The sequence below is a fragment of the Pinus tabuliformis genome, chromosome 2_2 (genome assembly GCF_031772625.1).
Source record: "Pinus tabuliformis cultivar Carrire ecotype Pingquan chromosome 2_2, CPIR1, whole genome shotgun sequence".
Taxonomy (NCBI): domain Eukaryota; kingdom Viridiplantae; phylum Streptophyta; class Pinopsida; order Pinales; family Pinaceae; genus Pinus; species Pinus tabuliformis.
Genome location: NC_142300.1, coordinates 998,787,207 through 998,859,295, shown reverse-complemented (window position 1 = coordinate 998,859,295; position 72,089 = coordinate 998,787,207).

Below are 72,089 nucleotides of genomic sequence, written 5' to 3'. Positions count from 1 at the left end.
TCTAATAATCCCTAACTTAATCTCTCATAATCTATCCCATCATGAATCATGAATCCACAATTCCCCTTCTCTGATCTTTGTTCTCATTTAAATACACAGAGAGCATAGAGAAGTTACAACAGATATGATTACAATATGATTTCTATTACAAAATTGGATTGTTCTCAATAAATTGATAAGAAAGATCATATCCGAAATATCTTTCCATCAATCATTCAACAGGAACAGGTCGAATTTGGCATTGCAACTGGGATAATTTGGAAAACGACCAAAACAGCGAATCTGAGAAAAACGTCTTCAAAGAACCTTCCGTTTCTCCTAGTACGAGCTGAATTTGGGAAAACTGCTCATCAAAAAACTAATTTGGTCCGTTCTGAACAAAACCCATGTTTCATAGTTTCCAGATTCTTCTCCATTTTCCCAAACCGTTCAATAAAAAATTGTCACTTCTTATTCCAGCGAATTTCTAAGTTGGCACATTTAATGATCAAATCTTCAATCTGGAAAATATCTTTGGAAGCTAAAATGGTGAAAAAAATTATTATTAAACCATCATTGATAAAAAAATTCATAGTAATCAATTTATTAAAAATAAAGGAGAAGAAATAATATTTATCCATAAGAGCATAAATAATTATAAAATAGAATTATATGATAAATTATGATAAATGACGTGATGAAGAATGGTAGAAATGGATGAAATAGGTGTTTAAAAGTGATAATAATAATGACATATTAGCGGCCCAACACCCGCGTGGTAGAACAGCCCCTTATGCGCAGGCGCGACACTTGTGACATACTGCTCCTGCGCGCAACCTTCTTATTGCGCAGCTCCCCCACAGAATCATTTATAACCCACGCTCTCTTTCAACTGCTCGAAGCACTGAGATTGTGCTCCCTACAACTACTCAGGAGGTCGCACCACTTGGGCGAGACTTCAATTCACCTTCCAGCCTAGCCCGTGGGCATTCCTCAATTATCCTTGCGACAGTCAGCACCGCGTGGTCTTCCTTATGCGGTGCACTCCCCTGGTTACTTTTTTTGGCAAGGTGTGGTCACAGCCATGGTAGTAGAGTCACAAATTCTCGGTGACAATTTCTAATGCAGTAGTATGGTTGTCCATCTCTCATCCTGTCCTTCTTGGTTTTTCGACAAGACATGCTTGCGCAATGTCATTTTCCATTTTTTTGATCTCCACGTCCATTAATATGCTTTTCTTCCTCATTCGTACCCGATCTTTCTTCGAGTTCACAAAGCTTAAGGTTCCCTTGTCGAATGGCTTCCTAAATCCGCATATGTTCACCCTCACATAGTTGCATAATTCCTTCATCCGGGTCCTCGCGTACTGTCTCAACTGTGAGAGCTATTGCGTGAGGATTCCTTTTCTCCAAAATTATGGTCTCGACTTTGCTCCTCAACCTCGAAATCATCTCCACACTCAGGTTTTTACACATGGCCCTATAGGCCCATCAAACCACTGGTACCTGTAGGTCCCAATCAGTTCGTCTCGCCTGGTGAACCCTATTCAAGACTCTGCATACCTTCTCGAACACTTCTACGTGGAACGCTTGTGGTGCGCATTGCCTTTCCTGCTGCTGTGTCCTGTCCTGATTTTCAACCCTAAATTTGGGGTGTGCATGGGTGGGCTGCATAGCACATGTCTATACCCATCGAGACAGGTGGGCACGCGATTTGATCCATCCCTGCTGATCGACTCTTGTTCGAAGCTGGCGGCTTCCAAATTGTAGGCGCATCATCCTTCTACATCCATGCCAATCCTCAAAATTTCCTTGATGTGTACCCCACCATCACGTGGGTGTTGCGTGTAGTTCCCACTTCAACACATCGAACCACTACTATTCGGGTACCGTGCTTTCAAATTTGCTTAGGAATTCGTCCACCGCTGTCAATCCATCATATGTCGGCAGCTCTCTTGCCTCTGTCATTACGCATCGCAGTGATCTAACCATCATGTTGCAGTTCAGCGTTGTCACTTCATGCAATCGATTCTGCCATTGCTCTACTTCTTCATCTGAATCCGAAGTGCAAGAGCTTTCACGCTCCCACGAGATCCTCCCATCTGCAGTTGGATTCACCCAATCCTGGTCTCGTGCATTTATCTTGTAAATACAATCCAGCTAATCGTCGCTATCATCGTCGTGCACGGGTTCAGTGTAGCGTGCCCCTTCGGCTGGGTCTAGTGGGACTACTACACGTAGCGATTTTTTCTCAAAGATCAGTTTGCACTTCTTCAAGTTGATGACTTCATTCATATCGATGGCCCAGTCTATTCCTAACAGTGAGGGATAGGGATTGCTGTCATTGGCAATCTCTATTACCTCAAAATCTACCTATGCGCTCACGCCTTCAATATCAACTGTCGCTCCTTGATACCTCCCCATGGGTAAAATATTCTGTTGGTTCGCCATTCGCAATTGAATAGGGGAATATTGTAATGCGGGCCTGCCTATGCGTTCCCAGGTTTGCTTCGGTAACACATTCGCGTCTGAACCCAGATCTAGGATTACCTGATCCATTTCATACTAACCAATCTGTGAAATCAGCCTCATTTCCCTTGCAGTGCGCAATGCATGCTTCCCTAATTTCCGGACTACGCGCGGTTCTCTTGACCCTGTGCACTTGGTAATCAGCTCATGTAGTCCTTTAACTGCCTTGTTATCGCACAATAATTTCATGCATGTCTCCAGAAAGGTAGTGAGCATTGAAGGATCCATTCCTAGCTCCGATTGATCCTTACTACCTGAAGTGGAGGCCTCCGTGAAGCTCTTCTTAGCTTCCATGAATGTCTCCTTTGCGTGTTCTAAGTCAAACTCGGGTTCCTTTGTAGGAGCCTTGCGAACCCACATATCTTCCTCCAACTGCTTCCCCTTATCCTCACCCGTGATCACACTGCGTCTAAGCATCATGTTTACATTCGGGTCTTCTACGCGTGGCCCAGACCTCATCATTTGTATATTCTGAGTTGGAGGATGTTGGAATACCCCTTTTTCGTGTGTCTGTGTGATCAACGTAGGACAATCTATTGTTTCATGATCAAACTGAGCACAATACGGATAGGATATCCTTGTCGGGTTGGTATAATCACGTGCAAAGTGCCCTGGTCCTCCACAATTATAACAAATTAATTGTCTGCGGCCCCTTCTTGGTCCCATTCCTCCTCATCCTCGACCTCGCCCTTGAAATCCAGCACGCACCATCCCTGCAATTGGGTTGAGGGCTCACGTTTCTGTCTACATTCTATAAGCTGGGGTCCGATGCATCATTAGCTCGTAGCTGCGGCAAGTGCACTCATCGTGGCCTACCAACCTGCATAAATTACAAAACAATTGTTGGGATGTCTATGTATACTTCTATAGCAAATGACAATTATCTATTGCGTGTTTCCCTCCTATCTAGCAGATCATGCACCATAACGTAGGTGTCGCACTCGGCCCTGCCTATGCCTCCGATCTCAATGGTATTGGCCCTCCTCCTGCCAAGTAGTTTGCAAACACTAGACAGTGATCCTTGTCATGGCCTTGGCCTTTGCATTTTATGCACCATACTTATTCACGCGCCTCTAGCCGCGGTGCCCTATCTTGCTTCAAACTTTGCATTTCCAGGCATAGATTTTGTAGTTGCACGTGGATTTTTGAACTCCCAATCGAGGGTCTTGTATCGGGGTCTCATGCAACCTCATCGCCATTTCCAACACTTCGACCTGGGTGGAAAGTTTCTGTTGTGACAACGTCGTCCTCAACTATGGTGTCATAGATGCTACAAACCATGCATGATGCTGTCCATCTGTCAACGTCATATTGGCTTCGCAGATCATACTCTTCAGCCGTTGATCCAGATCCCAAGGAGTCTTGCCCGGGAGCATCACGATTTCTTTAGCCTATTTCTGACTTTAGCCTGCTAAATTATTTGTTCAGCGCGGTCTTGATCTCTGCTATCCCTATGTTTGGGTGGTTGCTAGAGCACTTGATATACCATGTTAACGTGCGATCCTGCAGCATGCTCACCAATGTAGCCTTCTTAATGTTGTCATCCGTGACACCTTGTGCTTCCCATACTGCTCTTACCACGAACCAGAATTGGTCTAGATCTTCATTTCGTACCCCTCTGAATATTGGTAGTTTGATCGTGCTCACCATACTGAACTATGGAGGTGGTGGTGGAGTGGGTGGAGATGGAGGTGGGGGAGGTGAAGCGGGTGGTGGTGTGTGCTGGAGAGGTAAATCCCCTCTGCGGACAGAGGCAATCCCACTAGCCCAAAATGGGTCTAGAAACAATCAAACAATACTATCATGCAGGCTCCTAATTGCAAATTAAAGGTGGATTATGAGAACCTACTTGGATTCCAACGCTAGTGTTGTAGGAGAGCTGACGCTCCCGTTCCTTTGCTCCGGTCGGTCACGATCCTCACGATCTTCGTGAATGGACACCTGCACATGCAAAGAACGATACAAATACAAGCATAAAATCCAATAGATGCAATTATATATCGGTCAGAAAAGATATAATTCAATCATCATTATAATGAACAGCAAGAATGGAACCATAATGATAGTCATCTACTATTGATAATCAACAAAGGAGTATACAACCGAAGTTCTGACGTCAAATCCTCCTTTGGCTGGGTGATCAGCTACACATGTCTTGCAAAGCTTGTCGGGATCAGGAACAAGCCTCTCTCTCTCTTTGACTATGAATGCAAAGAAGACTCAACAACAATCTCTCAGACTTCTGACAGTATCATTCTCCCTCTACTCAAAACTAGCTTGTCAAATGCACCAGAACAAGCTTTTATAGATGGAGGAGGAGGAAGAGATACAATGAATCCAGACATTCATGGGATAAGCATTATCCTCGAAAAGCTATTGTGGATGATGATTCTCGACGTCCATGAGATTGACATTATCCCTGAAAAGCCACATGAGTCGAAAGGAAAAAACTCTCAGGCGTGCATTTGTTAACAAACTTTTCCAAACTTGGTTGGCACGGGTAAGACTCTGAGACAGAGCGCCAATGAGCGCGCCCTCTTTGGTGAATTTCCTTCATTGGCACGGGTGATACACTATGGATCTGTGCTAATGGAAAAAGGGGACTTTTTAAGGATATTTTGCAGGAGATGTCTTCAAGGCATATGAAGTCCATACTTAGGGGAACATAATGCAAGTGTTTTCAAGTTATGTCACTGCTCACAAGTCTCGGAATGAGTCCTCCAAAGTGCGGGAAAGGGGTAACAGGGACGGTGACTGTTATAGACATTTTTGTGGCTTACAACATTGAGCATGAAATGTCCATAATCCAAGGGATCCAAAGTCCCTAAAAGAGTTGTTCCTACCCCTAAAGGAACAAGGTCAACAAAAGACAGCTTCTCCCAGAAGTTCTCCACCAAAAACAACTCAGAAATGGTCAAATTAGGATCAATTCAGTGGCTCCACTAGCTACCTGCGTTGAAATGCAGAGGTTACACTGGCTAGGTGCACCGCAACGCAGGTAGAAGCACTACCAGGGTGCGCTGAGCGGGAAATGACAAATGGCAAGTTCATTCAACGAGGTGGAAAGACCTTGGAAGCTTCCAGAATCTTCCTCAATGACACTTGCCTCAATGAATTCGACCAAGTGATGAGTAAGAGGTTCTCAACCTCCAAGTGGAAGCAAGAACTGACAGAGAGAAGCCACAAGTCAAAACATAAGCTGACTCATCCTCTCTGCTTACATCTATATATGGATCTCTCACCCAGAGGTTCAGGAGGCTGGAATTTTGTACTTTGCAGAGAATTGTTGTTGGTTTGTGATTGAGATTAGTACATTGGGTGATTTATGCTTTGTTGGAGGAGAGGAAGGGATTCCTTTGCTGGGAGGTAGATGCTGGATCGAGACTCACTTGGTTGTATCTCCTCTTGAACCTTGTTATCATATCAATAAAGCTATTTGGGTTTCTCCTATATGCTTGTATTTCAATGATGTTTTGTTATATTTGCATATTTAGTTTATATCTGATCCTAAACTAGTTATGAATGTGAATCTGTGTCTTTTGTGTAGTTTTCCTCTCTTGTGATCTTGCAGGAACTGGGTGAAGCTGGACCAGTGAAAGAGCAGGAAGTGGGAAGCGAACAAAAGAGAGAGTGATTGGATCGACAAACTAGCGGAAGACACCGGTTAGTTACATCCTTCTTTCTCTATTTACATCTCATAAAGAAGAATACTCAGATAGTTTTCCTTGTTTGTTGCTAAGGCACTATCACCTCTTAGAGTGGGATAGGGGCATTCCGAATTGGATACTTTTCCCAACAACAAAATGGCGACTCCACTGGGGAGAGTATCTTGTTAGTTTATTTGTGTTTCTATTGCTATTCATTTCATAAACTCAAGAGTGCCGAATCGAACTGCATTTGCCATTTTCAAATGCAAAGTAGAGATCAGCTACTCTAGTCCATTCGCTGGGCCTGTTTATGATCTGAACAGCTGATCCACAAGTGCTCTAACGACCCTTTGTGATAGATCTTAGTCCTCCTATAAATCATCCTTCTAATTGTACCTAATTGATAGCTTTTATCCGGCCAAAAACTGTAGATTAAACTGCAAACCGTGACCCAGAACCCAGAAACAACTCTCGTTTCTGCTTCAGCGCACACTCTGTGAAGAGGTTCTGCATTTCAATGCAGGTCCCGTGAAGGCTACCTGCGCTGAAACTCAGTTTCTCTGTGTTGAGGGTGCGCTGATCAGTCTTTGCTTTGTGCAGCTGTGGTTCCCTGCTTCCTTTTGCTCAGTTTTATCTCTGTTTTTTGCAGCCTGTTATCAGCCAGTGTACCTATCTGAAACCCCTTTTCTTTGCCTCAATTCTGCCTCAGTTGTATAAAGAAACTATATTTGTTCTTTGTGTATTTGTTACATCATTTGCAGTTTCCCATTACAAAAGTAAACTAGTCATACTGTCGCCCTTAGATCTAGACCTGTCGTAAGTGTCGTTTTGATCTTAGGAGTGAGTTTGTTTGCTGTTCACAGTTGATTACGCTTTTACTTTTGTCTTTTGGTTTGAATTTATGCATTTCAAGTGTCGAAACAAGTAAATCATAAAGTGTCGTAATCGTCTTTTTGATTTCGAAAAAGGAACTTGTTTGTGTTTTTCACTTGAAATCGAATTCAAATTTGTACAACAACTTTCTTTTTAGGCATCAATATTAAGAAAGTGAAAACAAATACATGCATATGTGCATTTGCATTTTGACAGTTTGTATGTTGATTTAGGGAAAAGTGCATTACTGTGTGCTCTATGCTCTTTGAGAAAAGATGGTGTCTTTCTTTTCCCCTTGTAGCTAGGATTTTCATTGTTGAAAAGATATAAAAGCTTGCTTATCATCTTTAGACTGCATTTAGGAATTGTATCATACATCTCGTGGTGATCCAAAAAGGCAAACTTCTAAGAAAGATCAACCTAAAATAAATTGAATGAACTTAACAACGCTTTGTAACATAACGCACAACATAGAGGTCTAGGCTAGATACGTGTTCCGGCGTCGTAAAACCTGGTCACTGGTCGCCTCGCTGATGGTTGGGTGATTCCTCCTGAGAGACGATAAGTGCCAGTACGGATTGTGCTCCCACGTACCGTCGCGTATATATTGGGAGACCCCTATAGGAATATAACCTTTATCCATAGGAAGCCGTGTCGGCCGCCCTACTGATCGCAATGCACTGAACACAGCATTCAGGAAGATTGACCGCTCGTACCCTAAAAAGTATTCTGCAGTTTTGCGAAAAGTTTGGCACACCCTCTACCTAGAACTCCAAAGCAGTTCCTTTTGGCCTTTTTCAACTCTATAACAGAAAAAGTCCATCCGAGCACTTGTCACTTCGGGCTCGTTAAAACATCGAAGGAGACTAGAGTCATCTTTAGCTTTTTCTCGACTCTTTAAAATTGAAAAAGCAAGTTGTGTCTAAGCGTCGTTAAAATTTATTTTAAACGGAACAATCACCCCTTTTTTCCTGCGTTAATCTTTAGGTTGAGAAAATGGAGCCCACCAACCAAGGAATTCCCCTTGGTGGAAATCCTAGTCCCTTCTCCTCTTGGGGAGATGTTGGTGCGCCCCATATGGCCACATTGTCGCTTCCAGGACTGACAATTGGCCTGCCGGTCTGGCTCTTCTCAACCAATGTCGTTCAGAACACCACTATTCCTGAACAGTCGAATCAACAATTAGACGAGTCCAGAATTTCCCACCAACCTTCTACTTCATATAATTCTTCCTCTCTTCCTTCCTCTTCGCGTGACGGAACTGGTAAAACTAAAAACCAAGTTCCTAAGGAGAAGAAGGAAAAGAAGAAGAAAGAGAAAAAGAAGAAGGAGCCAAAGGCAAATAAGGGAAAACAAGTGTCGTCTGATGAAAATCCACACACAGCACTGACCAGGCCTAAATCGCCATGTGTCATCTGCAAGGGAGACCACTTTCACAGAGATTGTCCCTGCATCCCTCGGATACTAAGGGACTGGTCTCCCCGTTTGCACAATCCGGTGTCGTCAACCTCTGATAGTCATGTTGAAAGTACACCGTCAACTAGCGAAAGTGAAGTTCTAGGATAGAAAGGGAGGGCTAGACCTCCCTGTAGACTCTGCGAAGGAAACCATGCCCTCCACCGTTGTCCCTTCTTAGACGAGGCTAAAAGAGTCTTGGAAGATCGTCCGGTTTCACCGTTACGACTTCCTCCTGGATATAAAAAACTCTTGCCAAGTCCTTCGTTAGTTGAAAATCCAGCTGGCCCGCTCAAGTGGTCAGCTGAAGCATCTATCATTGAGGATAAACCGACTGAATCCATACCCGACGAAAGTCAAAAGGTCGAGGCGGCAGTTGACCTGGTCTTGCCTTCAGAGGATTTATCTTCGAATGATACAGTCACTGAAGAGGATAAGGATGACACCATCCAGATTCTTTTCATCAACACAGACTCTGACGAACACGGGGGCAATGTACCCATTCCTTTATCGCAGGAAGGAAGTTCGTCAGAGCGATATCCAGCTGTCTACTTGGTCCCACCACCAAGCAACCTGGTTGTGTCCTTCGACTGGAACCAACTAGGCAGACCCCGCTTGCCAGCCAGCATACCATTCAGAATTATCGTTCAAATATACAGAATGGTTATGGCTGGCACCATCATCGATGAGGGGGCATCTGTGAGTATCCTTTCCTCTATTTCTTGGAAAGCACTTGGTTCGCCAGCGCTTTTGCCTGAAATGAGAAATCTGACAGGATTCGATAAAGGAACCAGTTGACCTTTAGGGATCCTCCCCAATGTGCCTATCACATTGAAAGGGAAGACCGTTCAAATGAACGTGATGGTCATTCAAGGACCCTTGGATTATAACCTACTCCTTGGACGAGACTATATATATTGCATGGGAGCCATCGTCTCCTCACTCTTTAGAGTAATGTGTTTTCCGCACGAAGGAAGAGTGGTCAAGCTCGTGGACCAGCTTTCATTTCCCGGATCACGCATCGCAAATAGTCACATACCATCCCTAAATGGTCTCTTCACACAAGAAATGTCTCAACCCACGGTCCGTCCTCCCGATGAGCGCGAGTGATTCGAAAAGATATGACTGGAACCCAGGGGGCATGCGTCCTGGTCTGCTTCGGCAGGAAAACTTTGGGTATAGGGTAGGTTTCCGCGGGAGAATATGACTAGTCCGTACCCCGTCCGTGATTGGAAGAGGGGTTGTTCTAGAATAAGATTCTTTTGTCAAAGTTATGTGGGTTGGCAGAGCTAAGTCACTCACCTTTGTCTGCTTCGGTAGGCATCGCCGAAGAAGTGTTTTGTTTGCACCGCGAATAGAACAATCTTTGGGTAACCTGTAAGAGGTAGTACCCTTCCTGATAAAACGAATGTTTTGTCAGCTCGAATAAAGGGTGACCCTTCCTGATAAAACAAATGTTTTGTCAGCTCGAATAGAGGGAGACCTCGAAACTCTGTTTTATACCTGGGGGCATGCAAACCTTTTGGAATGCAAGCAAGGGGCGGCTATTTATTTTTTAAATTTTTAGGTCCTCCCTTTAAACCTGTAGGTCTAACCCTTTAAACTCGTAGGATTAGTCGTTTCCGAACTTGCATAAAGAAAGGATGTGGGGCAAAAATCTAAAAGTTGCCGTTTTTATATGAGACATTCTTATCATATGACTGGATAATCGAGAAGTTTTAGCGTATAGTTCATGCTTGTTAAAAAATAAACATAAAATCGAGCAGTTTTATCACATAGTTCATGCTCGTTAAAAAATAAACATAAGATCGAGCAAGTGTTTCAATTTGCATTTAAGCTCGTTAAAAAATGAACTACCCGGTAAATAACCACTGCGAATGTAGAGTTATTAGCCATTAAAGCCTTGGTCGTGTTTGCACCGTCACCTCCACTTTTCCATTGGCCGATCATTCACCTCCATTTGATTTTTTACCCTTTTTGAGGAACAGCTGCGAAGAGTGATTTCACTAGCCATCCTTGTGACACTGCCGTGATTGGAAAATTCCAACCCTTACCTGGAATCAGCTGCTAACCCGTTTCATCACTTGTTCCTCAAAAGATGAGTCTTCTTTAAGCTCTTTTCATCTGACTCGTAAAATATGAAAAGATTGCCGAGTTTTGGCCTTCCAGCTCGTTAAAGCGACCGGAAGTGCTATCCCTCCTCTAGATTTTAATCTTTTTGGACCGGAGGGATTATTGCACAAAAAGATCGAGTGCTTGTTTTGTTCGGCTCATTAAAACTATCGAAAATCCATCCCTTCTGTATTGTTTTATACTTTTTCGGACTTAAGGGATTAGATGACGAAAAAGGACTTTCGGAGTTAACTTTACGTACCTTTTCAGACTCTCTAAAATTGAAAAGGACCGAGTTATCTTTGTCGTTAGACTCGTTAAAAGCATTAATAGCGAAAAACTTGTCTTGAGACGAGAACGAGTTTCACTATCGCTAGGCTCATTAAAACATAGCGATGGGTTTGCCCAAAGGGAAAATTATAGAACAATCATATGTTATCCTCCTCAAGCTTGACAAAAATAAAGAGGTACTGGTCAGAAATGACTGGGGAAAAATTGGGAGAAACTCAAAGAACTTTTATTGGTAGCAAGTCGCTCTTGAACATGACACTTCCACTCCGTGCCTGAGTCGGGTTGGGTTGTTTCATTCACCGGTCACATCACCATGGTCTCGCCAATACCATCCACCTTTGGGGTAAATGCTACCGATCCATCACACAAGTGTCGCCGATATGTTCAAGAGAAGTCATCCAGAGAAGTCAACCGTGTCCCATCCACTACCATACATTATCCTTCATCCTTTCATGACCGCCACCCTGAACCATATATCATCAGATTGTTTTCACCTCCATCAAAATCATTTGCTCCGTTCCATGTCACCGATGTGGGATACATTAAGGCCCTCCTTTGACGGATCGCTTCTTGTCGACATCAGCTCATTATCCAAGAAGTTGATCTAGGAACACCCCCTTCAGTACTTTGAAGCTTGCATGCCTCAATGGCAAGTTTCTCACTTCCGGCGACAGGTATACATCAATGACCTTCGACCGAAAGATTTTGCGTGGTGTTCGACGCCAAGTCCTTTATTCACACCATGTGAATTGTACTGCAGTACCTTGAGGGTCATTATCATTATCGGTGATTCCTCTCGCGCTTGTCAACAGTTTACATCATTGACTGGTAATCAAGCGATGTCTTTCCATGTTCGACTTTAGAACATTTCTCACATGGATCGACTTGTACTTAGAGTGAAGATCGAACGAGATTGAAGACCCCGGATCTAGTTTCATCCATCCAGGTTGCGATATATATTTAGGAAAAATAAAGACATTGACATGTACAGTATTGCAGCAGATAATCATCCTACCAAAAGGATGATGATTTCATCAAAATCGTCAGTCTACCATCAGACGATTGTCTGTTCTATGTACAGAAAAATGAATTTATAAAGCTGAGCATGGGAATGCCCGCCTCAGCTAGATCATGAAAGCAGTATGAAAAATAATGTATTGTATTGTATCTTATTACAGGTCTCCTCCCAGCATTGGAAAAACTTCGGATCCTCCTAATAAATCATTTCACCCGATAAACGACCTCTTACTTTAGGGGGCAACTGTTATAGACATTTTTGTGGCTTACAGCATTGAGCATGAAATTTCCATAATCCAAGGGATCCAAAGTCCCTAAAAGAGTTGTTCCTACCCCTAAAGGAACAAGGTCAACAAAAGACAGCTTCTCCCAGAAGTTCTCCACCAAAAACAACTCAGAAATGGTCAAATCAGGATCAATTCAATGGCTCCACTAGCTACCTGCGTTGAAATGCAGAGGTTACACTAGCTAGGTGCACTGCAACGCAGGTAGAAGCACTACCAGGGTGCGCTGAGCGGGAAATGACAAATGGCAAGTTCATTCAACGAGGTGGAAAGACCCTGGAAGCTTCCAGAATCTTCCTCAATGACACTTGCCTCAATGAATTTGACCAAGTGATGAGTAAGAGGTTCTCAACCTCCAAGTGGAAGCAAGAACTAACAGAGAGAAGCCACAAGTCAAAACATAAGCTGACTCATCTTCTCTGCTTACATCTATATATGGATCTCTCACCTAGAGGTTCAGGAGGCTGGAATTTTGTACTTTGCAGAGAATTTCTATTGGTTTGTGATTGAGATTAGTACATTGGGTGATTTATTCTTTGTTGGAGGAGAGGAAGGGATTCCTTTGCTGGGAGGTAGATGCTGGATCGGGACTCACTTGGTCGTATCTCCTCTTGAACCTTGTTATCATATCAATAAAGCTATTTGAGTTTCTCCTATATGCTTGTATTTCAATGATGTTTTGTTATATTTGCATATTTAGTTTATATCTGATCCTAAACTAGTTATGAATGTGAATCTATGTCTTTTGTGTAGTTTTCCTCTCTTGTGATCTTGCAGGAACTGGGTGAAGCTGGACCAGTGAAAGAGCAAGCAGCGGGAAGTGGACAAAAGAGAGAGTGATTGGATCGACAAACTAGCAGAAGACACCGGTTAGTTACATCCTTCTTTCTCTATTTACATCTCATAAAGAAGAATACTCAGATAGTTTTCCCTGTTTGTTGCTAAGGCACTATCACCTCTTAGAGTGGGATAGGGGCATTCCGAATTGGATACTTTTCCCAACAACAGTGACCAATGGTGACAAATTACTGTGTAACAGTGTGGGTAGAGGTGGTAACCGTGGAATGCGTTGCCTTATCAAATTGACCACGCTCCTCGAAGAGACCTTAGCAAGCTCTTCCTCGCTCTCTCATGAAGGTGAAATTAAGGGGATGTTTTCTAATTCTTCGCTACTTTTGTAGATCTTTCCACTCCGTGTCTTCCCAACCATTAATGTATTTGCATGACCCTTTTTTCACACAATAGCATCTTAATCCAGGTAGTCAAAGATTTAATATACTTACCTCACGGTCCTTTGAGAAAGCATCGTTCTGCTTCATTGTAGCTCACGGTCGTGTCTACCGCAAACTCAGTGATGAATCCCCTTATTATCCAGTCGAGACAATGGTCCATAGCTCGCACGATCTTGTCCTCTGATGCTTCTGGTCTGCACACTAATTTCGAAGTCCACACTATTGGTTTGTCGAGCCTACACCTTCCCTCACTATCGGCTAAATTTGCAATCCACTCATATAGCTTAGAAGGAAAGGATGCAAATAAAATATCATGGACTTTCATATACATGTAGTGCTCCAACTACTTTTCTTCAGATATTTGCGGAGTTCTATTTTCATGTACCGCAAACTCGTGAATCTTCTTGTCCAACCACTCTTCAATTTCCTTCTCTTTTGGGTTCCAATGGCGCGACATTAGACATCCCTTATGCAAATCCCGGTCCTGTCAACGGAACCATTTGTTGGCTTAGTGGGCCCTAACCCAGGTTCAGAAGTGATTTAGCCAAGCAAATCTCAGTACTACTGGCCCTTTCAGTAATAGTCAGAGCGTGGACTGAGGTCTCACCCGAAGTAGTATGGGAGGGTGCTACAACCAGGTTTCTGCACCCTGGGGATGTCTGATATGAGGTGGTTGGCTTGGGATCCAACTTTTGCACTTGCTGCGCTACGCGCTTCAACAGGCACCCCACACCCTGTGATACTGTCTTTAGGCGCGCGACCCACGTTATTTACCCAAATCTTCCTTACTTAGGCTCTATTAGCTTATTGCTTAGATTATTTACATATATAAACATTCATACAAGTATTTATCAAGTGCGCGAATGTAAATAAACAGAGAAAAGATAATGCATAACATCAAAATATAGATCCACGAACAGATGCACGATATTCCAAATCAAACTTCTCTTTATTAATAATCCTTCTCAAGTACAATCCCAATTACAAACTCGACTCCACCCTGCGCACTCAGCTGCAGGGGTCTGCGCACTTAGCTGCGGACTCTATTAGGCCTCTACGCACTCAGTTGCAGAACCTCTTCCTACTACTACTGTGACTTAATACAAGTAAAATCCAACTCTATGCTCTAACCATGCCTTCGCATCTTCGATCTATCTTTTATTACTTTCTTTACACTTAGGGCCTCACTCTATTTATATAATCCCATGGTCCACAGACCATGGGTAGGCCGACACAACTTTACATTAAATTACAATTCTTAGGGCATGTTATCGCTCAGGTTGTCCTTAAGCTCCGTAAAAGGATACGATCGAGGTAACCACAGACCAACTTTGGACTGGAGGTTCTAGCCAACCTGCAATCAGAGAGGGCTCTCTCTTTATGATTTAGCTTTGTTGAAAAGGATTTTAGGCTAGGTCTTGAGTTCAGAGGGTTTTGTATTGTTTTTGGTGGGAAAATTGATGTTTTCAGGCAGAGAGGCAAGGCATAGTTTGATAGTTTCAAACCATTGGGTGTGGAGTCGAGGAGGGGAACTGCTGGTGCATTTCTTCGGTCACAAGAGAGGTAAAATGGAGCAAGATAACCGAGCATGAAACAATATTTCAGGTTTAAATGATGGGAAGAATGCTAAGTAATGAGAGGCAGTTAAGAATCTCTCAATCAGCTTAACAGATGGAGGTAACAGAGCTCTACCTAGGGGCAGTGAAGAATCCCTAGATAATTGGCCAACACAAGTTAATCGCGGTAAACATGAGCCAGGAGGAATTCATATTCATAACCAATTCAATCAGAGGAAAACACAAAGAAATAGCAGAAATTGAGCATAGAGTGTATTTAAACAAATTCTAAGCTATTCTTTCTTTCTGCTATTTAGATAGTGGTAAACAATAAACAGAGGTAAGATGCACTTATTGCTTCAGGCTGCAGCACAAGAATTCCATCTTCATATCTCCAAAAAGCATTCATTTACAACAGTCAATTTGCTCTCCAAGCTTTCAGCAATCTTTGATTATAGAAAAAACTCAGGTATACAATGCGAGTCTCCAATGAAAATTATCAATCAACCAACCCTTGTAACAATGTAGAGGGCAGTATATATAGGGCAAAACTATCTATAGAGTTCCTTTATTACATCTTGACCTAATTAGGTCTGAAAAAAATATAACTACTTAACCTAATCCTATCCAAAAATAAATGCAAAAAATATCTCGGGCTGCGCTGAGGGCCCGCCGTATCAAAACTAAGTAAATAATGTTATCCTTGGTGGCTTGCTGCAGTGTTTTCTGAAATAAATGTGTATGGGTTTCTACATCTCTGCTGTCTGTCTGCATTTAAAGATTTAACTGTGATTTGAGGGCAAGGATGGGCTCATGCCTCTTGATTTGACTTTCTGGGGGGTTCATCAATGTTCAGGTGCTTCGAGCTCCAAAAACTCTTCGGCTGATACTCTTTGGCTTTTCATCTTCATCTGATACTCTTTGGAAATAAACCGATGTTGTTCTGACGTGTTGGTGGGTCTAATCACAAATTAATGGCCGCTCTTTGGCCTCTATTTCCTTCAAAACTGTTTTCTGCTCCTCTCGGCAAGCTTCGCGAAGAAAAATGGTTCATTCGGCGCCTTCCGGGCTTCCTCGGGGCTGCAGAATGAAAAGATTCCCCACTCTGGCCCAAAAAAATCTAGCGCAAATCGCTCATCAAAAACTGCCTCAGAAACTGATTCCAGGGCTCCGAAATGCAATTTTTTGCCCTTCGCGCCAAAAAGTGTTGATGACGTCAGCAGATGTGACTTCGTACGGCGGGTGACATTAGCGATGACGTCATCATGATGACGTGGTGGGATGACATCAGAGGGTGACGTCATCATGTACGGACGGTGACGTGGCATGTACAGTGGCAGGGTACGGTGGCAGGCGGCCACGTGGCTGGTGACTCGACGGTACGGTGGCAGGAGGCCACGCAGGCGGACGACGTGTCACGGTGATTGGGCCGGGGAGGTGACGCAGGCAGGTGATGTGGGGCTTACGTCACAGGGGAGGGCGGTAAGCGATTTTGGGCGCACCGCCATTAGCGCCTAGGCGGTTTTGGGGGGAGGGGCTCCGCCACACCCCAGAACCTGATGCGTGGCGGGAGTACGGCGGTAATACCGCCCATCTCCCGGACGCTAAAGCTCGGGTGTTTCGAGGATGGGAGGGCCCGTCAGCCGTAGATCTGCGGGGCGGATGATCCAACGGCTGGCGGGGATGGCGAGTCGACGGGGGTATACGGCGGGGAATATGCGCGGGATATTCCAATTTAAATAGCGCGCACAGGTGGGGTTTGAAACTTAGGTTTAGTGGGTTTGGGGGGTAAATACGGGCGTGGGTTAATGTATTTTATGCCCGAAACTTAGGATAAAGGGGCAAAAAGTGGGTTTTTGAGGGTTTTTAGGGCTAGGGAAGAGGTTATTAATCTGGCCAGGTGTCAGATTAATCCCTGTTTAGACACGGATGGGCTAAAAGCAGCCCCAGATGGACTGTTCTTTCCCTGACTTAGAGAGAATATGGCTATATTGCCAGGGAGGGGATATTTACATAGGGGAATTTTATATACAAAGTTTTAGTAGGGGAGGGGGGAAAACTGATAGGGAATTATATACTAGAGTTAGTAGTTAATATGAAGGTGATCAGCAAGCGCTAAGGTCAGGGACCTTAGGCTATTTTGGGGAAAAGAGTTTGAAAAAATAAAATCCTTGAGTGAAGCAGATCTTCACCAAGGCAACTGATATGGATGATGATGAAACTAAGAGGAATCAAGCAGATCTTGACCTCTTTGGGAAATTAGTAAGTGACTTGGGGAATTAGAAGAAGGGGGAGTTAGTTATGTCCACCTTTGAGCTCCCTTGCATGAAAACTTCCTGCACTGTGATCTGTAAAGTTAAAGCACTTTGTAACACAAAATTGATCATAATTTATCATTCTACAACCACACAGCTACCTACCCAACCTACTCTCCTAACATTTTTTCTTCTTTTGAATTGGGTGCACTTAGACTTGCAAACCCAGATTTACAATTTTTCTTTTGAATTTTTCCTATCTAAATCTACACTTATTTCTGCCAGGGCCCAGATTAAACAGTTGGGTCCCTTTGATTCTCTACCTATCTACAGATCTGCCAAGATTAAACTGTTTGGACAGATATCATTCTCTATATTCTAAAACAGGAAATTGAAACCTAGGGAGACCAAGATTAAACTGTTTGGACCTCCCTTAACTGAAAACTCTTCAAAACTGGAACAACTCATCAAAAATGGAATACAGCAGTGCATTTGGACTAAGCATACTTCATGGCACCTCGTGGAAATATGGAACACTGCAGCCTACAAAGTATGACATATTTGGCATGTAAAAATGTCAATCATGAAAAATGATACCCTGTTGCAACAGGAGGCTAACAGTGGCTCCACTTGGGGATGGCCTTCCCTTGTGGAAGGCCAAGAACAACAGGTCAGACTGCCTTGATCTTCTGTGGTTGTTGTAGACTGCAAACACTTCTTTGTTCTGGCTGCTAAAAATATAAACTTTGAACTATGAACAACCTCCTCCTCAACTGAATTACTGTGAAATGTACAGCATCGCCTGCTTTCTTCTGCGTGCTTGATAATTATGTACAACATTGTTTGAGCATTATGCCTCTGAAAACCATGGGCCAAAACTGATGTGTCTTCTCTGACTCTGGTCCTGAACAGTTACTGACCAATTTCTTCTTCCTTGTCAACATTCTTTTGGCCGAAGATTACAATCTGCCACAACTTGCCTTTACCATGATATATTGTGATGTGTCTGTGCTATTCTTCACTGTTGTGTTGAAATTAGTGCAGAGACAGGGCCTTTAAAACTGGAATACTTGCATCAGCTGGATCTTCACAGATTTACTGCTGCTTCTTAAACAATCGGCTTGCTTACAAAAATGAAAACAAAGTGCTGATATATACAAATAAGACTGTACAACGATATATACAAAACTGCATTGTGTCCCTTTAAAAGGGGTCATGGTAATGCTTCAGCATACGGCCATTGACAGGGCCTTCTTCAGCAGAACAACCCTCTACAGATCTGAGAAAATAAGTGTTATTTCCCTGAACAGCAGAAATAACCAATGGACCTCTCCATAGAAAATCAAACTTGGCATGTTTGCCCTTGTCTTCCCTTCTTGAGTCCCATCTTAGAACTTTGTCACCAACATTGAAATCTTCAGCCTTAGCTCTCTTATCAAACATCTTTTTGAGCTTTTCTTGCACAATTTTAGCTCTGTCATAAACTTGTTCTCTGGTTTGCTGCAGATGGATAGTCTGATTGATTCTTCTTTGAATGTCATTCGGTTCAGCTTGAATCTCTTGTAACAACTTGATAGTAGGAATGCCCAGGGATGAAGGAAATCTGGCCTCCATGCCATATACTAGCTCATAAGGGCTCATCCCAATTGATCTTTTGCTTGAAAGTCTGTCTGCCCATAGGGCATTTACCAGTTTTTTGTGCCAGTTCTTCTTGTTTTCTTCCAGCACTTTCTTTATGATGTTGATGAGGCTTTTGTTAGATGATTCGGCCAAGCCATTGCCTTGAGGGTAATAGGCTGTGGAGTGGCCCAAGGTAATATGAAATCTGTGGCAGAAGTTGATCATCTTTTTGGACTTAAAGGCAGCGGCATTGTCAGTGATAATTTTCTCAGGGCAGCCAAATCTGGAAAGGATATTGCACTCAAGGAATTGGATAATGATGGTGTCATTGGCTTGTCTACAGGGAATGGCTTCAACCCACTTAGTGAAATAGTCGGTGGCTATTAGGATCCATTTGTGCTGGCCTGAGGAAGAGGGATGGATTTCTCCAATGAAGTCAAGACCCCATTATTGAAAAGGTTTTTCTGTGGAGATGGGTTTGAGGGGCAGGGATAACAACTTTCTCTTGCCCTCAAAAATTTGGCATTTGTGACATGACATGGCAAACTTCTTTACATCTACAAAAAGAGAGGGCCAATAAAAACCAGCCCTTAAAATTTTATCAGCAATGGACTTCCAATATAGATGTCCTCCACAGTCACCTGCATGGAATTCTTTCATGACATTGTTAGTTTCATTCATGGTTAAACAATTGAGCAATATACCTTCATGATTTCTCCAAAATAATGCACCATCTATAACACAAAACTTTAAAGCCTTCATTTTCAAAAATCTTTTCTTGGTTCTGGACAATCCTGGGGGAGCACACAAGTTTAATAATACAAAGCATATATCAACGTACCATGGGGATTGTAAAAAGATTTCGTTGATCTGTGGAGTCGCCAGCTCTGGTTCATTGTCTAGCTGGTCAATCTCTAAGGCTTGAAAATTTGTTTCGGACATCAGTTTAGCTAAACCTTGTCCCTTTATCAGCTTGGTTGGTTTTATTTCTATGTCATATTGAAGGATATTTGCAATCCACTTGCCTCTTTTTCCTTCTAATCCTTCTTGAGTCAATATGTCCTTTACAGCAGCGTGTGGGACATAGGCAATCACGTGTGAATATAAAATGTACACTCTGAAATCCTTGATGACCTTAACAAGTGCGTAGGCCTGCCTTTCCATTATTGGGTACTTCAAAGGGGCGTCTCTTAGAGCTCGGCTAAAAAAATCAATTGGCTTTTCAGCTCCCTGTTCATCCTTTTGCAAAAGGACAGCGCTATAGTGTGATCAGATGCAAACGAAAATATGATAAAATCTTTATCAAACTTTGGGCTAGTTAGGACAGGGGTTTGTGTTAAGGCTGATTTGATACTCTCAAATGCTTGCTTAGTTTCAAGAGACCATTTTACCTTGGCATCCTTCTTTAACATGTTGCTTAACAATCTTATCAGCTCAGCTAGATTTGGAATAAATCTTCTAAAGAAGTTGATTTTCCCAAGGAATGCTTGTAGCTCTTTAATGTTTCTCAGAAATGGGATTTTGAGGATGGCTTGTATTCTTTCAGGATCAATTCTAATCCCATCCTTTGATATGATGTGGCCAAGTAATTTTCCTTCTTCAAGGCCAAACAGAGACTTCTTGGGGTTCAAGGAAATGCCATATTTCCTACATGTCATGAAAATTTGCCTAAGATGCTTGAGGTGTTCTTCATCAGATTTGGAAAATGGGGTTAAGTCATCAAGGTAGACAACTAGGAAGTCATGTATTTCTTTGGCGAAAGCAATATCCATTGCACGTTGAAAGGTAGCGCCAGCGTTTTTAAGACCAAATGGCATCTTTACATACTTGAATGTTCCCCAGGGTGTAGTAAAAGCAGTTTTGTCTTGATCGTCCGGGTGAACAAGTATTTGGTTGAAACCTGAAAAACCATCTAGCAAAGAGATTCTAGATGATCCCACTACTCTCTGCAAGATGTGGTCCATTTTAGGCAAAGGGTAATGGTCCTTTAGGGAGACTTGATTTAAATTTTTGAGATCTACACAAAGTCTGATTTCGCCTGTCTTTTTTCTCGTAGGAACAAGATTAGACACCCATTCAGAAAATCTGATGGGTGCTATGATGCCTGCTTCAAACATCCTCTTTACTTCCTTCTCAATCGGGGGAAGAAGCATAGGGTTAATTCTTCTAAGTTTCTGCTTGAAGGGTTTCTGGTTTGGTTTTAAAGGAATGGTGTGTTGGATCACCGAGGTGTCATAAGATTTCAGATCCTCATAGCTCCAAGCAAATACATCTTGGAACTCTTTGAATAAGTCAATATACTTGGGCTTTTGATCGGGTGGTAAGTTTTTGGACAGTTTGATCATTTTTGGCTTTTCTACAGTCCCAATGTTATGTTCCTCTATCTCAGTGTTTATGGGCTGCAATTTTGGCTTTCTTGGCACATCATTAGCATCAAACATGTCTTCTAGTGGGGTTAGGCCAGCAGGCAGAAAGTTATCCTTTAAGTCAATGATGTCTGCCTCTGTTTTGGCTGTATCTTCCAAGTGTATTTGTTTCAGCTGTTCTATGTTTTCTTTGTCAAAAATAGTTTGTTTCAGGACTTGCTTGACTGTTGCAGCTGTTACATCTTGCTGAGTTTCATTTGTTTGGTGTTCTGTATCTGTCATAGCATCCATGTCGATGTTAATATTCGAAAACTCATGCTCAAGGGTGAGGAAATTGTTAATCTGGGCATCATTTTTGAATACTTGCCAATCTTTAACGTTATTTGGGACTGCGGGCCTATGTTTTATTTCGGCTGTGAAGTGATGGTTTGGGTCAAAAGGAAGCTTGCATGTACTAGCAAAGGTGGCTAGGCTGTGTGCATGAATGTTGTGATTTCTTGAAATCTTATCAAGCTTGAATTCAGTGAATGCCTGGAGTATGTTAGTAGCAGCGGTCCTATAGGCTCTCATTCTGTTGTCATTGGTTATGAAATTGCCTTTCATCTGTTGTATGATTAAATCAGAGTCTCCTAAAATAGACACTTTTGCAGCTCCCAGAGCTCTGAGGAGTTTAAGACCTAAAAGCAGAGCCTCATACTCTGCCATGTTGTTTGTGCATTTAAAATTCAGTCTGTAGGCATGACCTTCTGCATGGTTGTTATATGTGTTGTGAATCCATACACCTGCCCCTGCTCCTAACTTGTTGATAGAGCCATCAAACTCTAAATACCATGTGATTTCTTTCTTATGGTCAGTATCAAGAGATTGAGTTGTTTTAGGATTGGGCAGATTTAAAATTTCTATTTGGGGAACTTCTTTCGGTAGGCTGGTTGCATCAACTGTTGTGCAAGTTTCGTCAGTGTGTGCAACTGATTCTTCATTGATGTGTGCTTGTTGCTCTAGAGTGAAGGGCTCATTACCAGTTGGAGAATTTGTATCATCATTAAACAAAATAAAGGAATCCATATCAGAGTGGATTGAGTAAATGGGAAAATTTTCAGGCTTACTCTCACTACTTACCACATATTTCATGAGCGTTTCTCTATATAGTCTCTTTGGTTGCCCGAAGACTAAAATGGTGGCATAGGAAAGGTCTAATTGAAGGGATCCTTGGAGCTTTGCTCCCCATGATCTTGACAGGAGCATACCATATTTTGGTTGAATGTCAGCAACCACTACATCCATGAGGATGGTCTTATTGGGATATTGGACTAAGGAGACACACAAGTCTTTGATGAGGCCTAGACATTTCACTTGACTTGAGTCAAATGAGTATAAATCTTTGTAAGGTCTTGTAACATCAAGATTTAGTTTTTCCATAACTGCTTTGGGCATAAGATTGTGTGATGCCCCTGAGTCAAACATAGTGTTGTGCAAAACTTTGTCATGTATATGCAAACTGACATAAAAGGGTGGGACAGGTCCATGTGTTGATTTTCCATTAACTTCTGGGCCAAATAGCAGCTCTAGGGTGTCATCTAAAACATTTACATCATCCTTAACCTCTGGCATTTGAAGTGATCTTTGAATTTGCTGCCTATATACATCATGTTTGGCAAGTTCTGAGAGGGGAATGGATATTTTTAACTTAGCTATTTCTGTCTCTAAGTTAAATGGCTTTTCCAGTGGAGTTTTGGTGTTGATAATGGCAGTTTTTTCTGTTTCATTTGAATTGTCTACGTTTTGCTCTTGTTTATCAGCGTTATGGGAAGTTTTTGCTTGCGGTTTCTCAACTTCAGGAAAGTTTTTTGGGACCCTGTTCGAGCTTTCTTTCGAGGAAGAAGGTGGCAAAGGCTGATCTTTGGAAGGCTGTATTTCTGTTATGTCTTCTACAGTCACTTGATGCGGGTTTGGAATAGGTATATCAACTGGTTCTGTTATGACAACCTTGCCTTTGATCTTGTTGGGTTGTTTGCTATCCTTCGTTTTACTAGGTTCGGTAATGTCAATGGTCCTAGTTCTCAGCTTATATTGTTTGTGTACTTCATACACAGCGGTATCATATCCTTGTTTAAAATCAAAAGACTCGCCAGACCTAGTCTGAAATTGATTGTAGTCGGGTTCGTTTTGGTCTTCTTGGGACAGGACAGTTTGGTGCTCACCCTTTAGATCCATTAAGTTCATGTGAGTGTCCTCTATGGGTTCACTAGAAGTAGATCCTTCAACATAATTATCTTGGAAAGGGGGTCTTATATCATGGTCTTGGTTAGACCTACCAGCATTTGTGTCCTGTGTTTTTCTAAAATTTGGGTTCCTTATGGTATTAGACTGTTGTCCTTCCCATGATGCTTTTCTCTCCACATTTTCTACTCTTTCTCCCAACCTTTGCAGGCCACTGATGATAGCATCAAGCTTTTGATCAAAAGCTGAGGGTTCTTCCTTAAAGGTGGTTCTTCTTTCCATTCTAGCTCTATTTCTTTTGGCAATTAAATTGACTTCTACGCTGACAGCAACATTTTGCATGTCCGCAAGGGTTTGAGGAGATCTTTCTTTTAAATGGTATGCCATATCCGGGTCGAATCCATCGGGAAATTTGTACAAGGCAAGGTCAGGTGGAGGCCTTAGGTTCTGTGGTATTGTGTTATATAAATTATTGAATCTTGCACAGTACTCCAAAACAGTCTCTTGAGGACCTCGTTTGATCGTATCATATTCAGCTAGTATGTGCAAGGGGTCTTTCTTTTTCTCCCATCTATTGGTAAAGGATTGGTAAAGCTCATCTGGGGTGGTTATGGAATTTGCAGCAAGTGATCTGAACCAAGTTCTTACATCACCTGTTAAACTCTGAACAAAAATTCTCATTCTTACACTATCATCATCTATTTCGTAGTTTTCAAAATAGTCTTGCATCTTCTTGGTGTGCTGAATGGCTGTGAAAGGACCGGTGGAATCAAAATATGTGATTTTCGATTGGTACTCTTGAGGTAAAGCCCCAGCATTAGCAGGTAATTGCAGGGGTGCATATCTATTAGCCATATTGGCAGGTATAAGTGGAACAACGGGGATAAGTGGAACAGCTAGAGTAACGGGGATCATAGGAGTAACTGGAATGATGGACACAACGGTAGTGTTAGTATGTATAGTGAATGAAGGTGTGGAAGGAGTACTGCGAGATGTAGATGATGAACTAAGAGAAATAGGGGTTGACCGGAACAAAACCTTGACAGGAGTCGGAATACTGCTAGGGTAAGCTATTTCAGGGCTCAAATCAGCAAAATTTTCCTGTCTTTCTTGATTCCTAAGGTTTTTTGAGATTATGTTATGGTTTTCAAAAATAGCTGGAGGGTTGGGATCTGGATTTGATCTGGTATATCATGGATTTTTCTTGGGAGCCAGCTTCCGAATTTTTTTTGGGGTATTTTTTCTGGGAATGTTTTTGTAATCAACAAGGGACTAATTAAAATATGGGACAGCTTGTTTGTAACTTAAAACTAGCATGAAGATTGACTAAAGCAGCATTTATTTACTCCTGTTAATGCAAAGCAAAAAACAGTTTCAAAGGCTTCCTGGCTGACATTCAGGCTTCATCAGTAGTTTTAAGAGATAAACAGGAGTTGGAAAGTTTGATTTATGGCCTCAGCGGAGCTTTCTTACCTTCTTCATGAAACTATCTGAGGAAGTTCCCCAGTGGAGTCGCCATTATGTTATCACTCAGGTTGTCCTTAAGCTCCGGAAAAGGATACGGCCGAGGTAACCACAGACCAACTTTGGACTGCAGGTTCTAGCCAACCTGCAATCAGAGAGGGCTCTCTCTTTATGATTTAGCTTTGTTGAAAAGGATTTTAGGCTAGGTCTTGAGTTCAGAGGGTTTTGTTTTGTTTTTGGTGGGAAAATTGATGTTTTCAGACAGAGAGGCAAGGCATAGTCTGGTAGTTTCAAACCATTGGGCGTGGAGTCAAGGAGGGGAACTGCTGGTGCATTTCTTCGATCACAAGAGAGGTAAAATGGAGCAAGATAGCCGAGCATGAAACAATATTTCAGGTTAAAATGATGGGAAGAATGCTAAGTAATGAGAGGCATTTAAGAATCTCTCAATCAGCTTAACAGATGGAGGTAACAGAGCTCTACCTAGGGGCAGTGAAGAATCCCTAGATAATTGGCCAACACAAGTGAATCAGGGTAAACATGAGCCAGGAGGAATTCATATTCATAACCAATTCAATAAGAGGAAAACATAAAGAAATAACAGAAATTGAGCATAGAGTGTATTTAAACAAATTCTAAGCTATTCTTTCTTTCTGCTATTTAGATAGTGGTAAACAATAAATAGAGGTAAGATGCAGTTATTGCTTCAGGCTGCAGCACAAGAATTCCATCTTCATATCTCCAAAAAGCATTCATTTACAACAGTCAATTTGCTCTCCAAGCTTTCAACAATCTTTGATTATAGAAAAAACTCAGGTATACAATGTGAGTCTCCAGTGAAAATTATCAATCAACCAACCCTTGTAACAATGTAGAGGGAGGTATATATAGGGCAAAACTATCTACAGAGTTCCTTTATTACATCTTGACCTAATTAGGTCTGAAAGAAAGATAACTACTTAACCTAATCCTATCCAGAAATAAATGCAAAAAATATCTCGGGCTGCGCTCAGGGCCGCCGTATCAAAACTGAGTAAATGATGTTATCCTTGGTGGCTTGCTGTAGTGTTTTCTGAAATAAATGTGTATGGGTTTCTGCATCTCTGTTGTCTGTCTGCATTTAAAGCTTTAACTGTGATTTGAGGGCAAGGATGGGCTCATGCCTCTTGATTTGACTTTCTGGAGGGTTCATCAATGTTCAGGTGCTTCGAGCCCCTAAAAAATCTCCGGCTGATACTTTTTGGCTTTTCATCTTCATCTGACACTCTTTGGCAATAAACCGATGCTGTTCTGATGTGTTGGTGGGTCTAATCACAAATTAATGGCCGCTGTTCGACCTCTGTTTCCTTCAAAACTGTTTTATGCTCCTCTCGGCAAGCTTCGCGAAGAAAAATGGTTCATTCAGCGCCTTTTGGGCTTCCTGGGGGCTGCAGAATGAAAAGATTCCCTGAAGATTCCCCACTTTGCAAATCGCTCATCAAAAACTGCCTCAGAAACTGATTCCGGGGCTCCGAAATGCGATTTTTTGCCCTTCGTGCCAAAAAGTGTTGATGACGTCAGCAGATGTGACTTCGTACGGCGGGTGACGTCAGCGATGACGTCAGCATGATGACGTGGCGGGATGACATCAGCGGGTGACGTCATCATGTACAGACGGTGACGTGGCATGTACAGTGGCAGGGTACGGTGGCAGGAGGCCACGTGGCTGGTGACTCGGCGGTACGGTGGCAGGAGGCCACGCAGGCGGACGACGTGTCGCGGTGACTGGGCCGGGGGGGTGACGCAGGCAGGTGATGTGGGGCTTACGTCACAGGGGAGGGCGGTAAGCGGTTTTGGGCGCACCGCCATTAGCGCCTGGGCGGTTTTGGGGGGAGGGGCTCCGCCACACCCCAGAGCCTGACGCGTGGCGGGAGTACGGCGGTAATACCGCCCATCTCCCGGATGCTAAAGCTCGGGCGTTTCGAGGATGGGAGGGCCCGTCAGCCGTAGATCTGCGGGGCGGATGATCCAACGGCTGGCGGGGATGGCGAGTCGGCGGGGGTATACGGCGGGGAATATGCGCGGAATATTCCAATTTAAATAGCGCGCACAGGTGGGGTTTGAAACTTAGGTTTAGTGGGTTTGGGGGGTAAATACGGGCGCGGGTTAATGTATTTTATGCCTGAAACTTAGGATAAAGGGGCAAAAAGTGGGTTTTTGAGGGTTTTTAGGGCTAGGGAAGAGGTTATTAATCTGGCCAGGTGTCAGATTAATCCCTGTTTAGACACGGATGGGCTAAAAGCAGCCCCAGATGGACTGTTCTTTCCCTGACTTAGAGAGAATATGGCTATATTGCCAGGGAGGGGATATTTACATAGGGGAATTTTATATACAAAGTTTTAGTAGGGGAGGGGGAAAATTGATAGGGAATTATATACTAGAGTTAGTAGTTAATATGAAGGTGATCAGCAAGCGCTAAGGTCAGGGACCTTAGGCTATTTTGGGGAAAAGAGTTTGAAAAAATAAAATCCTTGAGTGAAGCAGATCTTCACCAAGGCAACTGATATGGATGATGATGAAACTAAGAGGAATCAAGCAGATCTTGACCTCTTTGGGAAATTAGTAAGTGACTTGGGGAATTAGAAGAAGGGGGAGTTAGTTATGTCCACCTTTGAGCTCCCTTGCATGAAAACTGCCTGCACTGTGATCTGTAAAGTTAAAGCACTTTGTAACACAAAATTGATCATAAATTATCATTCTGCAACCACACAGCTACCTACCCAACCTACTCTCCTAACATTTTTTCTTCTTTTGAATTGGGTGCACTTAGACTTGCAAACCCAGATTTACAATTTTTCTTTTGAATTTTTCCTATCTAAATGTACACTTATTTTTGCCAGGGCCTAGATTAAACAGTTGGGTCCTTTTGATTCTCTACCTATCTACAGATCTGCCAAGATTAAACTGTTTGGACAGATATCATTATCTATATTCTAAAACAGGAAATTGAAACCTAGGGAGACCAAGATTAAACTGTTTGGACTTCCCTTAACTGAAAACTCTTCAAAATTGGAACAACTCATCAAAAATGGAATACAACAGTGCATTTGGACTAAGCATACTTCATGGCACCTCGTGGAAATATGGAACACTGCAGCATGTAAAGTATGACATATTTGGCATGTAAAAATGTCAATCATGAAAAATGATACCCTGTTGCAACAGGAGGCTAACAGGGCGGACATCCCTATGACTCATCCTAGACTTTCGCATTTCGCACCCATACTTCACGGAGTTCTACACCATCTTTGACTAGAACTTGGGCTTTGAGCCACAAAACCTGCTACGGGGGATCCCATGCCCAACAATGAAGTTCATGAAGGCCTCCAAAAGTATCCTGCAAGACCACACTGCATTTTTGCACCCGCATTTTGCACGTTTTGACCAGTATTGGGAGAATTGATTTTTGAGGGGCTATACTTAATCAATTTCAGTGCTTGAGAGGTCCACTGTGTGGCCAAGAGAGAGATATTTCCAACTAGCTATCATAGTCTCAATTCGGACTTAGGTAAGAAACTCAAAACTTGATTTGAATTTGGTGTTGCGCGTTTCCTTCTCGTGTTGTGCTTTTGACCAGTCTCGGGAGAATCCATTTTTGGAGGGTCAAATCAAGTCCATTTTTCAAACTAAAGGTAGATCTATAAACTAGACAGGATAATTATATTTCCAATGAGCTATCCTAGTCTCAATTTGGACACCGGGAAGGTAGGTAAAAGTGGGTCTGAAGATGGCCCTGCGCTTTTGACACTGGCACTGCGCGTTTGACACTGATGCTGTGCATTTGACCAGTTGCCTAATTTTTCACTGTTTTTCTCCATATTTGATTTTCCTCTTGTGAAATCAACCTTTTACTGATGTAATTGATCATGTAAATGTAATTATGGTCTTTTTACTATTACCTAGGCTAAATATATTAGGTAAATAGACTCTATGAGGTGTAATAAATCAGTTCATTGTAATTAGGGATGAGTCACTTTGACCACCCTACACTCTAGCTATCAATTCATGTTTTGGTGGAACTACTCCTCCTCTCATGGATTCGACCCATGATGGTCGGGAGGAGTTTGTTTGAGGCCTATATCATGTACTTTTTAAGTCATTTTATAGGTTGGACTCAGTTGGATGTTTTACTAGTGATCAAAGACACTATTGTATCAAATTTTGGCCATTATTAATACATGAGTTGCAGTTATTTCCTTGGGATACTTGTGGTATGAATATTTGACATTGTTTCTTCTATTGTCTCAATTGTTTGAATGTGTTGTTAATTTCAGTGATCATTTCATGTCTATTTTGTGATATTTTTCAAGTTGATGAACATAATTCATGAGTTTCCATGCTTTGTTTTGGGGAAACTTTCACAATTTGTAATCATCTCTTCAGTTTAGGAAGAATTCATGTGTTTCATGCTCTTCTTAGCTCCTCACCATTCTTAAGCCATCTCACCAAATCACCTTAAATTGTTAGGTTTTCTACCTACCCTACACCTTTGAATGTATGCAATCATATCTTATTTGCCTTGACCTAGCTTCTTTGACCTAATCCTCATCCAAAAACCCAACATCAAATAAAAACAACCTCTGCACTTTATATGTAGCATAAAACCCTAATCCATCCAGCCCTCTAGGTTGTGATTCTTTGGAGAGAGTCCTCTCCGGCCTGATAGGGCTAGCTACCAAGTCAAAAGATTGGTCTGCGGTTACCTCAACTGGACTCTTCCTCAACCTTGGAGATTCAGAGGAGTGATAACGTACTGGTGTCGTTGCCGGGGATGAAGAGATCATATCTTCCCTAGGAAAAGATGACAAAGTTTAGATCTGATTGTTGATGGTGGACAACAATCAGACACATATGAAGGCTGAAACATTCACCTGGTGACTCCAACTTGATTCAAAGACTCCACTGGCAGCAGGATCCAGAAATCAAAATGAGTTCTCAATCCAGAAGGTATGCTCCTATGCATCGAGATCATGTTCCATGATTTCCAAATCTTATGCCTCGGGTAGATTGGCAAACATTCTTGCCAAAATTCAGAGATGAAAAAGGTGATGATGCTACACTTCATTTAATAAGATTTTATAGCATGTTCATAAGATGAGGATTAATTTTCATGAAGATTGTTTAATGAAGATGTTCATGGTCACATTAGAAGAAAGAGTGTGGTTTTGGTATGATTCATGAAAGCTTGCCTCCTGCTTGTATTTATTCTCTCAAACATTTTTGCTCAGTATTTTTTAAGAAGTATAGAGAAGCCTATCCTTCTTTGATTTTGATTGAGGATTGTTGTGATCACTTTGAGAAAATTATTCAAGAGTTGGAAAGTGCCTATGGTGACGAAGAGTTTATGGATGATGAACTCTTAGATTCTTTGAATGAAAACCATTTTCACAACCATGAAAAGATAATGGATTCTACCTTGGATGACAACGAAATTGAGTAGAATTCTTCAAAAGATGACAATGATCTTCCATCATATGAAGTTGATAATAATTTGCAGCAGTCTTACCAATATTCAAGATATATATAAAGATGTTCTTTCCAGCTACCCTTCATTCCTTTCCTCTTCTGATTTTTTAATTAAGGAAGAAATATGTGCAGATTAGAATTTTGAGTTTGCTTGTATACAAACTCTAGAGAGTCATGATTTATTTGTTGAGGTCAAAAACAATGTACAACAGGTTTTTTGTCTTGAGTTTTATGAACATGTTTAGTAGCCTTCAAATGATCAAGATATATAATTTTTTCAAAGCCTAGATGATCCAGGAGGATATCATCAGATCAGTTACATAGGTTCAGTGTCATCAACAACATTCAGTCCGTTGTCGTTCAGTTTCGACAATGTTGGTTATGGATCAGGTTGTTCAGGTGATGTTTATGGTTTTTCATGGTGTTCAGTTGATATGGTGTTGTACCTTGGTTGTCGATGTGGGTTTGTCGTCCTTTTTGTAGGGTTTGATTGTCGTCATCATGTTATGATTGTCGTGAATCTCACTTTGTGACAATTTGATGTAAAAGGTTATTTTTAAAAAATTAACCTAATCCAAACCTATTCCTAAACCCATTAACCTATACCTAAACATAAGTTACGAAAACCTAATGGACCATGTTGCATTGCAAAACCTTGTATCAAAGGCCATACCCTAGTCCTAAAACTAGCCCTAAAAAGCTATGCTAAGACCATGTATCAAAACCCTATGCTAGACCTAAACCCTAAACTTATTCCAAAGCCAATGTATTAAAACAATACACATAAACCTAATTCTAAACCCTTGGGCCTTTGTAATACATGTCAAAACATTACAAATATATTAAAACAGTCCCTAACCGCCATCTCTAGACCACAGTAGGACCGCATGGTCATGTGAACGGAGGTCGGATAACCGTCGGGATTATGTTAACCACTAAATTCGAAACTACACGGGGAAGTTACATAACTGCACTCAACCATGTGAGCATCGGAGTTGTTAGCCATCAGCATTAGAAATTAACCGTCGCGGAATTGGATATCGTAACCATAGTTGCATCAAATTGTGGTCATGTGAGCGGAGTCAGATTATCCGTCGAGGTTAACATCAGAGTAAACTGTAGCATGTGAGCGAAGTTGATAACCGTCGGAGGGATGTTAGCCAAGACCATCGGTGATCAGTGCGGAGTTGGTAGCATGTGTTTAGACCGTGGCAGTCCCATGCGGGTGGTCAACCTCCTCCGCCCGATCAGCAAGCCACCATGCTTTCAGTTTTAATATATGGTCCAATTGTGGGTTTTATGGTTGTTATTTGACATTAAACTAATGCAATGACCATGGTGTTATCCCTAAGGTGTCAAGACATGGATAGACCAAGGCCCAAGAACCCAAATTAGATAAAATTACTTCCTAAACTCAGTGGAGGGAGTTCGAATGCATCTAGTGGCTTATAAAAGGCAGTTTGCTCATTGAAGTGTAAAGAGAGTGGTTTTGAGTTTCATGTGCAGGTTCTAGAGGGATATAGGTTGTTTTGTTTTCAGTGTAACAGGAGCATCCAGAGTCAGATTTGGGAAGTGTGACAGGCATTGGAAATATGGTTCAGAGAGCTTTCTCATGATAGTGACCAAAAATGCCTATGTTCACATTCATTTCAGTAAAAATTCTGTGTAATCGACTTCTCCAGTTTCAATCCTAATAAAGAGGTTGCCCATCTTGAAAGCAGACCCGGGGACGTAGTCCATCATGGAAGAACCCCATAATCAATCTTATTGTCTGGTATTGCTGTGTATTTGTTTTTTTCACTTCTATTTTTGCATCTTACTTATGTTTTATCATCTGTCATAAAGTCTTCTTCTCGAGCGGTTCTCACGGTTTTCTGCACTTTCAGTTAACATTCTATTCATTAATGGCATAATCAATTCTACATCAGTTTTAACATATGATCATTTCAAATCACTAGATGATTCGTTTTTCGATATACATGAAAAGTCACTTGTAGATATTTGTGTTGATGCTAATTTGGCTACCTCAAATGAATATCTGCAAGAACATACAAATCTTGTCTCTGGTCTGGATGGTATGGAATTTGACATTGTTGCATTTCCATTTAAGAAAGATAGCCCAAATGAACAAGAACAATCAGCCATTATATTTGAAAACATCTTCATTCCTTGTGTTGATCCACAAGAGGCAATGCTTCATGATTTCCAAGACCCCTCGGGTAGCCTTTTGTAAGCATCAGAAAAGGTGGAGATTGTTTTATTCACCAACACAGGTTTTGAACTAAAGTTTCATTTTGAGTTCCCATTTACTCAATCTTTCTTTATGTTTGTTGGAGTTGAATACAAGCATCAATCAAGTAGTCATGTACTTGATTGGTTACACTAGATCTTTGACTTCACTTGATCTAATAGTTTATGGATCAGTTACACAAGATAAGGTGTGATCAATAAGCTCAACATTCAGAGCATCTTTTTCAATGTCAATTTCTAGTAGGGTTTGCAGTTGATGGTACAGTTCAGTTTTCAGTTTAATCTGAGACAATTTCCATTTTGTCACAAGTCAGTTTATGTCATTTGAGTTTGCAGCATTTATTTATGCTCATTAGTTATTGAGTTTTTAACCGTATTGGCCCACATGGTTAAGCAATTGGTCTACAGTGTTCTTGAAACCTCCAAGGAGCTGTCATCCCCAATAAGGCTGATGTTAGTGTCAGTGTTTGCATACTGCCATCAGTGATCAAAGCTCCTCTTTTCATATTCATATTAGGGTCTTGCTCAAAAAAAATTTCCACTTAGGTCCTCATTCAAAAATTTACTCACTGATTGTGGCCCTAGTAAAAAAACCTCTCTCTCTTACACTCCATCTACCTCCCTTGACCTTTTCCCATGCCCATTCCTCTCATTTCTGTCTCCTAGGGTTTTGAGGGCATTTTTCCTGGTTTCATGGCCTCCGTAATTAAATCATCAACAAAACTTGTATCCTAATTCTCTTACACCTTCCCCTATACTTAATATACCTTCCTAAACACTTCCCATCACTCCTATCCCTCAAAATCATCATTTTTCTACAAACCCTAGCCTATTGCTATGCTTTTGACACTTTTCTAGACTAGGCCTGTGTTTTTCCATTTTGGACCCCTTCCCCTACCCAATCCTTGAAATTCCAGTTTCCCCTAATTCCTAACATCCCTTCCTACCTCCCAAAATTTTCCTAAGAATTTAGAGGCCCCCTATCCCCTTTATTTCCCTTCATTCCTATAAATTTCCCATATCCCCTGTTTTGCCTACACTAAACCCTAATTTCTTCTCCCATTGAGCTACAGTTTTCTATGGAATCAAAGACATATAAGTAGAGAAGGCATAAGGGAGGTAATATCAGAAAGTATGAGGCCACTGTAACTCATAAGCACCATGTCTCCATCATTTTTCAAAAAAATCATTCCAAGGGACAAAATCGTTTGTAACACATAAGGCTAGTTTTGCTTCAAAGTATGTTTCCAACCAAACAAAGATGCATTTTTAAAAAGTGAGAGAGGTTTTTGTCCATAATTGGCAAAGGAACAAAAACCTTCCTTCATGTTTTACATAGGTGTTATGGTTTTGGAGAAATGTAAAACATATAGATGCTACAAGAGGTTTTATGCACTTCTGGAGTGACCTTGGGAAAATCACAGTTTCTCCTAGCTGGAGTGTCCAGATGACTTGCTTGATGAGTCAAATGATAACTAGACTAAAATATCTTTCCAATACAATATAGTAATCTCAATTGGGAGTTGAAAAAGGCCTCCAAAAGTTGCATGCAAGACCACACATCATTTTTCCACCCCCATTCTGCACGTTTTGACCAATTTTGGAAGAATTAATTTTTGAGGGGCTATAATTGATTATTTTTAGTGATTTATAGGTCCATTGTGTAGCCCAGAGAGAGATATTTCCAACAAGTTATTATGGTCTTAATGTGAACTACGGGAAGGCACTCAACAGTCGATTTGAAGTTGATGCTCCGCGTTTGCTTCTAGCATTGTGCGTTTCCTTCTGGTGTTGTGCGTTTGACCAGACTTGGGAGAATCCATTTTTGAAGAGTCAAATTAAGTCCATTGTGCAAAATAAAAGTAGATCTGGAAACTAGACAGGATAAGATTTCTAACTAGCTATCATAGGCTCAATTTGGACACTGGGAAGGTAGGCAAAAGTGGGTCTCAAGATGGCCCTGCGCGTTTCACACTGACGCCGCGCATTTGACCAATTGCCTAATTTTTCACTATTTTTCTCCATATTTGATTTTCCTCTTGTGAAATCAACTTTTTACTGATGTAATTGATTATGTAAATGTAATTATGGTCTTTTTACTATTACCTAGGCTAAATACATTAGGTAAATATACTCTATGAGGTGTAATGAATCAGTTCATTGTAATTAGGGATGAGTCACTTTGACCACCCTACACTCTAGCTATCGGTTCATATTTTAGTGGAACTGCTCCTCCTCTCATGGATTCAACCCCTGATGGTTGGGAGGAGTTTTTTTGAGGCCTATATCATGTACTTTTTCAGTCATTTTATAGGTTGGACTCAGTTGGATGTTGTATTAGTGATCAGAGACACTATTGTATCAGATTTGGCCAGTATTAATAGATGAGTTGCAGTTATTTACTTGTGATACTTGTGTATGAATATTTGACATTGTTTCTTCTATTTTCTCATATGTTTGAATGTGTTGTTAATTCCAGCAATCATTTCATGTCTATTTTGTGATAGTTTTCAAGTTGATGAACATAATTCATGAGTTTCCATGCTCTGTTTTGTGGAAACTTTCACAATTTGTAATCATTTCTTCAGTTTAGGAAGAATTCATGTGTTTCATGCTCTTCTTAGCTCCTCACCAGTCTTAAGCCATCTCACCAAATCACCTTAAAGTGTTAGGTTTTCTACCAACCCTTCCCCTTTGAATGTCTGCAATCATATCTTATTTTCCCTGACCTAGCTTCTTTCACCTAATCCTCATCGAGCAACCCAACATCAAATCAAAACAACCTCTGCACTTTATACCTAGCCTAAAACCCTAATCCATCTAGCCCTCTTGGTTGTGATTCTTTGGAGAGAGTCCTCTCTTTTACCATTTTTCTCTCTACCTTTGCAGCTCCACTGAAATTCACAGCCACCTCAGAAACCTTGTTTTCACACATCCAGATAATGCCTGATAGCCACAAGATGGCATTTTCACACTTCCACAAAATGCAACTTGAGCAATTTGTTCCACTTCAAAATCAAACACACGACAAACATAAAAATCCTCACCCTTTCCCTCTTACAGTGGGAACTTAGGCTTTCCTCCCCACATAGGCATTGTTGCTCCTCCTTTTCGTGAATGCACAACCTATTCATCTCTATCTCACGAACCATATTTAAGTTTGTTGCAACTACTCGCATGCTTGTACATGCATGGGGTGAACCAAACACCACCCCCCCAATTCACAAATGCCCAACTCCTTGATAGAGTGGTGGCTTGCCCCTCGAGCCTTCTATTCATCTCATTTCCCACCCCCATAGGGGAATTATTTAAAAAAAATTTAGTGTGACATACATGTTATTATTTTTCCTTCAAAAAAAACTCGTAATTTTATTAATAAAAACATAATTACAATGTCAAATCCTTATTAGTGACAAGATTAGCATTGTTGCATTAGCTTTGTACATTAAAAACTCTTAAGTGAATATACTAAAGAAAATAAAATAACAATAACAATAATAAATAATAATAAAATTAACTAAAAATAATTTAAAAATAAAATATAAAATTAATTAATTACAATATAATAAATTAAATTAAATATTTTTATTTATTTTTAGTTTTTTTTTTTTTTTTTTTAATTGAGTGGACATTATGTTTTTTATGAACACTTTAGGATTTAGTGCATTTTAAGAAGACCATAACGCTTCTCCATATAGAGTTGACATTTAAATGGTTAAAATTATACAAAGAAAAAGATAAGTCTATGATATGTGCATGAGAATGAGTTTATAAATAAGATATAACAAAAGGCAATATATATTATATATTCATTTTTGTTAGCAATATGACTTGTGATTTTATATAAACGTTTCATTAACTACAATTTTTTTTTTATTTAATATGTTTGGTTAAAGTTGTGCTAGGTTGTCTTTTTTATTTAGTAGGTTAATTACATTATTGGTTTAGTTTTGAATGTATGCCAATCTGAATTTAGAACAAGTTGAAACATCAAATTTTTAGATTTTTTAAACAATTATCATCAAATTAAATGATGTAATTGTTGGTGAAATTGTAAATTTCTTATTATTCAAATTATAATTTTAAATGTATAGAGCTCCATAAAAAAACATTGAATTCACTTGAAATATGCATTATAATTTTAATAATTCTTTTAAATTTTTAGTTGAATTAGAAAAGTGATAAAAGATATGAAATATATTAAAAATTGATTGTTGAAACTACTTGTTTAATTTTATTTTTAACTAATGATATCTATTTTAATTGAGATTTATTTTAATTTTTGTTTTTCATTTTGTAGATCCCTCAATTGATGGTGGAGATTTTGTAATTAAGCATGGCATTTTTATGAATGTTATTTCTTACCATGCGGCGTCATAGCATCATAAGAAATGATTTCATCTTAAATTACCAAAAGTGGGGATGAATTTATGCACTTCTAAAAATTTCCAAAATTAGCAAAAATGTTTTTTCAATCTTTCTTTAGAAAAACCTTTATTATCATTTACAATCCGCTCACTTTCAAATAAATTGAGGACATATTGTTGACCTATTTGTGTTTCCATTGATGTCATATGTTGAAGTCATGTAGTCATGAGTCTATATGTCAAGTCTTGAGTCTGTTGTATATTTGTTGAAGATTGTCATACTGATGTAACTTGTTGTAATAAGTCTCAGAAGGTCTGTAGGAGAGGTTTCATGAGGTAACAAGGTCTCACTTGAAGCTACACTACACTTGTACTATAGGTCTAGTTGATGATGTGTGTGATGTCTTGTTGAAGTTATACAGTTGGGTTCCCGATGTCAAGATGAGTTTGTAAGGATGGTTTACAAGTCATTTAACTCCTCTAAAACTTTGTGGAAATTTTAAGGGTTGGATCATTGTTTCAAGCCATGCTCTGTACTATTCACATGGAAGGAGGCTCATTAGAGTGACTGGAACAATCCAGTTGCATGGAGGACAGGCGCATGTGAGTGAACAATTCTTCCAGTCGGTTTGGTCTAGGCCTATGCGTGCGATTGAGGGATTATGAGTTTATCTATAAATTTCTCGCGCTTCTTTGTAAATTAGTTTGTTTTTTGTGGAGTCCAGTGTCCAAATTTTCCAGAAAAAGGTCGAAATAAGTCATGGGGCCTCTAGAAGGTGGTTAAAGTTGAAATCATCAAAGGGCTAGTGGAAGTGGTGGTTTAATATGGTCAAGATGTCAATCTCAATCATTTCTTAAGTGTGTGAAAAAATTTGTGTGAGCTCCATCATCTGAAAAATTAATTAACTTAACCATCTCCAAATTCTACAAATATGAGAATGAAAGAAGCTCATTTGTTGGTTCGAAAGAAGGGTGTGTGAGGAAGTGTGCATGATTTGTAAGTGCACAACCAGTGAGTTTTTCAGTGAGTTCAGAATTTCAAAATTGTAGTGTGATTTAGAGAATAATATTCAGGAAAATTTCATAGTAGTGTGCAGTGATTGAAAATCAGTTTAGTGAGTATGTGTGGAGAGAATTGTTCTCTTAATTAGGGTGTGGATTGTGGGTGCATGATTTTGTGTATTTGTTGCATGTTCTGTTTATGTGACAATATTCTCATTTCTGAATCATATCATTTTAGAGTAGAATTGTTTGTGCTTGGAGTGGGGGCTTCAAGCTGAGTGCATGTTATTTGTCTATTGTAGGAGTGGGTGCTCCAAGTTGGTTGTGGCCAACATTTCTCGTTCATTCAAGGGGTGGGTACTCCATTGCTAGTGGGTGCTAGTTGATGTAATGTAATGAGAAAATTTTGAAGCAATAGATAATAAGAACAAGTAGTAAATTGTTCGATGGTTTTTTCCCTAGAGGGGGTTTTTTCCACCTAAAATCTAAGTGTCTATATGTGATGGTTATTTTTATTTTTCATGTGCTTGATTATGTTGTATATTTCTGAAGTTAATTTCTCAAGAAGTTTTATTTGTAAAAAATATTTTTATATTTTCGTAATACTGATTCACCCCTCATCTCCGCTCCCCCCCCCCCCCCTTCTTAGTATTATTTATGTCTAACAACTGGTATTAGAGTTAGATCCTTTGCTGTAGATTGACCACTGAAAGAAGAATTCAAGAACGAACAATGGTTGGCCATGATGTGAAAGTTCCGTTTTTTTTATGGTGAAAACTACAACTTATGGAAGATGAGAATGGAGGGGCACCTCATGAGTTTAGGTGTTGATGTTTTCTCTACTGAGGTGACTAGTTATATTTTTCCTGATGTTATTCCTTGAGATCCTGATGGAAATAATATTTTTCAAAACAATACAAAATCAAATAATTCCATTATTGCAACACTTAGTGAGACTTAGCTGATAAAAGTCGCATTGTAAATTATCCAAAGAAGTTTCAAAGAAACTTGAGAATAGCTATGAAGGTGATGAGAAGGTGAAGAAACAAAATTTCCAACCCTATAGGATGAGGTTGAGAGCTTGAAAAAGAAAGAAGATGAAACTATTGCAGAATATTTCTGAAAGATTGAATCAATAACAAATCTGGTCAAGAGCATAGATGAAAATTTTGAGGATGAAATCATTATTGAGAAAATATTTAGGTCCTTACCAACAAGATTTAATCCAAAGGTTTCTTCTATTGAAGACATGTCATATTTGAGCACTCTCACTATGGAGCAATTGCTTGGAATTCTTACATCTTATGAGATGTGAATTGTTCAAGAGAAATATGAATCTAGTGAAGTTGCTTTCAAAGCCTCCAAGAAGGTCAAGGGTATTACCAAAAATCTCAAGAAACTTCCAAAGAAAATCAAGGAAGAGGAAGAATACTCTAGTAGTGAATATGATGAAGAATTTGCTCAGTTTGACAATAAATTGAAGAAAGGTACTGGAAGGTATGAAGGTATGCTTCCTTTCAAGTATTTCAAATGTAGAAAAGTTGGACATTTTGCTACAAAATGTACACACAAAAGAAGTAAAAATGATATGAAGAGCAAGGATAAAACCTAGGAATTTCGAAAAGCTAAAGTTCAAAAGAGATGGAGTTGTTACTCCAAAGAAGAGAGTGATATTTTAGATGAAAGCATTGAGAAATATTCATCAAAAGTAGAGGAAGAGAACAATGAATGTGTTCTTATGGATCTTGAGTACAAAGATGAATAAGATCTGGAAGATGGAGAGATTGATTATGAAGGTGAGCTCATTTTTGCATTTGATTAGTTGTACAAAGCTAGAAATAAAAATAAGGAGATGAAAGGGGAAATACGCAAACTAAAGGGGAATACACCCCCTTTGGTGGTTGATTCTTTGAAGATCCACTGGGATGATATTGATAAATTCAAGGAAAGTTTGCTGCAACAAATTGTGGTTCTACAAAATAATATGGCTGAGTTTGAGAAAGAAAATGAACATTTGAAGTAGAATGTTGGAGGAGCTCCTATTGCATGCACTCATGAAGAAGACATCATCTACTTAAAGAGAGAATTGGAAGAAGCAAAAATGAGAGAAAATGTTCTCACCAATCACGTGGAAGAATGGAAAGAAAATTGTCACAAACTTAAAGCAGAAATTATTGCTTTAGGGGCCAATCTTTCAAAAGCAGAAACTAAAGCATGTTTAAATCAGAAATTTATCAAGGGATTTGAAACCTTGCAAAATATTCTCAACATGCAAAGGTCACAGGAGGACAAAAATTGTTTGGGATACAAGTCTCCTCTACAAAATGCTAATGATCAGCCAAGTACCAGTTATGCGGATGCATTGGAAGGTAAAGAAAATCAATCAAATATTGTTGCAACTAACAAGAATGTGCAAAAGAATGAAGCTGAAAGAAAATTAGCATAAAATCAACAAGTGAAACAATCAAGATCACTCCTCCGTCATGGTGACAAAAAGTTAGGTATCCTACTCAATTTAATGGTTACTATTTTGCATGTAATAATTTTTCACACAAAGCCATAAGTTGTAGATTGAAGATGTTTCCTAGAAGAAATGTTGATAGATCAAGAATTTCTCAAGAGACAAATATTTTGCATGCTAATGAAAATAATTATTTTTTTTCCACTAATGAACGAGATAGAGTGTTTCATATGCAATAACTTTGGTCACAAAACTAGTGAGTGCAAATCTAGTCTTCTAATTCTTCCATGCATCATACTAAAGAGAAATCTAATCAACAAAATGTTGAGAAAAGATAGAAGAAAAATGTTGAAAATTGTGAGCTTTCTTTGATAGCTTGTGATCAACATGAGTAATGGCTGATTTATAGTGGTTGTTCCAAGAAGATGATCGGTGATAAGAGAAAATTATTACAGCGAAAAGAGTATGAGAAAGGTGATGTTAGTTTTGGAAAGATGCAGCAGTTTCCATTAGAGGCAAAAGAACAATTAGATTGGACAAGAAGACCAAAGCTCAAAATGTGCTTTATGTTGATGGTTTGAAGCACAACCTCCATAGTGTTAGTCAGATGTGTGATAATGGGCATGAGGTGATTTTTAGATCTAAAGAGTGTGATATCAAAAATTCTAAATCAAGAATGATAGTGGCAAAGGCCATTAAAAGTGACAACAACATGTATATTTTTTATGACACTAGATACAGTTACTGCATGAGAAAATATAAGAATCTTGGCTATGGCAAAGAATATTGGGAGCAATTTTAATATCTTAGAGAGTAGATGGGTGCTGTGCATTTTTGGAAGCACTGAGGAGTTTTTCATGGAGTTTTTTGTTGTCATATGGCTGCCACCAAGAGCACTTTCAGCTGTAAAATTTGGAGAATGGGTGGTGATTGGTTGGTTGCATGCTATTCAACGCATTATGAATTGTTTGCTTGCTTCTTCTTGCTTCCTTTCAATATGGGTTGCTTCTTCATGTATATTGCTTCTTCAAGATGGTGTGGCCTTATATATATTGAGTGGGAGAATGATCAGCAGCTTAGGGGGAATATTTGTTGCACCTCTTCAGGGGGAGGATCTCATTTTTTTCTATGTATCACATTGTTGTTATGTATTTTATCTTCCCATGTAAATATTATATAATTTTTTATTAATAATTAAATGCAATATATTAATTATACATCTTAAATATTATTTATTTATTCAAATTCTATATAAAAATAAGATAAAAAAAAGTTATAACGAGATTTTATTTATTTATTTTAATGTTATATACAAAATAAGATAAAAAATTATAAAGAAATTTTATGAATGGTCCAAAGGGCATAAAGTTATAAATTTTCTAGAATTATAATAGGGAAATTAACACAATTAAATTTATACCATATTTATCATATATAGGTGTAATTTAATTATATATTATTTTGGTCCTGATATAATTTTGATTATGTTTGTGAATTTCAGTTATTTAAAATGTATTTTTTAATACATAAATAAATTTAATGTTTTAAAAAAAATCGAATTAGAATTCAATTAAAGTTGCACTTAGAATTCTAGAAGGTATCTATTAGAGTTGGAGCAAAATTGAGTGAAATTTATTTTCTTTAGAAAAAACAAAAATATTTATGAATATAATACTTTATTTGGATCTAGTAACTATTAGCATAGATTTATCTTGAGCCCAGATCTATTAAAGGTTGAGATGGATCAAATCCCCTATAGTGCAAAATTTTTTTAGAGTGCAAAACTTAAAAAAAAAATTACATGTCTAGAGATTTGATGCTTCCTAATGCTTGATTGATCATGCTTAAGATGGATTTTGGTTAAAACATTTAAAGTAGTCTCATTATTCTACATTTTGGCCTTTTTCATGTGTGTGAAGATCCATCTAAAACACACATTTAGCAAGCATGGAGAGGAATCAAACAATGTAAACTTTTTTTCAAGTTTCTCACTAGAAAAGAGGCTTATACCTCAAGAGATTTGATCCCTTTAAGCTAAATTTGTGATTAAGAGAGGAATCAAACAGTGTAAACTTTTTCTCAAATTTCTCACTCAAAAAAGGCTTATACCTCAAGAGATTTGATCCCTCAAAGCTAGATCTTTGATTAAAATGGATGTTAGGTTATAAGTCATTTTTAGATTATATTCTTCTCTAATCTTCTACCTATACAAATCTTATATTAATATAAATATAACAAATTTTTGAAATCTCACATCTAGCTTTGTATTAATTTAAAATGATTTTAACTTTTTTATTTTTCCTTGATATTATTAAAAAGAATCTTAATGTTTTCTTACTATTATTAAAAAAATCTTAAAATTGTATTTTATTAATAAAAAAATTTAATAATTCACCATCGTGAGGACATTCATGCACGAGGACAAAGACTTTTCTTGCGATGATAAGAGAAGTTTAAGTTAATGGTTTAAACATAAAATAGCTTGAGTAATTATATATTTCGAATTATGCGTAATTCAAATCAAGAATCACGAACAGAAATAGGCTAATTCAAATCACGAATCACTGGCAGAACTTTTAACTTTGTAGAGATTAAGTTATTTGTAAGTTTTTAAAATCTACGAATTGAATTAATAGGCTAATTCAAATCATGAATCACGGGCAGAAATTTTAACTTTGTAGAGATTAAGTTATTTGTAAGTTTTTAAAATCTACGAATTGAATTAATATTTAATTTTGTATAAGAAAATATTTTGTTTTTAATTTTATATTAATTAAATTAAATATTTATTTTGGATAAATGTAATTAAATATTTTATTAAAACATTTTTTAAAATAAAATTACTAATTCAATTCTCCAAATCAAAAATCAAAATAATATAATATATGGGACATAATAGAAACGTAATCCACCCTAATATATTTAGTAAACAGTTCCGTAGGATCAAATCAATACTGACAGTGGGCAGTAAAGACAAGTCGATACTCCAATACTCCCATGTATTTAACTTCTTTTTTTAAGAGTAATTTTCTTTTCGATCCCATTGAAAACGCCCGCCTAGTCTTCCATGATGGAGTGGGTGGGTCGACAGATAGAGAAAAGGAAAGTATGGGGAAATTGTAGAATCACATTCCTATCAATTCACTCATATAGCGTTATCCCTACGCCCACAGTGTGTCTTACCGTCGTAGTCTTCAACCAGAGGGAAGAAATGGTAATGAGTGGTAAAATGTTAAATGGTAAAATTGAAGTCTTATTTGTTGATTGTAAGATTTGAAAAGTATAGGATGGATTGATGTTTATACTTTTTAAGTAATGATTTTAATGGTGTTTATTTTAAAATAGAATTTTTAAAATTTTAATTTAATTATTAAATAAAGGTTAGAAATCTAGTTTTAATTTTTTTTTGTAAGCTACAGTAGTTTCTTCTTTTTTTATTTATAGAAGCAAGTTGTTCCATATACAAAATTTTGGTGACCTCAACTTGCCCACATGGGAAACCAACTCTATTGGCCACCTTAGTCTGTTATAAGCCATCCAGTAGCAAAATTTAACAAGTCTTTCAACCCAAGCTAAATACACTTCACATCTAGATACACTGTTTAAGGTCCGAACTGACATATAAAGACAGGAAAAGTAAAAGCTATTCGCTAAAAAGACCAGTAAAACCTGGAAGGTAAAATACTATTCCTTTCTATCATCTTTTTCAGAATCCATGATAGCCGGTGCAGCAGCAGAGTCACCCGACACCGGAGACAGCTTCATCATTTGTTGTTGGATCTCATCCAGCTTACTATCCTGCATAAACATCATAATTTGCAGATTCTTCATGTCCTTTTTGAGGTTGGGCATGCCTTGGGCAATTTCTGCCATCTCCCTCGCCACCTGTTCCAGAGCTCTGGCCAACAAGCGCTTCATGACCTAGTATATGTGCAAGGTTTGTTTGAATAGCGTCATCCTGCCCCTGGTATGCCCTGGGTCGGGGACTATGTCCCCCCATTCTTCCATTTCCAGCTCAGAGTCTTCTTCCATGATGTTGTCCTCCATCTCCTGGATCAACTGGCGAATGTCAGCATTTGTTCCTTCTTTGTATGCTCGAGTTGCCTCCTTGACCGCCACCTTAATGGATTTCCTACCTCTTCTCGGCTCTACAATCTCCGAAGTGGTAGGTTCTTTTCTAACTGACTGGCTCTGGTGCCTTCTACCCCCGCGGCCCTTGCCTCTGCCTAGGCAAGCCATCTCTTCGTTTTCAGACTCCTGCTTACAATTATCAACATAAAACGTTAGCTTTTGAAGATCTTCATACTTCCAGTCTTCCAGCATTTCCTTTTTTCTAAGCATCCCCACCCTATTCAAGCCCTCCCCGTCTCTCTGGAGAGTCGTGGCTCTCTCCCATCCTAGCCTAAGGGAGGCGGCTGAGCCATCTACCATCCAATCCTACCTAAAATTCTCGTCCTTAGTTTCTCAGGGCTAACCCTTTATACTGAGATTACCCTGCTCAGGCTTGCCTATGCTCTTGCTGTTATTAATCGGCTGATCTGGGCCATCTCTCTGCCCCTCATCTCTATCCTTAGGCCTACCCTATCGCATCCCCTTCCCAACGTACCCAAGCTTACCCCCCTCCTTCAACATACTATTCTTCTCAGAGAAAATTGCAGGAGGTAAGCGAGAAGAAACATACCCGGAGTTATGTTCGACCACAGAAGTCCCCAACGCTTGCGCTACCCTGCTCCCATCTTCCCTTCTCTACGTTCTATGCTCTCTCCCTAATCTTTCCACCCTCATGTATCCCTTCCCACCTACCCTACGTCCCATCCTGCTACCGCCGCCGTTCTTGCCAACCTCTCTCCTCATAATCATGCCACTTTGCTCCCTTGATGTTCCCGCAGTCATGCAGGACGCCACCACGTCCAGCTGTTCCAGCTTGAGGACAGTAGGCGGTCGTCCTGGCCGTCCTCTCTCCTGATCTGTCTTTATGCCCGTACTCTCCCACTTCGTCACCCCGATCGGGGGTAAATCTAGTTTTAAATATTATAAATAAATTATTTTTTAATATTATTTATTTTAGAAATTTTATTATATTATTTTTTAAAATTATTTGTTTTAGAATTTTTAATAATAAAATTTAAATTTTTATTTAATTTTTGTATTCATCTTTGCATTGTTTATTTGGTCTTACACACAGAGATATATATATATATATATATATATATATATATATATATATATATATATATATATATATAAAGTTCTGTATTTAGAGATGAAAATATTTTATGGGTACTAAAGTACAAAACAATTTGCATCAGAGAGATTTGATTGATCTGAATACTTAGAAATTAAAATGGATCTATGCTAACTCTTAATAATATTCTATATATATATATATATATATATATACATATAATATTTATTTTATTTTAATAAAATCTTAATAATACTTATAGTTATATATGTTATATTTTTGGTTGACATGTTTTATAATTTTTATAATTTACTTTTTAATGTGATAAACACATATATGTGTGTGTGCGCGTATTTATTAATTTAATTTGACATCAACAATGGTGGTGTTAATATGAGTAATGAGACGACTTAAGGGGTTGTGCACACCACCCTCGAATGTGGTGTACATTTATGAGGGGGCACGACCAACCCCCTGCATATATTCACATGCATTAATATGCAAGACCTTAGTTGGCCTTGGCTCATTATAAACCTCTCCAAATGATGTCTTTTAGAGAAATTAGTGGTGGATTGAGAGCAGGAGGCAAGGCTAGGTCCTCAACCTCCCTCTAGGTGCTTTCTGTTCTAGTTAGTGGTGAACGGTGCTTTGTGTTCTGGTTTGGTTCTATTGTAGTGATGAAGAATATAGGGCTCGCAAGCCCACGAGGGCTTTGGTGGCAAGAGTGGAGTATCTTGAATGATGATGTCTCTCATTTGATGCTTGGAAGCCTATGTGTATTTATCTTTGCATTGTCTATTTGGTCCTTACACATATATATAAAAAGCTCTGGATTTAGAGATGAAAATATCTTATGGGTACTAAAGTACAAAACAATTTGCATCAAGAGAGATTTTGTTGCTCTGAATACTTAGTTAGAAATTAAAATGGATCTATGCTAGCTCTTAATAATATTATTTTTATTTATATAAATTTCACATTTATATATATAGAAAATATTTTTATTTTATTTTAATAAAATCTTAATAATACTTAGAATTATATATGTTATAGTTTTTGTTGACATGTTTTATAATATTTATAATTTACTTTTTAATGTGATATTCACATTATATATGTGTGTGTGTATGTGTGCATATTTATTAATTTAATTTGTCGGCAATGGTGGTGTTAATGTGAGTAATGAGATGGCTTCAGGGGTTGTGCACGCCACCCTCAAATGTGGTGTACATTTATGAGGAGGGGGGCATGACTAACCCCCTGCATACATTCAGATGCATTAATATGGAAGACCTAAGATTGCCTTGGCTCATTATAAACCTCTCCAAATGATGTCTTGTGGAGCAATTAGTGGTGGATTGAGAGCAAGAGGCGAGGCTAGGTCCTCAACCTCCCTCTGGGTGCTTTCTGTTCCAGTTAGTGGTGAATGGTGCTTTGTGTTCTGGTTTGGGTCTATTGTAGTAATGAAGAATATAGGGCTCGCTAGCCCACGAAAGTTTTGGTGGCAAGAGTGGAGTATCTTTAGCAACGATGTCTCTCATTTTGTGCTTGGAAGCCTGGCACGCAGGGGCCTGGTGTGGGCTTCACTTTCAACCCCTTGCTTTGGAATTCATGTTGATTCCTTCCATTATTTGGCATTTTCTTTTGACTTAAGTACAGGGGTAGAGTTTGAGGATGTAGGTCTAATTTCTTTGTGATGGAGGGTTTGGTTTAAGTCTATTTATCTGGATTGGGAAGTTTTGGCAGCCTATCTACATCTTTTGCTCAAGGGTATCCTTGCATTTGTAATGTCTAGGTATGTTGCTAAATTTCGTGTTAATCTTAATGATCATCGTCTAATGAATTATCAGGTTTGGGCTTGAGGGTTGCTTTGGTCTTTGCTTCCTAGGTGTTTGAGAGTTTCTCGTGACCTGGGTTCACTATACTATGTGTGTTTTGGAATATGTTTAATAGTGTTGGGGAAGGGGTCCTTTTTAGAGGCTTTTGTGACTGTTATACAACACCTAGGTGATTCCCTCGAGTATGGGGATTTTATCATGAATTTCAGAGATCATCTAGTGGGTTGGAGCTCTGGCTCTATTGTGGATGTCTGTTTTTTTTTGCAAGAAGAACTATTCACACTAGTAGCTCCAGGTGTGCCTTCTCAGTTTTAGACATGTTGCCTAGCAATAAAATGCGTTGTAGGGGTGGGGGAGGGGGCAGCAAGGAGTGATGATTTTTTCTCATGACTAAGCTGCCACATACTTTAATGTAGTTCTACCAAAAATAAGGAAAGAGATATGTAAACTGGAAACTCAAGCTAGGGTGGAAAGACAATCCCACTCTGATTCAAAAATCTTGGAGGACATTTCTACTTTGGTTCCTGACCCTAGGCACACTAGGGGAAGGAAGAAGCAATATCTAAACTCTATGGTCTTGCATTGGAAAATGAAAACCCTGTCAGGGCTTGTCCAGAAGGACAAGTAGGTGGAGTTGTATAATGTATTTTCCACCCTATAAAATATCAACATAGTGCTCAGAAATCAATCTTCTACCTGGACATAATTGATGCATGTCTTGCTCATGTTGAGGGGCATATTCTATGTGAACCTAATAACAAGGATCCAGCAGACTCACTAGATTCAAGAACGAGGGATCCCATGCTAATTTCTTCCTCTAAGAATAATTAAGATGTATTACTTGTTAGCTTTCCTACTTTTTGTCTACTCTGTTTTGGTTTAGCCTAGTCAAGTGGGATCATGCTTTTACGATGTATTCAGGTCTTAGGTTTCTATATGTCGAATTTGGTGTAGCACTTTGTTTTATGAATTTTTACAACCATGAATATCTAAAGAAATGTTGGCATATTAGCGTCATGGAAGGTGATTTGAGGAAGAGTTAAATCCTCATAGTGTAATCTAGGACAACTATGTAATCCTAGTTTTTTTTATACTAGAAAGTATCAGTTTACAAGAAGAAAGAAAAATAGGAAATTCAAAAATATAATGGTTACATATAGAAATCATTATTTTAATTTATATGGTCAAATATATAGAAATCATTAGAAATATTCATTCCTAGAGTATGATGTAAAACTACTTTTGGTGTGTACAACTCTAGAAACTTAACATGGTAGGTCAACCGTTACCTGAGGGGGAACCTTGGGCTTGGTAGACATAAACCAAGGGATCTCTGTAAGTGGAGTAGCCTTAGTAGGCATTGGCCAGGCTTTTGTTGTAACTATGTTGCATGCAAGAGGGTTTACTTAAGGGAAAATTCCCCTTACACTCCCTTATCTGTGCTAGCCTAAGAAAGCTGCTCATTCTCCTTTGATAGTTTCAATGAATTTTTACCTGCTCCAGGAAAAAATAAAAAATATAAATAAATAAAATAAAATAAAAATCATATTGATACTAAAAATAATAACTACCTCAATCAGGTACCATGTTCCTCGCTCATGGATGCATCCAAAAAAGAATGTATTAGTTCTGCTCGAGGAAGTAGGCGGTGATCCTTCTGGAATTTCATTCGGGACAAGATACGTTGACACTGTTTGCGCCCATGAGACTCAAGCTCATCCTATTGTTAGCTCATTGACATTGCCAGAGTTTCGTCTCCAATGTTCTTCAAGGCAATGCATATCATCCATAATCTTTGCAAGCTTCGAAAATCCAAGTGGGTCCTGCACAAATTTCATCAAGGGCTCTTGCCATGCAATGAATTCAAGTTCCATTATAGAAAAGGTATGCAATTCTTTAATACACTATTCTGATTAAGGGAGATAACCAAAGGTCTGCTAACATAATTATTTTTTGTGCAGGCATGCCTTAGGAAGGAGACATTTTCCATCTCTTTTTCTGAAGATTTGTTTGGAATCTCCTATGATGACAATCTCAAGTCTTTGGCAGTCGAGGGAGTTTGCAAATATTGATCAACACATCTGCTAGGCATATTGCCAAATAAATATGTAAGAATATAGCACTCGCTTTAGATAATTTTATATATGGAAGCCTGCAAAAATTATCAATGACACAATTGAAGACATAAAAGTGTATACACAAAGCTTAACATCTCCACAGATTCCCAAGTTCAAAAACCGACAAAAAAGAAACATATTGGAGGGAAAAAATTCCTGAAGTTTTAGATTGCACTATACCTCAAATCCTTCCTTCTTCAGAACGATTATGACACCATTGAAGGTGGTTAGGTGCATCATGACCTTTTTATTTAATCAAATTAGCTTTGAAAGTCAAATTTTATTTGATTATGACAATACCTTCCATTCATGAAAGTCGATTTATATTCCTTTAACAACAATCTAACTAGGTACATAGCATATTCTTGGGTTTCTATGTCATCCTCATCAAATGTCAGAGCTTCTTGAAATGAATATAGACTTCCCAAAAATGGGATTAATGCGCAAACGATCGTCTATCAGATCTAAGTCACTTTTGGCTTGTTATGGGTGATATTATGTGGATCCCTTTCGTTATTTAAATGACTTTTCCTGTTAGACTATATTCTATTTTCGAGAAAGTCCAATTTCTTTCTATATCATTTGTTGCCTGCTAATTTCATCCAGTTGAACTGCATAGTGCACCCTTTAAATGTGCACCACATTATTATTTCCTTCCAACAAGTGATATAGAATTGATCTAAGACAAACAATTAAGGTATTACAGACTCATGTGCATGGATGTGCCTATGTTATTTTATGCAACGGATTGATAAGATTGCAAAATACACAAACACTGAAGCAGTTAGAGAAAACATAGCAGGGAAGCATGTAAACACAACAAGTTTATTAAGGAGTTCACCCAATACTCCTGGGCTACGTCTCCCGGTTCAGCCTTCAGTGGTGGCCTCTCTATTATGTTTCCAAAGCAGATTGTTTACAACAGTGAGCTCAATTTGAGTCTCACATACAGATATAAATCAGCAAGACTGTACTTGGATCCCCCAAGTCTCTGGAGTACACAAAATCTCCTTACTGACACTTGACCTCTATTGGTCACAGTAGTATAAGCCCAATCTAAGACTCATACATGACAGGCATATACAGAAGAGTTCTGGAGCCTCTAGATCCTACGGTCATCGTTCATATCGGGTGGGTAAGTAACATGTCGTTTACTTGTCCGATGTGAGTGGTTTTCTCTCTCTTCCGCCAGACGCGTGGTACCCTTTGTGTGGCATTGGGTGGGACTTGGTTGAAACCGCTTACCTCTCGAAGCCCTTTCGATATTCTGTTGGTTTTTGTGGGACCTCGCTTCTGACAGAATTGGCGCAATATCCATTGCATTTTATAACCTTTTGGGTCCGGTTGCTTGGGGCTTTTCCTTCTTTGAGGGGTTTGCCCAGTGATTCGCTAATCACATATTAGAAACCACCCTCGTTTCTCAAAAAGGCCTCTCATTTTGCAAATTTGCGACAGCGCGCTTGACCGAGGGTCCTCGTTGCTCTGCGTTGATCACAAATTGCAACTGTTACGAGGATATCTCTGATAAGCTTGATCTTTATAAGAATTTGAAACTTTGGCATAATTTTAAGAGTTCATGAAAACTTAGAGATTGTTCTAGGATCCAATTCGGATCACGACCTTCCCACTGAAAAAGCTTTTGGACTACCAAAAGTTGGTTTTTAAGCATCAATCAAGTGAGGATATAGATTCATCGCTTTCCCAATTTATATCCATTTTTCAACGCTTGGTTTTGAACCTTTGAGTCCAATCCTTAGGTACTCAACATCCCCTCTGCGCGTAGTTCTCACCTTCCTACCCTGAACTGTGTCTTCCTGCAATTCATTGAGATATTCAGGTAACAGATCATCAATAGAAGGCAATTGACTTTGCTCTTCGGGATCTTCAATCAATGAGGGTTCAAATAGTCTCAAGCTATCTGCATTAACAATTGAGTAGATGTGCATGTAAGCTGGCAAATCAAGGCGAAAAGCATTCTCACCAATTTTCTCAAGTATCTTGAAAGGTCCATACCTTATCGGCTTCAACTTCTTACCTTCACTTTGCATTCTGTCTTCGCTGATATACAACCAAACTTGATCACCAACCTGGAAACTATGCTCAATCCGATGCTTATTATGCCTTGCCTTGTACTAGGCTTGGCTCTTTTCCAGCTATTTCTGTACTGCCTAGTGAATCTCTTGGACGTGAGAAATGAACTTGGTTGCCTTGTCCACATCATTGTGTCCATCAACTACTATGTCTTTACCAAAGACAAAATCCAAGGGAGACTTCAGTGTGAAACCAAAATAGGTCTCAAAAGTAGATCTCTGTGTAGAAGAATGTTTAGCTCGGTTGTAAGCATGTTGCACATAGCACAAATGTTCATCCCAAAGCTTGGGATGCTTGCTGCTAAAGCCTCTGAGCAATTGGCTCACTGTCCTGTTGACCACTTATGTTTGTCCATTTGTTTGCAGATGAAAATTTTTTCTCTTCTTCAGTCTAGTGTCCATCAATTCCCACAGACTCGACCAAAATTTCCCAACAAATCGAGAGTCTCAATCAGATATAATGGAAGTGGGTAATCCAAAATGAACCCATCCATGTTGAAGAACAACTTTGCAGTTTGTTCAGCTGTAATCTGTTTGTTACAGGGTATTAAAATACACATTTTGCTGAACCTATCCAAAATAACATATAAATAGTCATGACATTTTCTAGATTTAGGCAGTCCCACAACAAAATCCATGGGAACACTTTCCCAAGGATTAGAAGGAACTGGTAGTGGAGTGTAGAAGCCTAGTTTGCTATTGCTAGGCATTCTTTTAACACACATGGTACAACCTCTTACATATCTAGAAACTGTTTCATTCATTTTCGGCCAATAACAAAATCTTTTCAGCTATGCAATTGTTTTACTTACACCAAAGTGACCTAATATTAGAGAAGTGTGTGCTTCTTGAATTATCTTTACTCTTTCAGTTTGTGGAATACATAACTTTCCAAAATGATACAAGAGTTGGTCCTTAACATGATAATCCAATTCTTCTACTTGTTTGCCATAACTTGAAGTTGCATATACATCTTTAAAATCTATATCTTGAGCATATTGTTCAATGCAGCTTTCATGCAATACTGAATTATGCTTAAGTATAGTAGATGCATTTATGATTGGTCTGGATAACATATCTGCAACTTTATTGTGTATGCCCTTTTTATATCTGATGACAAGATGAAACTGTTGTAGAAAACCCATCCACCCATAGTGTCTTGATTGTTGCAACTTAGTTTGTGAGTGCAAATATTGAAGTGGTTGATGATCAATATGTATAATTGTCTCTTTTCCCATTAGGTAATGTTTCCACTTTTTCACACTCTGTACTAATGCATACAATTCTTTATCATATGTGGGATAATTAACTATTGCAGAATTAAATGTCTCAGAATGATAACATATGGGTTTACCATGCTGCATCAACACTGCTCTCATGGCATAGTCACTGGCATCTGTTTCAATCTCAAATGGTCTTTAAATATTAGGCAGTGCTAGTACTGGTGTTGTACTAATCTTTTCTTTTAAGGTGTTGAAGGCTTTTTGTTGTTTGCCTCCCCACTGAAACACCTTGATCAATCCTATTAAAGCATGTAAGGGAGTTGCAATCAAGGAAAATTTATAAATAAACTTTCTCCAATATTGTGCTGCTCCTAGGAAGCTTCTAACTTCTGTAGCAGATTTGGGTTTAGGCTAGTTTACAATGACTGCGACCTTAGAGGGATCTATCTTCAATTCACCACCCCCTACAATATGACCCAAATAATTCAAAATTATTTTGCCAAATTCACATTTTGAGAGCTTAACATAAATATTTTCTCTTTTCAAAACATCCAGAGTCTGCTTTACATGCTTCAAATGTTCTTCCCATGTTTTACTAAATATAAGAATGTCATCTAAATATAGAATGACAAAATCATCAATAAAAGGTCTGAGTACATCATTCACTACTCTCATGAGAGTAGCAGAAGCATTAGTTAAGCCAAAAGGCATAACCAACCACTCATACAATCCCTGCTTTGTTTTGAAAGCAGTCTTCCATGCATCTTGCTCTGCAACTCTAATCTGATCGTAGATGTTATGCTCCTATACCAATAAGTGTCATATTTCATGATGAATTGTTGAGCTCTGTAATATGTTCAATCCCTTTCCTTGTTGCAAAGGTTTTCCATATTATCAAAAAATCAAAAAATGTAAAAAATGTAAAGAGGTTATGCCCTAAAAGAAAAATCAAAGGGTAAAAAGAATAAAATGGTCAAAAAGGTGAAAGAAATGAACCCCAAATAAAAATAGACCGGGAAAGTGTGCAAGTCCAAAATGCCACTACTTTTTCATTTTCTATAATAAGCATTGTGTGCAGCTTGTTAATTTATGCCACAATTGATGAATGGCCAAACAGCTCAATCTTGGCCAGTTCATGTTTAAATTTCCTTTTTCAAAGATAGAGAATAAAAATCTGACCAAACTGTTTAATCTTGGCAGATAAGTAGACAGGTAGAGTAAATAAAAAGGAGCTCAACAGTTAAATCTGTTGGGTGTGGAGCCTGATTATCTTCTATAGTACCGACATATTGGACCCCAGTTCAAAATGGGGCGGCAACGCCGCCCGTAAAATAATCGCTGCCGTGGGGGGTCCAGGGGGGCGGCAGCGACTTTTGGGAGCCCCCCCTGGCGGGGGGTTTCGGGGGCAGCGCCCCCGAAGCTAAAAACAGCTGTAAAATTGCCTTGTAAAAGTATAGTAATTTCTAGTCAATCTGGGCCGTTCATTAGGCGGATGATCTAACGGTAGAACTTATGTTTAGTTTAGGGTTTTTTGCCCTAGAAGGCAACCCCTCTCTTTATATGAGGGCATTGTATTTGAGGCTGTGAGATAGATGTGTATTCGGTGAGCGAGAAACATAGAGGTGAGACTGTGAGAGAAAACAGAGGATATTACAGCGGTTTTGCTGTAGGTTGTATCTCTTCATTTTGATGGATAATAGAAAGGAAGGACTGGCTGTTCGGGGTGGACGTAGCCCAAACTGGGTGAACCACGTATATCTGTGTCTCTCTTGTTTTGTGTGTTTTCTGTGTTTATATTTCTGCAATATTTTATGTGTTCCATTGCTCCGTAATATATAATTTTCTAACAACTGGTATCAGAGCCGAAGGTCTATTTGGCTGATAAACTCGCAGGAAAGAAGGGTTCCTGGTTCAAGTGGGAGCAATGGCGGAAGATGGTAAGTTTAGGGTCGAGAAATTTAACGGCCAAAACTTCTCGCTGTGGAAGATGCAGATGGAAGATTATCTGTATCAGAAAGATCTATACCTACCATTGGGCGGAAAAACAAAGATGCCGACGGGTATGAAAGACGAAGAATGGAACCTTCTCGATAGAAAGGCACTCGGAACAATACGACTGTGCCTTGCTACGTCAGTCGCTTTCAACATTTCGAAGGAAACCACGACAGCAGGTTTGATGGAGGCGTTGTCGAAACTATATGAAAAACCCTCGGCCTCGAACAAGGTATTTCTTATGAAACGGTTATTTAATATGAAGATGTCGGAAGGTGGATCTGTTGCAGACAATTTAAATGATTTTAATACAGTTACAAGTCAGTTAAGTTCTGTAGGGGTAAACTTTGATGATGAAATTAGAGCTCTGTTATTCTTGTGCTCGTTACCAGAAAGCTAGAATGGTTTGGTAATGGCCATCAGTAACTCTGTTTTTGGATCTAGTACTTTAAAGTTTGATGATGTTGTCAGTGCTATCCTTAGCAAGGAAATCTGACGGAAAAGCTCCGGTGAGACATCAGGAAATGCTTTGAGTGCAGAGTCTAGAGGAAGAAAAATGGAAAGAGGAAAGAGCTCAGGATATCGCAGTAAATCAAGGAAAGGCAGATCCAAGTCCAGATCGGGGATAATGTGCTGGAAATGTGGAAAGAAAGGACACCTAAAGAAAGACTGTAGATCTCGGAAGGGAAAAGAAGGAGATGCACAGCAAGAAAACAATCATGAAGCAAATGTGACAGGTGAGGTGTTACAAGATGCTTTGATTCTTTCTTTCGAAAATATTACTGATTCCTGGGTGGTAGATTCAGGGGCTTCATTCCATGCCACACCTGATAAGAAATACTTTCATGACTATGTTCAAGGAGATTTTGGACAAGTTCGTCTAGGTGATGATAAACCCTGTAAAATCGTTGGAATGGGTAAGGTTCTTGTAAAACAACAGAATGGAAACCAATGGCTACTAAAGGAGGTAAGGCATGTTCCAGATCTAAAGAAAAATCTGATTTCAACAGGGCAGCTAGGCAGTGAAGGTTGTGTGACAACTTTCACAGATAAAGCTTGGAAGGTCACTAAAGGAGCCCTGGTAATAGCAAAAGGTGAAAAGGTTGGTACATTGTATTTATGCAATGGTATTTCTAACTCTGTTAATGCTTTAACTTCCAGAGGAGCAGATGCAGCATTATGGCATCATAGGCTCGGACACATGAGTGAAAAAGGGATGAAGATTCTTCACTCAAGGAATTTGTTGCCAGGTTTGAAGAATGTTGATTTGGATTTCTGTGAGAACTGCATTTATGGAAAACAGAAGAGAGTCAGATTTCTCAGAGTTGGGAAAGAAAAGAAGAACGAAAAATTAGAGCTTGTGCATACAGACGTATGGGGACCTGCTCAGGTATCATCTCTCGGTGGCTCTCGTTATTATGTTACTTTTATTGATGATGCAACTAGAAAAACTTGGATTTATTGTATTAAGAATAAATCTGATGTATTTGATACTTTCAAGAAATGGAAAGCTTTGGTTGAGATTGAGACGGGAAAGAAATTGAAGTGTCTTAGATCAGACAATGGAGGTGAATATTGCAGCAAAGAGTTTGATAGGTACTGTTCAGAGCATGGAATTCGTAGAGAGAAGATAGTTCCAAGAACACCACAAGAAAATGGTGTGTCAGAAAGGATGAACAGAACAATCATGGAGCGTGCAAGGTGCATGAGATTGCATGCAGGATTGCCTTTACAGTTTTGGGCAGATGCTGTAGATACTGCTGTTTATTTAATAAACAGAGGACCTTCAAGTTCCTTGGATGGTGGTGTTCCAGAGGAAGCATGGACAGGGAAAAAGGTAAACTACTCTATTTTAAAACCTTTTGGTTGTGAGGCCTTTGTCCATATTGATAAAGAAATTAGAACAAAGCTTGAGGCAAAGTCAAAGAAATGTACCTTTATTGGATATGGTGTTAATGATTTTGGTTATCACTTATATGATTATGAAAATCATAAAATCATTAGGAGCAGAGACGTAATATTCAATGAAAAGGTCTTGTATAAGAATCAGTTGCAGGAAAAGAAACAAGAAAAAGAAAACAAGGAATACGCAGTTCTTGATGAAATTACTGAAAAAGTAAAGGTGCCTGAAAATAATAATAATCAACAACCACAACAACAACAACCATCACAACAACAACAGGCACCCCAAACACCTGAAAGTGGTGTTATAAAATCTACCAGGACAAGTAGACCTCCTGAACGATACTCTCCTTCATTATATTATTTATTGTTGACTGATTCCGGTGAACCTGAATGTTATGAAGAAGCAATGCAGGTTGAAAGCAAGAAGAAGTGGGAGGTAGCCATGGAAGAAGAGATGGACTCCTTAATGCATAACCAGACTTGGGATTTAGTCAGGTTGCCTGCAGGAAAAACTACATTGAAGAATAAATGGGTTTACAGGCTGAAGGAAGAAGATGGAGGAAAGCAAAGGTACAAAGCTAGACTTGTGGTGAAGGGGTTTGCACAGAAGAAAGGTATTGATTTTGATGAAATATTTTCTCCTGTTGTTAAAATGACTTCAATCAGAACTATTTTAAGTCTTGTAGCAGCTGAAGATTTGCATCTTGAGCAGTTAGATGTAAAGACAGCCTTTCTCCATGGGGATTTGGAGGAAGAGATATATATGCAGCAGCCACAAGGATATGAGGTGAAAGGGAAGGAGAAACTTGTGTGCAGGTTGAAGAAGAGCTTGTATGGTTTAAAACAGGCTCCAAGGCAGTGGTATCTAAAATTTGACAAGTTTATGTCTGAACAAGGTTATACTAGATGTCACTCTGATCATTGTGTTTATCTGAAAAAGCAAAATGATGGCAGTTATATTATATTGTTATTGTATGTAGATGACATGCTTGTTGCAGGATCTAACATGCAGGAAATAAATGTGATCAAAAGAAAATTGGCAAATTCATTTGCAATGAAGGATTTGGGTGCTGCAAAACAAATCCTTGGTATGAGAATAACTAGAGACAGGAAAAATAGAAAATTAACATTATCTCAGAATGAGTACATACAAAAGGTGTTGAAAAGATTTAACATGCAAAATGCAAAACCAGTTAGTACACCTTTTGCTAGCCATTTCAAACTTAGCAAAGAAATGTGCCCAAAGACCCAAGAAGACATGGATTATATGTCTAAAGTTCCATATGCATCAGCAGTTGGAAGTTTAATGTATGCAATGGTCTGCACAAGGCCTGATATTGCACATGCAGTGGGAGTTGTAAGCAGGTACATGAACAATCCAGGAAAGGAACATTGGATGGCAGTGAAATGGATTCTCAGATATTTGAGAGGTACCACAAATCAGGCATTATGCTTTGGTGGTTCAAACATATCCCTACAAGGATATGTTGATGCAGATATGGTAGGTGACAGAGATAATAGGAGGAGCACTATAGGATATGTATTTACTGTCGGAGGAACAGCTGTCAGTTGGGTTTCAAAAATCCAAAGTGTTGTTGCACTCTCAACAACAGAAGCAGAGTATGTTGCTGCTACAGAGGCTAGTAAAGAAATGATTTGGTTACAAAGGTTTATGGGTGAATTGGGTAAGGAGCATGATATGGGCACGTTATACAGTGATAGTCAAAGTGCCATTCATCTTGCAAAGAACTCAGCATTTCATTCCAGGACAAAACACATACAGCTCAAGTACCATTTCATACGATCAGTGTTGGAAGATGGAGAGTTGAAGCTGGAAAAGATACACACTAGCCAGAACCCTGCAGATATGCTAACAAAAGTTGTAACCAGGGAGAAACTGAGAATATGCTCAGTTTCAGTTGGTCTTCAAGGATGACGATGAAGATGAGAAATAGCCAGGTCCAAAGAGGAGTCATTGTCCAGCAAATGGAGCAGCGGTGGAGTTGCTACAATCAGTCTCCAAGTGGGAGATTGTTGGGTGTGGAGCCTGATTATCTTCTATAGTACCGACATATTGGACCCCAGTTCAAAATGGGGCGGCAACGCCGCCCGTAAAATAATCGCTGCTGTGGGGGACTTTTGGGAGCCCCCCCTGGCGGGGGGTTTCGGGGGTAGCGCCCCCGAAGCTAAAAACAGCTGTAAAATTGCCTTGTAAAAGTATAGTAATTTCTAGTCAATCTGGCAATTTCATTAGGCGGATGATCTGACGGTAGAACTTATGTTTAGTTTAGGGTTTTTTGCCCTAGAAGGCAACCCCTCTCTTTATATGAGGGTATTGTATTTGAGGCTGTGAGATAGATGTGTATTCGGTGAGCGAGAAACATAGAGGTGAGACTGTGAGAGAAAACAGAGGATATTATAGCGGTTTTGCTGTAGGTTGTATCTCTTCATTTTGCTAGATAATAGAAAGGAAGGATTGGCTGTTCGGGGTGGACGTAGCCCAAACTGGGTGAACCACGTATATCTGTGTCTCTCTTGTTTTGTGCGTTTTCTGTGTTTATATTTCTGCAATATTTTATGTGTTCCATTGTTCCGTAATATATAATTTTCTAACAAAATCTGAGCCATTGGATGTTATAAGGGTAGACTTAGGTAGGATTTCCATGCAAAGAAAAGGAAAATTGATGAGGGTTTTCCAGTCCAAGTGCACCCAAGTAAAGGAAGAAAAAATGCTAGGCTAAAGTAGGTAGGGTAGGTAGATTGGTGTTGCAGAATGATACTTGTGATAGATTATGTTTCTTAAAAAATGTGTTAACTTTCACTTCTGTCACAAGTGCAAGGCAGACCTTATACTTGATGCAGCTCAAGCGAGACAAGATTGAAATAACTAACTCCCCTTCATATTTTTCCATAATCATTCACTAAATTCCCCCTAAATATTAAGATCTGTTCTTAAAAGCATTCAAAAATCACTCATCTCATTTCATAAACATTGCCTGAGTAAAACCCTATTTTACTTAGGAAAATGGCCATATTTCTCATATAAACCCCTTTTTCCTTTAGCCTAAGTTTTAAATGTGAATTCCTAAACATTATAACTTAGCGCATTTTATTTCAAATTCATATTAATTGCTAACTTTTATTATATAACTCCCTTATAAACAATTTTGCCCAAATCCCGTATTATGTAAATACATTAAAACAAACCCTATATATTATGTATCCTCGGCCTGGTTAAATATAACCCTAATCATATGTTTTAACATGGATTAATAAGTTTAACTGGAACTTGTTAAGAACCTCCCCGCGTGCAAAGGAATTAACCAACCATTTGGGTTGATTAATAACCAACCCCGACCATCAAAACGTGCCTGAAACTATTTAAAAACGTTTAATAAACGTGTCGACCGCTCAGCCTGCTCGCTCGCCCTCCGCCCGAAACCGCTCAGCCCCAAAAGCGGTGCAGGAAAAACCGCTTACCAGCCCCCCCATCATTTGCTGACGTCATCTGTCCTTTGTTGACGTCACCCGCCATGTCATCATCTGTACTACTTACGTCATCTGCCCTTCAAATAAAAAAATCCCGCCAAAACTACATTTTGTCAAATAAAAGGGTAAAATTGTCATTTTTGCTATATTTTTCTGCATATCGCGCTCTCGTGCAAAAAACTATCTGCTCCAGTTTCTCGACGCCACCTGACCAAAAAGACTCCAACAACGAGCTCGCGGCCTCAACCAACTTGCCATTTTACAGTTTCTTCCTCTTTGATGCAGTTTTAACCAACACCGAGGGGCTTCCAAGCTTGCAGAAGAGAGAAATAAAGAGAGATACAGGGAGATTTGCTACCCAAACCAGTGGACCTTCAGAGACACAAATTGCGAGAGGAAATATGATCAGAAGACACGTTAGTAGTTTTGTTTTACCAGACAACGATGAGCAGGGGTCAAAACAACATTAAAGTATATCAAAACAGAATTAAAGTGTATCAGATCAACATTAAAGTGTATCAGATCAGAATTAAAGTATGTCAGATCAGAGTTAAAGAGTATCAGTTAAGACAGGCAGCCAGCGCAGAGTTACTGAAGAAGACTAGTTGTTTCTATTTACTCGTAAACTATTATTTATCCTAGATATTATCTCACAGTTGTTATGAGATATTTGTTGTATAATTTTTGCATAAATACCCCCTTCATTAGAGTATTGAGGGTGGATTCCTAGACTTTGCTGTAATATTGATTTTTGGAATAAAGAGCTATTGGAATCAACTATTGTATGGCCTACTGGATGAAGAATTGAAGCAGAGGACTTGTCACAGATTTCTTGAATCAACCACTGGATCAATAAGTCCTCTATATCTTGTGTTTTAAAGTTTTCTTGTTTATTATATCATCTGTGTTTCATAATCTGAATGATAAAGAAAAGGTTAATTTCAGAATATGCTTGATTGCACTCTGTTTTCAGTCTTTATTGTTCTTTGTGTTTTCTTCAGAATTAGGATAAGCAGTGAAATCTTAATTGCTCATGTTTCTTGATTCTTTCATGTTGATTATTTGCTAAAAAATACTTAACTGCTCCTTATCAGTAATCATCCAATTTCCTTCTTTGAACAGGTTGAAGGATTCTTAACTGCTCTTCACCCAATTTGAGCCCATTCCATCTGTTTCAAGCCTCTATTTGTTCCCTGTTTGACTACCTTGCTCTGTGAAGCCATCCTCTGTTAAGAAACCAAATCCAGAAAGCCATCTTCTTTGACTCCATTAGCCCAATGGACTGAACTACTCTGTTTTACCTCTCTGTTCTATTGAATCTCACCACCCAAACTCAAACAAAACCCTTGAACTTCATAACTAGCCTAATACCTTTAGAAAACAAAGCTAAATCATAAAGAGAGAGCCCTCTCTAGATACAGATTGGCTAGATTTTGTATCTAAAAGATTGGTCTGTGGTTACCTCGGCATCCTTCCCTTTCTTACAACTTTTGGGAAAACCTGAGTGATAACATCATTGGCGACTCCACTGGGGACCTGAATAATTGTTTGTTACTATTGTTTATTTCATAAGCTACAGACGGAGCCTGAAATTAGCCAGGTAGCCTTCGAAATGATTTTGCTTTGCAACTGCAGAAGTAAATGAATGCTAATTCAGTCTATCTCTGGTCTAGGTTATAGATTGGACAGTTGGTTTCAAATACTTGATCAATTCCTCTTTTCAAAAAAGTCTTTAGAAAATTTCAAAACTCCCACATCTGAAACCTCCTAGAAGAGACTGTTAAAGTTGTATTGTCAGATATATTTCAAGAAAAAACCAAAAACACACCTAGAAGACTGGCTTTAGAAAAGATTCATTACACCAGATCAAATCCTAATCCTAATCCCCCACCTGTGTTTGAAAATCCTAATCTGATTCCTAGGATTCTTAGAAGACAAGATAGCCAAGAAAATTCTGTTAGTTCTCGGCCTCTATACAGATCAAAATCCTATCCTGTGAGGTGGATCTACCCTGAGGACAAACCTTTTGATAAGTATTTTGAAAACTCTTTGTTTGGGACCTTTTCAGAATCTGGGTTAACCCACACAGTTCAAAATCCAATATTCATTGAAAATTTGCAGATTGAAGTTGTTACTTCACACCTTGACAGACATTTGCAGCACTGCATTCAATTTGAACTTACCTCTGAAAGAACACCAAACCTTTCTGTGATTACTACAGCTTCTCCAAGTTCACCATCAGCCACCCCTTCCACTCCTCCATCTACAACACACATTCCCATTGTTATCCCTACTCCTCCAGTTGTCACATCTATTTCTACAACCATGGCAAACTGATATACTCCCCTACACTTACCTGCCAACCCAGGAGCTATGCCCCAATACTATCAAAGTAAAATCCCTTCTTTCGAAAGTATTGGCACTTACACAGCTCAACAGCATACCAATAAAATGACCGACTATTTTGAAAGATATGAGGTTGATGATGATGATGTTAGAATGAAAGTATTCGTTCAAAGTTTAACTAGAGATGTTAGAACCTGGTTTAGAGCCCTCCCTGCAAACAGTATCAATGACCCACAAGCTCTTTATCAGACCTTCTTAAACAGATGGGAAAAGAAGAAAGATCCTCTCCACATTTTATCAGAATATGAAAACCTAAGAAGAGGCACACAAGAAACTGTCCAATATTACTGTACCAGATTTAATAATGTCTACAATGCTATTCCTCAAAATCTCAGACCTCCTCCAGATTTGACTTTAATCAAATTCCTTGATGCATTTGATTCTGATATGGCATACCAACTTAGGAAAAGAGCTCCTCGAAACTTAGAAGAGATGTAAAGTATAGCTGTCAGTGTTGAGGCCAACCTGATATCCAAACGATCTAGAGCCAAAGCTGAAAGGAGGACACCTTTCAAAGAAGAACCTTTTGCCTTTGAACATAAAATAGATGCTATTATTAAAGGAATGGATAGACTTGGAGATAGAGTAGAAACAATTGCGAGAAAATCCCCTTGGGATGGTCAAACAGGCAATACTAGGAGAAATCCAAATTTCAGGAAGAACCAAAATCCTAACACTGGAAAGACAGGGCCTGACCAAAATATTAGACCCCCATTTCAAGAAAATTATGTTGAACCTGATGAACCAACAGAAGAAGAATTTTCTAACACTCAAATTAATTTGATGGCACTCAACAATGAACAACAAGTTTTCTTGACCCAAGAGAATCAAGAAGCTCACATTCTTAAACAATTCCAAACTCAGTCAGGGGAAACATTTGACTTTAGGGAGGGATATGATACAGCAATTTATGAAGTCCACAAACAATACAATCTAAGGAGCCGAAGAATAGATGTCCCTTAATAGTAAACAGAAAGATACCTAGCAGCCTAACAAAAGTAAGATCAGTGTCCCCCCTGTACATATTCTTTCTAGAGCAGGTCCTGACCCTAATAACCCAATTGTTGAAGATGTATCAGATAATCAACCACCTGACATACAACCTTCCACTTCTATTCCTGCTAAAAGAAACGTAGAAGAGCCTCTAGAACTTTATTTGGAAACAACTTCAGTCCATAATCCCACTCCTGAAGAGGAGAGAAATGCAGAAAATCCTGTTGTCTGAAATACAAGAAATCAGACCGAAAAACCTTTTAATCTTGAGACAGAAGTAGGCAAACTAAAGATTGTTGTTCCATTGTCAGAATTAGCTAAACATGATGTCTACAGAAGTCAAATCAGTAGATCACTCAAAATTTCTATGAACGAAGATTCAGTAAACGTTTTTGATGACTGACCTAAATTGATATTTGGCCCTGTAGTAAATGGAAAAATAGTAGGGGGAGAAGTTCCTCCTTTCTATGTAAGTTTAAACATACATGTTAAAATACTTCATAATGCCATGTTTGATTCTGGTGCTTCTCATAACTTAATGCCTAAATCTGTAATGGAGAGACTTGACCTTGACATCACCAGACCATATAAAGACCTTTTCTCTTTTGATTCAAGTCAGGTCAAATGTTTGGGTTTAAGCAAAAACTTGTGTGTGTCACTAGTCTAATTTCCTGCCAAAACCATCTTAATGGACATAGTAGTAGCTGATATTACACCAAAGTATGGTATGTTATTGTCTAGATCTTGGGGTGCAAAGCTTCAAGGAACTCTATAGTTAGACATGTCTTACGCTACTATTTCAGTGTTTGGTCAACCCAAGAAACTATACAGAGAAACCTTAATGAAGTATGTAGTAAGTAGTCAAGAGAAACCTCAAAATTTCCCTATCTACTCAGTACATTCAGATATGGATTCTTTTATCCTTTACAATGCTGAAATTGATCCCCCACATGCAATAAAAGTTCTAGTAGATGAAACAGAAAAAAATTGCAAATGAGAGGTCTAGTGTCCAAATCCAAGAAATTTTTGAAAATCATGAAACATCAGATAAACCAGAAAAAATTGAAAAACCAGATCTCCCTATTGAACAGATCTCCGAAACTCCAGAGATTAATTATGAACATGAAATCCTTTGGTACTTAGAATTTGATGGTTCCATGAACAAATTAGGAGCAGGAGCAGGAGTCTGGATGCACAATCTTGAAAACAATCATGTTGAAGGCCATGCCTACAGGTTAAACTTTAGGTGCACTAATAATATGGCTGAATATGAAGCTCTATTGCTAGGTCTTAAACTAGTCAAGAAATTAGGAGCAACTAGAGTATCAGTCCTTGGAGATTCTGATTTAATCATTCAACAGTTAAGAGGGAAGTTCTTAACCAATGATCCCAGATTAGGAGAGTACAGAAGAACAGCTATAGAGATCCTCAATATATTTCTAGAAACTCAGCTTGCCAAAATCCCAAAAAAACATAATTTGCAAGCTCATAGCCTGACAATGTTTGCCAGCATATGTAAACTACCATTTGAACCAAATCATCAATTCACAGCTGAAATTAGACATAGTCTAGCCATACTTGATAATGTAAAGAACTGGCAAGTTTTTGACAGTGATAATCAGATCAACATTTTTTTAACTCTAGAAGAAGAACTTTCTAGCACTAAAATAGATGTAGATACAGTTAGTGAGTTTGATCCAACAAATCAGATAGAAACAGACATTTCAGTAGAAAATGCAACCCAAATGCTTCATCCAACGAAATTTACCAAAAAGGAAATATATGATCTTAAAGAAATAGATGTTGATGGGTTTATTGAAGGAGAATCTGAAGTTATCAATTTGAAAGACAGTCATTTGCCCAAAGGATTAACTCCTTTGGAATATCTCTTTAATTTCAATGATATTCCAAAGAAACCCTAGATAGAACCTCTAAAAGCAGACATTGAAGACTAAAACATAGGAACTGAAGAGAATCCAAAAATGGTAAAGTTATCCAAATTTTTACCTCCTGACCAAAAACTTAAGTATGTTGAACTGATCAAAGAATTCAAGGATGTTTTTCCCTGGAGCTATGAAGACCTGAAGTCTTATGACACCTCTGTAATTCAACATACAATACCCCTCAAGGAAAATAAAAAACCATTCAAACAAAAGCTCAGAGGAATCAACCCTGTGCTGCTTCCTTTAATTGAAAAAGAAATCAAACAAATGCATGATACAGGGATAATTGCTCCAATCAGATTTTCAAAGTGGGTGTCTAATTTAGTGCCTACCAGGAAGAAAACATGAGAAATCAGATTATGTGTTGACTTAAGAAATGTAAACAAGGTTTCTTTGAAAGACAATTATCCTTTACCTAAGATGGATCACATTTTACAAAGGGTAGTAGGTGCTTCTAGTATTGCACTTTTGGATGGGTTTTCAGGTTATAATCAAATTCTGGTTCATCCTGATGACTAGGAAAAGACTGCATTTACAACACCATGGGGTACATTCAAATATGTTAAAATGCCATTCGGACTTAAGAACATAGGGGAAACCTTTCAACGAGCAATGGACATAGCTTTTGCAAAAGAAATTCATGATTTTCTGGTTATATACCTAGATGACCTCACTGTGTTTTCTAGATCAGATCAGCAACATTTAGATCATTTGAGACAAGTGTTTTTAAAATGCAGAAAGTATGGTATTTCATAAAATCCTAAAATGTCTTTGTTTGGTCTAGAAGAAGGCAAACTGTTAGGCCATATCATCTCCAAAGATGGCATCAGAATTGATCCTTCCAGAATAGAAGCTATTCTGCGAATACCCCACCCCAGAAATGTCAAAGAACTTCAAGCTTTCCTAGGAAAGATTAACTTATTAAGAAGATTCATATCTAATTTGGCTGAATTAATTAGATTGCTGACCAGTATGTTAAAAAAGGATTCAAAGGTTAAATGGACAGCAGAATCCAAACAAGCATTTGAAGAAATTAAAATGGCTTTGACCAGAACACCAATCTTTTACAAGTCCAAAGTTCGATAGAGAATTCATAATTTTTTCATTTGCATCAGAACACATCATAGCAAATGTTTTATTGCAAAAAGATGATCAAGGATATGAAAAAACCTTAGCCTTTTTCAGTAAAGCACTTAGAGATGCACCTCTAAATTACAAAATCATGGAAAAACAGGCTTTTGCACTTGTAAAAGCTATTAAAGACTTCAGAGTCTACATATTGTACTCACATGTAGTAGCTTATGCACCAAGTGCTGTTGTCAAAGACATCCAGGATGGAATTGAAGGCAAACGAGGTAAATGGATAGCTAATATATTGGAGTATGATATTAAAATAAAACCTACAAAGCTTATAAAAGGACAGGGATTGGCTAAACTCATGACTGAAACAAACTTTCAAGCCCTGGATATTAATGAACTGGATAATGAACAAGAGATGGCGACTCCACAAATCAACCAGGCCTTCTTAGAATCACCTTGGAATGCTGATATAACTCATGTATTATTAAACCTGCAGGCTCCTCCAGGGTTATCCAGCACAAAGAAAAAGTTTTTAAAGATGAAAGCTTCAAAATTTTGTATTTTAGATAATGATCTTTTTTGAAAAATCATGAAGGTATTCTATTGAGTTGTTTAATAAAAGAAGAAGCTGACAAAGTGCCCAAAGAATTTCATGCAAGGGACTACGGTGGACACCTTCATTGGAAATCAACTGCAGAAAAAATACTAAGGGCTGGATCTTACCGGCCAACCTTGTTCGCTGATGTAAAGAAGTTTGTCACTGCTTGCCACAAATGCCAAATTTTTGAAGGCAAAAGGAAAATGTTACCCCTACCCTTGAGACCAATTTCCACTGAAAAACCCTTTCAACAATGGGGTTTGGACTTCATTGGAGAAATACACCCTCCCTCTTCTAGCCAGCATAAATGGATTCTTACTGCCATAGACTATTTCACCAAATGGATAGAAGCCATTCCTTCTATACAAGCCAATGATACAGTGATTATAGGATTCTTAGAAACCAACATATTTTCTAGATTTGGATGTCCTGAAAAGATCATAATCGATAATGTTGTTGCCTTCAAGTCCAAGAAAATGATAAATTTCTGTAACAAATACCATATCACTTTAGGCCATTCCACAGCCTATTACCCTCAAGGTAATGGTCTAGCTGAATCTTCCAATAAAATCTTGATTAATATTATTAAGAAATTTTTGGAAGAGAAAAAGAAAAACTAGCACAAGAAACTCACAAATGCACTATGGGCAGACAGACTTACTACAAAGAGATCTATTGGAACTAGCCCTTACGAATTAGTTTATGGCATGGAGGTTGTGTTTCCTTCATCTTTAGGAGTTCTTATAATGAAATTACTGCAAGAAGCTCAGGTGGAATCCAATGACATTCAAAGGAGAATAAATCAGACCATCCATTTGCAGCAGACCAGAGAAGAAGTGCACCAAAGATCCCAAGTGTTACAAGAAAAACTCAAGAAAATATTTGATAAAAGGACCAAAGCAAAAGACTTCTACCTTGGAGACAAATTTCTAAGGTGGGATTCCAGGAGAGAAGACAAAGGAAAACATGGGAAGTTTGACTTCCTGTGGAAAGGGCCATTTATCATCCAGGCATTGCAAGGGAACAATACTTACTTTCTGAAGAGCCTGGATGGCACAGAAACAGAAGAAGGACCAGTGAATGGTCGAATGCTGAAACATTACTTTGATCCAGTTTTTTAAATGTATTCTGACTCTAACATGTACATACTATATCCTTAATAATGTCACAGTTTGGATTGGATAGTAACTTGTTGTAGTTGAAGACTGAAAGAGAAGGCCCTAAGCTTCACAAAGTGTGTTGTCATATATACAATAAAGCAACCAGAAAAGGAAGATTTTAGAGCATAGTCTAAGTTATTCAAAAGGGCATCTGACCTGTTGTTCTTGACTTTCCACCAGGGAAAGCCATCCCCAAGTAAAGCCACTGTTATGCTCCTATACCAATAGGTGTCATATTTCATAATTGACTTATTGAGCTCTGTAATATGTTCAATCCCTTTCCTTGTTGCAAAGGTTTTCCATATTATCAAAAAATCAAAAAATGTAAAAAATGTAAAGAGGGTATGCCCTAAAAGAAAAATCAAAGGATAAAAAGAATAAAATGGTCAAAAAAGTGAAAGAAATGAACCCCAGATAAAAATAGACCAGGAAAGTGTGTAAGTCCAAAATGCCACTAATTTTTTATTTTCTATAATAAGCATTGTGTGTAGCTTGTTAATTTATGCCACAATTGATGAATGGCCAAACAGCTCAATCTTGGCTAGCTCATGTTTGAATTTCCTGTTTTAGAGATAGAGAATAAAAATCTGACCAAACTATTTAATCTTGGCAGATAAGTAGATAGGTAGAGTAAATAAAAAGGAGCTCAACAGTTAAATCTGAGCCCTTGGATGTTATAAGGGCAGACTTAGGTAGGCTTTCCATGCAAAGAAAAGAAAAATTGATGAGGGTTTGCCAGTCCAAGTGCACCCAAGTAAAGGAAGAAAAAATGCTAGGCTAAAGTAGGCAGGGTAGGTAGATTGGTGTTGCAGAATGATACTTGCAATGGATTATGTTTCTAAAAAAATGTGTTAACTTTCACTTCTGTCACAAGTGCAAGGCAGACCTTATACTTTATGCAGCTCAAGCGAGGCAAGGTTGAAATAACTAACTCCCCTTCATATTTTTCCCTAATCATTCACTAAATTCCCCCTAAATATTAAGATCTGTTCTTAATAGCATTCACAAATCACTCATCTCATTTGATAAACATTGCCTAAGTAAAACCCTATTTTACTTAGGAAAATGGCCATATTTCTCATATAAACCCCTTTTTCCTTTAGCCTAAGTTTTAAATGTAAATTCCTAACATTATAACTTAGCGCTTTTTATTTCAAATTCATATTAATTGCTAACTTTTATTATATAACTCCCTTATAAACATTTTTTCCCAAATCCCGTATTATGTAAATACATGAAAAAAACCTTGTATATTATGTATCCCCAGCCCGATTAAATATAACGCTAATCACACATTTTAACATGGATTAATGATTTTAACTGGAACTTGTTAAGAACCTCCCTACGCGCAAAGGAATTAACCAACCATTTGGGTTGGTTAATAACCAACCTCGACCATCAAAACATGCTCGAAACTATTTAAAAACGTTTAATAAACATGTCGACCGCTTAGCCTGCTCGCCCGCCCTCTGCCCAAAACCGCTCAGCCCCAAAAGTGGTGCAGGAAAAACTGCTTACCACCCTCTGTTGATGTCATCCACTGACATCATCTGTCCTTTGCTGACATCACCCGCCATGTCATCATCCATACTGCTTACGTCATCTGCCCTTCAAATCAAAAAATCCCACCAAAACTACATTTTGTCAAATAAAAGGGTAAAATTGTCATTTTTGCTATATATTTCTACATATCATGCTCTCGTGCAAAAAACTATCTGCTCGAGTTTATCGACGCCACCTGACCAAAAAGACTCCAGCAACGAGCTCGCGGCCTCAACCAACTTGCCATTTTATAGTTTCTTCCTCTTTGACGCAGTTTTAACCAACACCGAGGGGCTTCCAAGCTTGCAGAAGAGAGAAATAAAGAGAGATACAGGGAGATTTGCTACCCAAACCAGTGGACCTTCAAAGACACAAATTTCCAGAGGAAAGATGATCAGAAGACACGTTAGTAGTTTTTTTTTACCAGACAGCAATGAGCAGGGGTCAAAACAGCATTAAATTATATCAAAACAGCATTAAAGTGTATCAGATCAGCATTAAAGTGTATCAGATCAGAATTAAAGTATGTCAGATCAAAGTTAAAGAGTATCAGTTAAGACAGGCAGCCAGTGCAGAGTTACTGAAGAAGACTAGCTATTTCTGTTTACTTGTAAACTATTATTTATCTTAAAGATTATCTCACAGCTGTTATGAGATATTTGTTGTATAATTTTTGCATAAATACCCCCTTCATTGGAGTATTGAGGGTGGATTCCTAGACTTTGCTGTAATATTGATTTTTGGAATAAAGAGTTGTTGGAATCAACTGTTGTATGGCCTACTGAATGAAGAATTGAAGCAGAGGACTTGTCACAGATTTCTTGAATCAACCACTGGATCAATAAGTCCTCTATATCTTGTGTTTTAAAGTTTTCTTGTTTATTATAACATCTGTGTTTCATAATCTGAATGATAAAGAAAAGGTTAATTTCAAAATATGCTTGATTGCACTCTGTTTTCAATCTTTATTATTCTATGTGTTTTCTTCAGAATTAGGATAAGTAGTTAATTGCTCCTGTTCCCTGATTCTTTCATGTTGATTATTTGCTAAAGAATACTTCACTGCTCCTTATCAGTAATCATCCAATTTCCCTATTTGAACAAGTTGAAGGATTCTTAACTGCCCTTCACCCAATTTGAGCCCATTCCATCTTGTTTCAAGTCTCTATTTGTTCCCTGTTTGACTACCTTGCTCTGTGAAGCCATCTTCTATTAAGAAACCAAATCCAAAAGCCATCTTCTTTGACTCCATTAGCCCAATGGACTGAACTACTCTGTTTTACCTCTCTATTCTATTGAATCTTACCACCCAAACTCAAACAAAACCCTTGAACTTCATAACTAGCCTAATACCTTTAGAAAAAACAAAGTTAAATCATAAAGAGAGATCCCTCTCTGGATACAGATTGGCTAGATTCTGTATCTAACAGATTGGTCTGTGGTTACCTCGGCATAATTTCCTTTCTTACAACTTTTGAGAAAACCTGAGTGATAACAGTAGCCACTATGCAATTCCAACTTGGAAAAATAAACAACTTCTTTCAATTGATCTAGTAGATCATCTATGCGAGGAGGGGATAACGATTTTTTATCGTTATCTTATTCAGTGATCGGTAATCAATGCACATTCTCCATGATCCATCTTTCTTTCTCACCAAGACAATTGGAGACCCACATGGTGATGTGCTAGGTCTTATGAACCCTTTCTCGAGCAGCTCCTGTACCTGCTTCTTGATTTCTGCATTCTCTAAAGCGGACAACCTGTACATTCTGATGTTAGGCAATGGAGCATCTTGCTGCAAATTAATATCATGTACTATTTCCTTTTTGGGTGGTAGACCTTTAAGTTCTTGAAATAGTATATCATATTCTGAAACAACTTTTTCTAAATCAGCTTGTTTAGCATTACAGCCCTCAAATACATTGGTTTTATTAGGGTTCTTTTCCTTTACAACTATTAGTAAAACTTGTTTGCATGAATTTACAATTATTTTCATCTGCCCTGAGTTTATGAGAGTATAATTATTCTTGAGTTTATGAGCTC